Source organism: Chiroxiphia lanceolata, chromosome 4 (genome assembly GCF_009829145.1).
Source record: "Chiroxiphia lanceolata isolate bChiLan1 chromosome 4, bChiLan1.pri, whole genome shotgun sequence".
NCBI lineage: Eukaryota > Metazoa > Chordata > Aves > Passeriformes > Pipridae > Chiroxiphia > Chiroxiphia lanceolata.
This window is the reverse complement of record NC_045640.1, coordinates 48397411-48469499: the sequence shown is the minus strand read 5'-3', so window position 1 is coordinate 48469499 and position 72089 is coordinate 48397411. Positions and strand designations below refer to the sequence as shown.

At 39.6% G+C, this 72089-nt stretch overlaps 1 protein-coding gene across 1 annotated transcript; it reads left to right on the top strand.

Annotated features, from left to right (window-relative positions):
* Positions 1–29598: 29598 nt before the first annotated feature.
* Positions 29599–64028, top strand: ENPEP (glutamyl aminopeptidase). The gene is made up of 20 exons (XM_032687008.1): positions 29599–30468; positions 35381–35522; positions 38054–38185; positions 42237–42357; positions 44468–44622; positions 45242–45355; positions 47024–47158; positions 50231–50296; positions 51669–51734; positions 53040–53191; positions 56033–56112; positions 57768–57895; positions 58013–58068; positions 58886–59036; positions 59635–59708; positions 59809–59910; positions 60019–60189; positions 61952–62092; positions 62916–62994; positions 63241–64028. Exons 1-20 carry the CDS (start codon positions 29837–29839, stop codon positions 63379–63381), a joined length of 2838 nt encoding a protein of 945 aa, XP_032542899.1. The 5' UTR covers positions 29599–29836; the 3' UTR covers positions 63382–64028.
* The last annotated feature ends 8061 nt before the right edge of the window (positions 64029–72089 follow it).

Below are 72089 nucleotides of genomic sequence, written 5' to 3'. Positions count from 1 at the left end.
AGTGGGCCTTTTCTTATTCCCTTCCAGAGAAGGAGCAAAATAGGGTGCTTTTTTTTTTTTTGTGAGAAAGATAGAGAAAGAGTGAGAGAGCTAACAGGTACCTTTTGGGTTTCTTCTGCAGTGGCTCCAGTAGCCCCAAGTCTTTGTCATTTCTCTTGTGTTCTCTACTGCCTGGTAAATCTTCCCTCACTTCAGCACTGAGGGAAGAAACACTTCTGTTCACAGATGGTCAGAGAAAAAAACCCAAAAAACAACAAAACACAGTGGGATTAAATCTACTGCTTCTGACTTAATTATTTTAAGATTTGAGCAGTTGGTGCTGCAAGAAATCAGCCATATGACCCCTTGCCTCTTGCTTTCAAAAGAGTTTCTGCTTGGGTGCTGAGCACAACTCCGTCTTCAAGTAGGAGTCTGAATTGTCAGGTTTCAGTGGAAAAGAAGTACTTTAAAAGTCTACCTTCTGCCTGCTAGACTGTCAGGCAACACCATTTTGCAGAGGTAGGTGCAGAAACAAGCAAAACAAGCAGACATTGAGTGGCTTTGTATTGCACTGTTGTGGAAGAACAGCTTTTTTCAAACAGACGTCCTAATCTATTAGTCTCTCTCGCCACACACAGACACACATGAGAAATACCTGTAGGCTAACATCACTCCTAGTAACACAAGGCAAATGTATTTATGCATCGACTGTGAACAGTGTTTTATGCAACGCGACACCACACACATGCCTGAGAGAAGTTCAGAGCAACAAGCATTTTGCTATTGCAGCTTGTTTCAGCTGAAGTGGTGGAGCAGAGAGATCAGCAAAATAGTGCTGTTGTATGTAGTTGTGACCCCTGTGACTGGCCAGTCAGGCAAACTCCTGCAGCACTTCTCACCAAGGGATAGGCACCACATCTTGTGCAATTCATAGCAAAGAAGCATTTTGTTACAGTGATAGTGCAGCTCTTTTTGGTATAACATGCTCCCCCATCTGCTTCAATCACAGACATGATTGGCTGTGTTTACATAGAGATACATGTTCTCTCCCATCTTGCATTCTACTTAATTTCCCCACTAATATCAACCTGGAGACTTTATGTTCATAGGCACATATATTCCAGGTCCAGAAGAGGTCTTAGAGCTAAAACTTTGTCATATACAAGATTAAACCACTGAAGTGATCAGGCTGAGATGAAAGCAACCAGTCCAAAAGTTTTACGTAGCATCTCAACCCAAATTTTCAGTTTAATAGGAAAATGTGCAAAAGACCAGCATTTAACAACATTATTGCAGTGGGAAAATGCAGGAAAAGTTAAAAGTGGAAGAAGAGCTCAGGGCACAGGCCACAAAACACATATGCTTATTTTAAAGCCATTCCCATCTTAAGCATACTGGAATATATGTTAGTTAATATAGTGTCGTGCAGCTGGATGCACACCTAACTGCTTCCAGACTCTTAGCATCCTGTTGCTAGCTGGTTACTTATCATTAAAGACAAAATACATTAACAGTATTTGCAATGCAATACAGTCATGATCTATTAAATGAGGCAGGGTTCTGGGCTGTTCTGCTGGCCTTGCAGTTGTCACAGTGTCACTGACTCCTCACTGTACCTTTGGTCTAACTGCAGTTGGAGACTGTTGATGAAAAGGATGATCCAGGACTTTGTCTCTCATCAGCTGCTCTCTATCTAACACAGTGTAGGCCATCTCTTACTTGAGAACTCCTGGTACTCCTGGAGAAAATTGAACCAGAAATATTTATAATTCTAAAAATTTCCAGGCTTCAGGGCTGGTTTTCCTGGTTTCAGAACTGTGGGATTTAGGCAGACCTAGCACGGGAATGAAACTATCAGCATACTGACTGAAGAGTATGTTTTACATCATTTCTGAAATTAAGGATTATGAAACTGACAGGAGAGGGAGATCCCTGGTGCTAAAAATAGGATATCAACATGTATTTGAAAAACAAAAAAACCTCTAAGCTCATTATTTCCCTCTTCCTCTGTAATTCCTATAGTTTATGATGTATTTTATTTTCCTGGAAGTGAGGTTGATATTTTTCCCTATGTGATAGATACCAACAATTATCTTTGAGAGAAAGATTGTTTTGTGGTTAAAAGTGTGGCCCAGGACTCCAAAAATCTGCATTTGTATTCTGCTCTACTACAGGTGATCCTTATGCTGTTGGGCAATTAATTTGATCTTGTCTTGGCCCATTTTCTCTTTGCTAAACTGAAGAAAATAATTTTTCCATACTTCATAGAAGAGTTATGGGCATAAATTAATTCATATTTATGAGGTACTAAAGGGATTCTGATGAGTACCATAAAAAGGCTGACTTACAAATAAAACTCTCTCTGTGTTCTGCTTTTCCACTGATATAGCTGTTTTTCTCTACTTCTTAAAGCAAGGACCTTTTTATTCAGAGTAATATTTTTTACTTGTGACACTTCTTGATTTTACCTCAGAACGATAAGTACTTGTACATTGCAGTTGCAGCAATTATTTTTATGCATGATATGCTATATATGAAATTTTCAGTGTCCTTTATAGCCAAACAGAACAGAATAGTTTCTTTAAAGATTTATTTTTAAAGCCTGTGAAAGAGCACCAGACTTGCAGCTGACAAGGCAGAAGCATTGCACCTTTATACATAAAGCAGAGGGAGGATGGGAAACAGAGAGAAGAATATCACTTATGATTACCACTCAGTCCTCAGGAGGGCTGACTCATGGGTGAGACAGCAGAATAACCTCCAATATGTATAAACTCTGCCTTCTTACTCCACCTGTAAAACAGAAATTTGTAGGGTGTCACTCAAGCTATCTTCAAACTTTGGGTGACAATCAAAAAATAAACAAATCAGGTTAAAGTCTCTTGGAAGAAAGCAGAGGAGACTACTCTTCTGTCCTTGACCATTCACAGGTAAACTTGAACCACTTTCTTGATATAAAACCCAGGAAACCTTTAGCAGAATCTATCACACAAATATTAGACCCTACTGAGAATTTTAACACCAGCTTTGCCAATAAAATCATGTGCACAAATTAAGTTTCTTTTGTGGACTGAATGTACTTATTTCTCTATGTATATTTATGATGATACCCAAGCATTGTGTAGAAATTAGCTGTGCAGCCCTAGTCTAACATTCACGTAGGAAATAAAAGCTTTCAAAATATGCAGGGAAAGAAATATTTTGACTACTACAAAAAACAGCTCTAAAACTTGAGAAAAGAAAGCAATTCAAAATCTTTTCCTATGCTTGAGCAGCATCAGGAATAATAGAAAGCTATGTGACATCATTCAGACAAACAGGTTGTTTAAAGTAAACTCCTAATCAGGGGAATTCAGTCAGTCCTCCAATTATCCTTCCCTTCAAATGTCATCAAGCTGGGCGAGAAAGAGCCAATAGAAGGAAGCATTTTAAGCCACATACTGCCACTTGCAGGTCAAAAGAAGTCCATGACAGCTAAATAAGGCAAGGATAGAAGCACACAAATTCATAGCCATGTAATGCAGGGTTTCAGAGAAATTTCTTAGAGGCACCTGGAAGAATTTAATTGACATCCTCGAGAGAGCAAGTTTGAACAAAGCTAGCTTTGTCACCAAGAAGGAGGTGCCTGGCAGCAGTCATATATCTTAGAGTAATTGGGGTTGTATGTTCAGGTGACTGGTGGCACAGCAGGATGTCCTGGTTTCCATAACACAGGCACAAGTGCATGGAAACATTAGCATGTTGAGAAAATGCTCTTGGACACAGCATGTTGTCAGCTTGAGACTGCACCAGGGTGAGTCCTGGGCTTGGGGAAAGACAATGTGCTTTTAAACCATCTCAGTCTCTCCTCAGGGTCTCTCTGACTCTCGGTGTCAGTCCATGCTGCCTTGGGACAGGTCTACACTGCATTAACAGCAGCATTTACTGTGGGGTGGCTCAGCTGGCTTGGTGTTGTGCCCTGTTCTTCCCCTTCGCTGAGGGAGAAGTGTAGATTTGACCATTTAGATTTCTGCTCTGAGCTACTTTTCTGTAAAAAAGGTGTCTGTGAGGCTACTCATGCCAAGGGCTTGACTCCTCACCAGGAGAAAAAGCAGCAGTTCAGGCTATGGGTTTCTCCAGGCATGATGCACAGAGGAAGCAAGAGAGGACCAGTGGTCAGGAGGGGAAGGAGGGCAGTAGACCTTCCATTCCCTGCCCACCATGGTGACTGGAGCCTCAGAAGTGGGCAGATGGACTGGGAGGCTGCAGAGCCAGGGTGACACTAGTTCAGTGTGTCCCACTTGGCATGCTCCCGAGGCTGAGGTACAGCAGAGTTCCATCTCAGGTGGCACTTTGAAGCTGCTGGTTGCATTTGAGCAGCCCACAAGGGCCCCTGTGCTCTCCTGGGCTCGAGAAACAAAATACAGCAATGTTGGCCTCTGGGTCTACATCACGATTTATATTTGGAGGGAATTCACAGACTTTCTGCTGAGTTTGGAGGAGGGAGGGAGAGAAGAAAAATGAGTTCAACACACATGTAAGAGGTGGCCCCCATCTCACAGCAGGATGCATTCCTGCTGATGTTTAAAATTAATAACTTGTCAATGGCACCTCAATTTCTCCATAAATAACATTCTGGCACATCCATATTATGTCTGCATGATTACATCACAGTATCATCCTAGCCAAAATTTGGGCTGATGTAAAAAATAAAAGTAGTAAGAAGTATGAGATTATGAAAATATTAATTTCTTTCCAGTTAGTAGGGTGATTGAGCACTGTACCACTTCAGTGAGAGAAGACAACCTGGGATCTGTGCTCTGGCTCATGTGCTGCTGTACTCTGACTTGCTCAGACAAGTGGGAAAGAGAATTTTTTGTCTTGTTGAAAAGGTGACTGAACCTTCTTGGCTTTGGTTTTTAAGTGCAAGGTGAGCTTATTGAACTGTTTCCCCGAAGTATTTTAAATAGATGAGAAGCATGGAAGCTTAAATAATGGTATTCACTAAAATAAGTAGAAGTAAGGAAAATTCTGTGGAATTAACAGAACATACTACTTGATGTAAAACTTAATTTCTCCATTTTAGTAGTAGATTATACACATTTCACTCATTGACAGAGAGATAACAATCATACAACTTAAGCTCAATGTCATTACTCAGTATTTTCAGATAATTTCATTCTTGCAATCTTTGTAATTAAGTATTTTGTCTTAAGCATTCTAGAGCAGTTATAAATGGTTTACATTTGATAGGATTCTCCCTTTGGTAGAAATTTGCTCATTTGTAACATGACTTAAAATTCTGCTGAAAAGGTCTGAAATTAGGTTATTAAAAAAAGAAAATATGTTGTATGTACAAGCATACAACATTAATTTGAAGACTCAAAGCATTGTGTAGCTCCAGATTTATTTTGTTTATTTATTATGACTGTAGTACAGTATTTAAATTTCAAAGAATTTTGGCAAGTCAATATTAGCACAAGTACAACAGCATATTAGGCAAAACAACAGTGTATTGGTCTTTTCATCATTTTCTACCATTAGCCTTTCCAGAAAAAATACTTACTTAAATACAACAATCTATTAAATTGTTGGGTTTTTTAAAGTCTTGTGAGAGTGGATGAAAATTATATTTGAATTTGTGTGTTTTTCAAGCTAGGCCTCATTTCTACTTCCATATCAGTCAGCTACTCAAAGGTATAGACACCTGTCACTCAAGCAATTAATGGAAAGATAAACCACATCTTCACAATCTTTCCTGAAGTGCTGTACATTGCCTGGCTGTTTGTAACTCTCTGGTTAAGAGGGACACAAACAATATAAACACATTTGTTCTGCACACCACAAAGTTCCATTAGTGAGCTTCGATTGCTCTCAGATACTTCAGACCACGTCTGGTTTGATGCTGCAGGCATCAGAGAGCTGCGTCAGATTTCTGTGACCAAAGGGTGTGGGAAAATAACAACAGTCAATTAAACAAAACCTTGCTCTGTAACCTCTGCATGAATTTGCTTCCCAGAGCATGGCTGAGCCATTCAATTATCTAGAACCTACATCTGATGAAATTGCTTTCCACTTTCCTCATGTTACAATTTAGCTCCTTCCTGTATCTTCTGTTTTGGGGTCTACATATTAGATGGCACTAATACTGACCCTACAAATGAAACAAAAGAAAAACTTTCCAAGTAAAAAAAAAAAAAAAAACAGCAACAAAACAAGGACTTTGACCCCCTACAAAGAAAAGCTAATGAGGAAATCCAGGATAATAAGAGAGAAGCCCTGAGCACCTGGAATTCTTCTGTCAGGTTCTTAGGTTGCTAACACAAACAAAGAACAATTGAATCAGAGCAGGCTACCTTCTGGTTTTGGACAGCAGTTACCACATGTTTTTGAAAAATGTACTGTGTACATCTAAGTCTGGGCCCTGTCCCATTTCATACATGCTCAGGTCATACTGTCAGCTACCCACCCCCACAAAGAGTCAATTGTTAACCTCCATGGACACATCAGGGTCCACTGTGCAGAGCTCATCCTCGTACTTTCTTCTCCTTTCATGCCATTCATTCTTCATCTGTAGCTTAGTATGCTGCATTATATATGCAAATATTTGGCTTCAGTGGTCCAACACTCTGTGAGCCAGAGGCCAGAGATTCTTTTTGTGAGGTTAAATTTCACGGAATTTTTGTCCCATGAGGGGAGAACCTGCTACTGACTAAACAATCTGAAGTAAATGTGCTCTGCACAAAGCAATTGGACAGATTTTGGCAGAAGTTTTCTCTGAAGCCCTAAGTCACAATGCTGTAAAAGTAAGCTGAACCCCCAGAAGTACTGATATTTCTTTATCCATTTTCAAGTCAAAGCTGTCACATAGCATCCTTTGGAGGATTATAGAAATACTGGATTATAGAAATAAGTCCCAGCTGATCAAGATGCTTGTCTGGCATGTGAAAGAGGTGAAAACTTGGACCCAGGATTCCTCCATCACAGAGGAAGCTTGAAGCTGTCAATTACATCTGGAGAGGAGAAGGTTTTGTAGAAAAGATGTCTGAGGTCTTACAGCAAAAGAGAAAATTAAAGTTGAAAGTTGGACACTTCGCAGAAAGAACAGAAAAAGTTCCCACCCTATTGCACTACCCCTGTTGCAGGATGCACCTGCTTTCAGGCGCCAAATTTCTACAATTACATCTTTTCCTCCCCTATGGAGATTGTAGTTGGCCCCAGTCCAGAACTGAGAAATCATTCTGAGTTTTTACACAGATTGGTAAAAGTCAATTTTTTTTTAAATGGAGGAAACGCAGAGAAGACCATGAAGTTTCAGTCTGAGCTATAGAGAACACAAACCAAAACATTGTATTTCATAAACTCAGACTAAGATTTTAAAGGTTATGCCAATTTTCCAGCTTAAATGTATGTTCAAACCCTAGGCCACTGCATCTGTATTAGGAAAACTAATTTGGTTCCAAAGGAAGATTTAAAAACAACAATAAGACAGGCTCATAGTGTGAATATGGCAACAAATGAGAAATGCCTTATGCCCAGAAAAGTGTTTAAGAGGCAATTATAATAACCTCAGGAAGTTCAGTAAATTCATAACCTAATAATCAATAATCTCATGAAGTTCAACAAGGCCAGGTTGAACAAGGTCCTGCACCTGGGTGAGGGCAGTCTCATCCCCTAATACAGGCTGGATGGAGAATGGATCAAGACTAGCCCTGGGGAGATGGACTTGGGGGTTTTGTTTATGCACAAAAAGCTCAATATGACTTGGCAATGAATGCTCACAGCCCAGAATTCCAACCACATCCTGGGCTGCATCAAAAGAGGGGTGACCAGCAGATTGAGGGTCATGATTTTCCCCCTCTACTCTGCTCTAGTAAGACCTCACCTGGAGTGCTGCATCCATGTCTGGGGGTCCCAACAAAAGAAAGATATTGAGCTGTTGGAGCAAATTCAGAGGAGGCCATTAAGTTGTTTCAGAGGGCTGGAACACCTCTCCTATGAAGACAGACTGAGAGACTTGTGGTTGCTCAGCCTGGAGAAGAGAAGGCTTCGGGGAGACTTTATAGCACCTTCCAGTACCTAAAGAGGGCCTGAGAAAGCAGGAGAGGGACTTTTTACAAGGGTGTGTAGGGCTAGGACAAGGGAGAATGGCCTTAAGATGAAGGAAGGTAGGTTTAGATTGGATATTATGAAGAAATCCTTTACTGTGGGGGTGGTGAGGCACTGGAACAGGTTGCCCAGAGAAGCTGTGGGTTCCCCATGGCTGGAGGTGTTCAAGACCAGGCTGGATGTCACTCTGAGTAACCTGGTTTAGTGGAAGGTTCCCTGCCCATGGCAGGATGGTTGGAATGAGACAGTCTTTAAGGTCCCATCCAACCCCAAACATGCTATGATTCTATGATTCTATGATTCTAATTCTTATGAATTATATGCAATTTCATAGGCACCATTTGAAGATAAAAATATAGTGGAATAGTGTGCAAATGTCAAGAGCACTTAAAAGCCCTATTAGCCAAGACAGGAAGAATAAAATTTTAGGATTTTTCATAGGTAACAGAATAGTTTAAGACAAATATAATATATTCTTGTATACAAAAGAACTAATGCTTCACTTGGACTTGCCTAGAGTGGCTAGAATGACTTAGCTTAATTTATAAAAAAAAAATCATGAAAGAAAGGAATTTTTTAAGTGTTTGGGGCCAAGAAGCAGCTTTATTCTTCTATGTATTTAATACAAAGACATTTTTCACAGTTCAGTTATCCACTTCTAGGACATTTTGAGTTCATTGTTACTTTGAAGGCCACTATTCTAAATGGGCAAGAATACTTAACAATATAATTTTAAATGTTAGAGAGTGAAGGTGAAATGATCAATCATCTCAGTTTAGCATAGAGGCTGGTACAAACTAAACTCCCTAAATAAGAATGTTTTTCTGAAGTAGTTTAATGCCAAAGAAGCATTTCTGATTATATCACACCTCCTGTATTAATAGAGCAAGGTATTTTGATAACTATCTTTGACCTATCTAGTTAAAGATGTCTTGTAAATGTTTCAAGACAACCAGTAAGCATGAAGTCTGGGATTATGCAGGCCTATGAGTTCAGAAGTGTGTGGTGCTAGTTTGATTCCAAGTCTCATAGATACTGACGCATTACGTAGCACCCCAGCTCCTGGTAACAGAACATCAAGTTTGTTTGCATGACAAGGAAACCTGTAGCCTTCCTAGTCTGGAATTTCATCAAGTACACCTGGAAGTTTCCAAAGACAAAGAGAACCTAACATATCTCAAAACACTAGTCTGAACCCTGATATTTGAACATCTGCCTCTCCTGGCTAATCCTTCAAATTCAGTTTCTTTTTGCAGTTATATAAAGAGTCACTTTCCTTCTGCATCCAGCGGGACTCAGCAAGACTGAGTTGCAGAAAGAGCCCCACTGCTTCACTTTTTGGACTGTGAGGGAGCCAAGTTCTCTGACTTTTTCTCCTGTACAGTTAACACAAGAGCACAGGCCAAAGACACTGAACCTCTCTGAACGAACAGCTGAGAGCTCCAATGATGCCAACATGGCCAGCTCCAACCTAGACATATTAAATCAATCTGGACTTGTCCTGGCTTCTGCAGAGCTCTTTGGCTATAGCTCCTCCATCTTCCCCCAGGTTTGAGATTATGGTCCCTCAAAGCCAGCTTTGGACTAATGATGCTTTATTTGATCTCTATTGAGGCTAAGCTAATAAGCCCAATGGGACCTTTACTGCTCTGCACAGGTTTCCAGTTTTTCAGTCAGTGGTTTAACAGCTACAATGGAGAGCTGAGTGTCCTGGTACTAAATCTGGTCAGGTACTCAGCACCTCCTCTCTCAGACACTGTTTTTGAGGCCCCAAATGTCCAGCCCTTTAAAGAACAGGACACTGTCCCATTTATTTTGTTTTTCTCATTTTAAATCCTGTATTAATGCTGTACTTATTACTTGGCCAGCCAAATAAGACTGTGACTACTATAAGTCAATGGCTTGGAAGCCTGGGGTTTAATATTTCATAGAAATTCTGGCACCACTCAATTTCCTCAACAAGATGTTCTCAGAGTTGACTGAAATTCCAGGGGGGAAAGAAGAGTTTTGCATACATTCATGGGATATGGAAAATGCCAGCTCTGCCTCTGAAAGTTTTTTAACCAGATGTATAGTTTTTCTCATCAGTAAACAGAAGAGGTATGCATTTTCTGTTGCAGATGCAAATGTAACATTTGTATGGATCAGTAAATACTTTTCCACTGCAATGTAAATACGCTTGACAGTTTGAATCTACCATGAATTTCAGTGATAATTATGCAAATGCCATGCAAAACCAAAGAAAAGCAGTTTCTTAAATATTCATGCGGGAATGTTTATGTTACAATTATAGCAAGATACATAATATTCAAAGTATATTGACCATAAAATGTCTATGACAGCTCTATTCTGCATGAACAGTTAGGAATACTCAGTGCCATCCTTCATACTTGTGGCCACAATAATTATTATAAATAATTCTTGTTAATCAGTCTCCAGGGGTACGGCTGTGTAGTCCATTCCCACGAGCTCCAACAGCTAAATATGTATTGCCACATAGACTTCCAGAATGTTACTATATATGTGTCACCACTACTGTATGCCATAGAGGGTTGCTTGAGGACATGCTTAATCTGAAGGAAAAGGCATTATCCGTGATAAAAGTATCTTGCATTTTCCGAGCCTTTCAGAGTTCTTGGGAAAATTCTCATATCATTTGTATGTTTGCAGATTTCAGGCACACAGGTCTCCCATCACTGAAACAGCTTTTGTTCTTGGGATACAGACTTCTCTGAACAAGAGTTTCTTGAGTCTTTCTCTTCAAGACAATGTGACTGTTGTCGCTAAATTTTTGGCAATCTTGTTAAAAAAAATCAGCAACAATGTACCATCAGTTTTTGGCTCCTCTTCGTTGTTTAGAGGACCTGGTTGTTTCCTAGCAAGGTGTCAGTGCTGTTTCAATAAGATCTCACTGTGAGTCCATCTGGAATACCCACTAAAGATGTGGAAGTCTAGCAAGTACTAATAACCCCTTTAAAAATAAAGAGAATGTTTTTCACTGAGGTCCCTGGAAACACAAACAAGAATATTTACCTGTAATTTATTCTCTGTCCCTTTCATGCACCTGTGATCAGGATTCCAGGTTTTTAGATTAACCCACGATTGATGATCAGAAGCCTGGCCTCTACACCAGGCCATTACCACAAAGAAAGTGGCTGTATACCAGGAGTGATGTGAACTAAACTTGTGCGAACCCTGACACTGCAAAATCGGAGACCGGAAAGAAGAAAGTGGATTGACAAAGAAATGGACCCTTGCCTCAGAAAGTTTCATGCAATCTTCCTCTTTTATTTAAATTGGTCTTCACCAGGGGAAGTTAGTTCAAGGTTGTCACATTATGGAGGAAGAGTAATAAATATCATATACATGATACAATCTTTACTGCACATGAGGGGAGGAGTAATAAAATATCATAAAAATGGTGTAATCTTTACTAATCCTGTTAATGATTTTCTCCCTGCCAACTGATGTCAGCACCAAATTACAGTACAGATGGAATCTCTAATCTCTGATCTCCTCTCACCATTCCCTCCATACTTCAGTATTGCAACAGTAGAAGCTATTCCTGAGATGAACTTCCAGCACTTCTGTTAAAGTTTTTGTGTCTGTGTTAAATTTTGTAAGACTGACCTGTGTTAGCAATAATACTGATCTTTAACACAAGCATATCTAAGAAACAGGCTATACTCTGACTAAATTAAACATCATTGCATCCTTTCAACCTAGACTATATGTCTTCAAAGTATGAAAGAAATAAATGGAATTTTCTGATATATATATGTACTATATGAATATTACTTGGTTTAGACAGTACAAAAGAAATGACTTGATACTATGAGTATATATCTTACTTTGTAACCTATAGAAAATATCCTTCTGCATCTGCAAATATCTCTGTATTTATTGTGCTGTAAGAGTGTCTAAAGAATCTGACAATAAGCTTTATTATGACAACAACTGTACAAATTCAAAGTTCTGCCTCCAGAAGATTTTCTTGCTACTCTTACGTTTGGATTCAGGGTTAACACATCCCTCAGCTAGTCTAGCATAAGACAGAGGGCAGTGTTCAAGAGGAACATAAAATACAGACAAGAGCAATGGGGTACACTGATCTCTTGAGGGAGCCCTCATTTTACGTTTTACGAAGGAGCTAGTCCACAACAGTAGTAATAATCAGCAACTGTCACTTTTGTTAGCAGGAATCAAAAAGCCCCTGTACCTCTGGCATTCATCTCCATTCAGAGATCCTACTCCCCTTCGGACAGTGACCTGCACCAGCAAGCAGTTTCCCCAGCCCCTTTATCAGCCACACAAGCAAACTCAGCACTCATCTTCTGCTGCTCAGATTGTCAATGAAGCACCCAATTCACCGCTTAGGCAGGCAGCAGAGGTCAAATAAGCACTCTTTGGATCATCCAGGATCTGTTTTCCTCATCTTCCCGTAGCTAGTGCATTTGGGTGTCAGAATCACAACCCCCACAGAGCTCCTTTGAAAGGAATGATCCACATAGTCCTTGCTTCCTGCAGGTACCAAGGGCTGAACCATTTCCTCCTCTCCAGATCGTGTTGCTAATACAGTGTGTGCAATATAGTTCCCTCAAAGTTGTTCCCCACCATGGAATTTACCAGGTATATAGTCCTACTGCAGCCGTGCAGCTTCTCTTCCTGTAACTCTGAAGTCTTAACACACTCTAGAGATTAAAAATCTTTTTTTCCCCCCAGAACAGATGACTTAAGTCACTACTTACATAGTGCACTCACAGAAGCTCTGTGGTGCCTACATCTTCCACATGCTTTTAACATCCTCACAACTTCCAAGGCTCCCAGATGAGGCATACCCTGTGACCAGCTATTCTCTCAGCCAATCCAGCCACTTCTGCAGCCTGACAGAAATTGCAGTGTGCATGCACACACTCTTTCAGTTCCACTGATAGGAAAAGCAGAAAAGGTGGATACAACAGGAGAGAAGTCAGTTTCTCAGCTGTTGTATCCAACTCTTCATACTTTTCCAGTATCAAAGCAAAAGCACGCTTTGTGGTGGTTTCTAGATCTGCAAAGGTGGCAAGGCTACACTGAAGGAATCCTGAATTCTTATTGCCACTGACACATTTCTCCACTGTTGTCCCACACAGGTGAATAATCAAGGTAGTTCATTAGAAACAGGACAATATAGCATATTAGGTAGGTGACTCTGCCTACCAGGTTGTTCAGAACCGTTTTGAGTGTCCCTACGCAGCTGTGTGCAGTGCTGTATAGGCCAATCCACCACAAATTATCACTCAAGTGGGAATTTGTGGTTCCCGATTCACACTGTTGTTAAGGAGTTGAATCCTTTTCTGATTCATGTATATTCCACATACACAATAGCCATACAGAATTTGCTATAACAATCATACATTTTTCAAATAGTTATCAAAGTAATTTGCATATCATACTTTTTCCTGCCCTTGCATTTTCTTATCTCCGGTGCATGTTCCGTCTGTAATTTAGATCTTGGTAGCTGTTGCATGGCTAGAAGTACTTTACATTTCTTAAGGGAATCTCTTGCTAAGCACATTCCTATTTGCAACTTGACTTTTCCCTTCCTTGTTTTGAAATCATTGCTGCTGATCACAGTAATCAGCACTTTGGCAAAGTTTCTCTTTCTATTCCTCCTCAAAGTCCTCATTTAAGATCTCTTGGCAGCGTTAGAAATATGGAATCTCACCTACTCTCCCCTGCCTCAACACACAGTAGCCATTTCAATGCTTTTCAATAAACACAAGCCATTTTTTCACCTTTGTGTGAAGCCTTGAGTGCACTAACTGGTCTTTACGGCCCTGACTAGGCTCACCTGGTACCCCCACACACATCCCTACCTGTTGGATATTATATAGGGTCAGGGTGGGCTTTTACTCCCTTCTTCAAACTCTGTCACAGCCTGTACCTTGTCAAGGACTCTCACACAGTGGACTGACTTTTCCACTAGACCTGAGCCCTGCCTCACCACTGTTAGCATCCATTTGGTGTCCTGGTGCTCTGTTAGAAATCTCCCTTTTAAGGGTGGGGACTTTCCACAAGGGGTGGTTAAGTTTTTGGGGCTATAACAAGGAAGTCTATGGCTTTCTCTCTGAGGAATGGTAGCTTCTTCCTTGACATCAAAACCAATCTACTATGAAGTCCAAAATTGTAGCCAAGGAAGTTATTAGGGTTTGAGGAAAAACCTGCCAGTCCTGAAACATGCTAAATATCTGTTGTTTGGCTATGTAAAGTTTTACAAACTTTCTATTAGGGATGGAGTACAGAGAGAGGGAGGATTTCAATCTTATATCTAAGTTACTTGAGGATGAAGAAATGCTTTCAGCAACACTTACATGTAGTCAAACTCCAAGGCTATGCTCTGTTTTATTGTACAATGTTACTTTTTATTGATTTGTCTTCAGTTAACACTACTTAAGAATTTGGAACTGTAATCGATTTACTTGTTTTTAAGTACCCTGCATAAAAGTATCTAATCTCAGCAGAAGCCCTCATATGCTGATCTGTAAGATTCCAGTAATGGGTGTGACATCTCATGATGCTGCCATACATATGCTGTGGAAATACATATTAATTCAAAAGTCGCAATGCTGTACCAATTTTACAATTGGCTCAAAGGATGTTGGCTCCTCTGTTTATAATGTTAGTGGGAGCTCTAGTACCCTCTTTCTGGTGGCAGGTTGAAGGGGTTGTACAGAGGTTAAACCATAGAATCATGGAATATGCTGAGTTGGAAGGGACCTATCAGGATTATCAAGTCCAACTCTTGGCCCTGTGCAGGACACTCCAAGAATCATTCCATGTGCCTGAGAGTGTTGTCCAAAAAATTTCTGGTCATTGAAACTGAAGTCTTGTAGCATCTGTCTTGTACCCAGGTATAGCAATAACAGGAGAATATCTTATAGGAGCATTGGATTTGATTTGTATTAAAATGTTACTGTGTGGTAGGGGTTTTCCCCCTGAAGTTATAAAATGGTAAAACCCCAGGGGGTGGTGACCCTTGAAGTTTTGAGGTTTTACCCAATGAGCGCTTCTGCAAAATATAAACATATCTCAAGCAGAATGGAAGAGAAGGTAGTTTTAGTGGTTATAGAAGAAGTAGCCATGTTGTAAAGACACGAGCAGAAGAGGCAGGAGCCCCTCTGGGGGGCCACGGCCCCCCAGCCCCCAGCTGGAATCATAGAAACTCGGGAAGAGTGTTAAACTGGACTGAGGTCTGTGACTGAGTAGCTGGAAGTTTTTTTTCCCCTCCACCGTGAGCAGCAGAAGCAGCAGCAAAAAACAACACTGGCCGGAGAAAGTGGCAGAGAGCCAGAAGAGATAAGGAGCAGCAAACAGCATGCAGCCAAAGAAGACACAGAGTTGCCTGAGAGAGCCAAGAGAAAGAGAACCAGCAGCAGAGAGAGCACACCTAAACTCTACAGACAGAGTTTTTGGGGTAAGAACTGAAATAAAACCCCATACCCTTCTGAGACCTCCAAGAAAGGAGGAAGATGATGGACTTTTACTTGAAAGAGTCTTGGAGTGCTACAGCACTGTAGAAAAGAGCTGTAAAGCTCAGAAGGAATGTGGAGAGGGTGACCTTGGCCCCCCCGCTGCTTGAGACAGAGCACAGAGCTCTGCAAAGGGGACTTGAATCCCCTGAAGATAGGGACCATCGCAAAGACCCCTGAGCTTCGTGATATGACGTAGTGAAGTGACCTTTGTCCCGATGAACACAGCCTACGGAAGATAAGACCCTCACTTGAAGATGATGGGCCGAGAGGGGCTTGGATACCCCCTCGTGTGTACTGGCAGAGATCCAGCTACAGCTGCTGCATGAGAAGAGGAGAACCTGCTGCCTTAGAGACATTGCTGCTCTGAAAATAGAAAAGATCTTTTCCTTCTTGCCTCCTGGACTTTTATTTTAAGGGGAGAAGAGATTTGATCCATTGTAAATACTTACGTCATAGTAGGGATAATTAAGACTGTATATAATGTATTGTAGTATTTATTTGTACAGTCATTGTAATATATTCCCTTTCCCCCATTTGAGACTCGTGTGGTGTCTGGAAAACCCATCTCACACTGGGTTGAGATGTGGGAGGGGGTTTGGACTAGGGAATTGGATTTTGGAGCTCTCAAACCATGACATACTGTATCCAGGTTCCTGAATTGTGAATGTGTCTTTAATAACTGTCAACATACTTATGATAAACTGATTTATTCTTTTTGCACTGAGACTTCCAGAATATGAAAACTAAGCACTGTACTAATCATTGTAAGCATAACTTTAGAAAAATATGTCAAGTAATTTATTTCTTTAAAACAGTGCAAGACAGGTCTCATGTTGCTCCTATGAAATGCACATTGCCTTTGTTCATGGCAGTATTTCCTTCTGCTCATTGTTCAGATTACGCTCTCAGTCAGTATCCTAGCAGTTGGTCAATATGAACATGAATCTTTCTTGATTTGACATCCTTCTTTCCCTGGCAGAAAATTAGTCTACTTATGATATTTCTGATTTGCTAAGTCAGAGTAACAGCATGTTTTGCCTGCTTGGAACCCAGCATTTCATGTCAAAACAAACTGTGCTACCTGCTGTTTTGTCTGATATGAAAAGCCTGCAAGCTTTTCCTGTGAACTGCTTCCTAAAGAATGAGAGTTTTATCATTGTACTGTCCACCATTCAGAAACTGCCACTAAAGACAGTACTTTAGCCCTGGGCATGGACAAAGGCTTCTAAGCATCTCTACTAAACAACTGTCTTCTGCAAGTGCTCCCTCCTGGAAGCTCTTTGCAAGACACATTACCGTCGCTTACTGGAAAAGTCACAAAAAAAGGACAAAATTAAGACCTTGACAAGAATTATTATATGGGTGTATTGTTGAACAGGACTCAGAGACTGAACAAAGGCAGTTATGGCCTAATAGAGTTGAGGAAAACAACTTCAGATGGCATGAAAAAGCAACTGACATGAGTGTACCTCTCACTGCTTTGGAAAAATGATCGCAACAGGAATAGTGTCAGCAAAGTGTGAACTAGAATCTCAGTGTCATATTCTAGAAAGTACAGCACTTCAATTAGAAATACCAGAATAAGTATTGAGGATCTGAACAGCTAAACTTTTAGGTGCCTATGTATTTTCTTGTGAAAGATTCCTGTGTATATCAGGATTTTGAGCATTTTAATGGAGTAGGTTCTTTTTTCATTACAGAGAAGTAACTCAATAGCTATCAGGTGCAAGCAATGGAACAGTTTAAGTTATGTAGTAATGAAACGCAGTCTAGTTCTAAAAATGACTAGATAAAAAGAAGTACCACAGTTCATAAAAAGTACATTTGGGAACTGGAATGATTGAGTGCACCTTCAGTATTAGCAAAATTACACATCTAACTTCAGAACAGAATGGCAGAGAAATATCATTCTGCTGCTTACATGAGCAACGTGAGTTACATAAGAGGTCATAAGAGTAAGAGCTTGTCCTTTTAGTCTTTTGGTGCTTTTTTAGCAAAAACCACCACTGAAGGATGTACCTAAAGCACAGAATTTAACAGTCACAATGCTGGACAATCTCCCCAACAAAACAGCATTTGAAACTTAGGGCTTTGTTTATACAACTTTGAGGTTATTTAGCTGAAGGTCTCTTTTCAAAATCTTTCTGTGGTAATAAGCATTCATATCAGTCTATTTTTTATGCTAGCTTCACTTTTCGTATGGGAGAACACTAATACACGTTTAACTGGAAGACTAATTGCAATACTATAGTACAGGAATCCCCCTGAAAATGAGTACTCAGTTTCCACTTCAGCAATATACTGCACTTAGAACCAACAGCTGTGACTGCCTGTACTCAAAATACTGCAAATCTATCAGCACAAGTCTAAAACAGGACAGTTTGCATAGCCAGGCACATTGATTATGGCTTACTCACTGCCACCTTCATACAGCTGCAAAATCATCTGTTTTATGCTTCTGGGCAATGAAGAGAACAGGAGTGTTAAATCCAGATGTTTTCAGGGCAATATGGGTGGGAGGGAGCACAGCCTGGCTTTCCCACTCCAGTCTGAGTGACTGGCCAACAGTGGAGTGGATTATCTTCTCGGAGAAGCTAGTGTGAAGAAAGGGAAACAATACTAAATCAGGAGGAAATAATTTTATTCTCCACACCTGTTCTTCATTCGTATATAAGTGAAGCATCTGTTTCTATTTTTGAATGGGCAATGAAGTTGTCACAGAGTAAGACAATGGAAGCTTGTCCTCATGAGAATAGCAAAAGTACTTTTTCAAGACAGGCAATTCAGGAAAGCAGCATGGGATTCCATATTCTGGAACAGGAAGGTAAATCATAATCTGATACTAAAGTTTCGTGATACCACATTTCCAATGCTGCTGGGTAACTTTAACTCACAACTTTTGGAATTTGATTGTATAGAGTGTAGAAATAATCACACAGCTTTGGGGACAGGCATAAACACAGGTCTGGTCCTGTGGCTGCTCTTACATTGACGGGAGATGCACATGAGAGGCTGAACGTGTAAGAGGAAATTGAATCTGAAGTGTTACATATCTGTCATAGAGTCACACAGGTGCCAAAAATAGACCAACCAAAACCAACCAGGTTGCCTCATTAACTGCCCAATCAGGGAAATATTTTTACATATATCCAACCTTCACAGCACATGCATAGAAATCTCAGTCATCAAGCTCCTTTAGCCATCACCTCCTTTGACCACTCTCTTCCCAGCGCTTTTATTCAGTGCAGTTGAGGCCATTTCCTCTGCTCCCTGGTCATTGCCTGGCTTCACCTCTTGCTTTCTGGGTGAGGTCGTAAATCCCAGCAGATCAAAGGATTTAGAACTGTATTTAAGAGACTAGTTCATGCTGTTCCCAGGGGAAGGCGGCTTTAGTGATTTGCTGAATAAAAGCACTTTCTTTCCCTTGTTACAACTGTTTCTAACACTCCTAAAACTGTGGATGTGTGCTGGAAAACACCCGAGAAGCTGAATTTTATAGTTTTCCCCCTGGAAGAAGGCACTGATGTGTGAGAGTCTTTACTGACCCCAAAAGAAGAGTGCAAAGGCTTTGAGGAGACATTATATTTAGCATTGCAGAAACAAATCAGGGACAGTAGAAATGATGGTCTGTCTGAATTGAGCTAATTCCCAAGGACTTGTTTAGCAGACAGTATTGACAGACAGCATCCCATATTGGGACAGACGGTACTCAATTTAGCTACTCAGAGGGGCTATGATGCAGGCCTGAATGTGGGATACACCACTTGGGAGAATCGCTGGTGCTCTGGCCTGGATGAGGCTGTGGGATTAGTGCTGAGTTTTATTTTCCAGAGGAATGACAGAGTCAGATATCAGAGTCGTCCTCTGAGCCCTACACGTGCAGTTATCAAATAAAAGGCACTAATAGACCATAGAGATAATTTGCTTGGACACCACTACCGATCACGTGCATGACCTGAAGCAACACAATAACTTTCCTGTCAGCAGGACTTTTTCAGTATATTGCAGGAGACAAAAAGTCCTGAGTCATGCTATATACTGTAGGGAAGGGCTGGCACAAGGGGAGTGCAACCAGCACAATGTGGCAGTGGCAATGATCCAAACGATTAGGGAAGCATAACCAGAATCTTCTTGTTAAAATGAGGCTGTGTTTCTCTCTGCAAGCCTAGATATAGTCAGGTGTATGATACTGGTTTTGATAGGATTTCAGGAGTACAGAACTGCAACATGTAATAATAGAAGCTTTCAGGACAACTATGAAAAGCAGGTGCTGACTTTTCTTTTTACTGTTTACATTTTATTGCTTTTTCCTTGCAAAATTATTAAATTAAATTATAATTCTGGTGTTTTGGTTTTGTGGTTTGTTTGGTTTGGTATTTTTTAGTTATTCAATTTTTTTTCTGGAGATTCAGCGTTAAATTAGATGCTTGAGTTCACTAGGAAGCACATGAAAAACTGGGCTGCTTGTTAAAATGTTTCATGTGAATCTGGGAGCCTCAGCTGAGTGTGTGCCAAAATATTGCCACAGGATGGTAGAGAACAGCTTGTGCAGCAAGTTAAACTCTAGTGAGTCTGTCCGAAGATAAGGCTCTGAACTCTTCTTTCTCTCCAGTACTAATGTGCAACTTTCTCTTAGAGGAGGATAAGTAAGAAAACGAAGTAGAAAAAGGCCTATTTCTGTAATTAGAACATTTAGGGGGTTTTACCTGGTAGGTAAAACAGCACTGTTAAAATGTTCCATATAATCAGAAGCAATCCTTTGGAATCTAGGTGAAATATCCCCAGAATACCAGCAATTTGGATATCTGTCCTGGGCTGGGACAATTGACAATCAGAAAAGTAAGACGGAAGGACTGCAGGATGGAAATAGATTTCAGTGTTCTTTTACATTAACAACTTTGTTACAAAGACGGTATCGTTTTGAGTCACTCCATAACTTGTGATTAGCTTTAGTTCCTTTTCCCATTTTTTCCCTCCTACACTCCATATCTGAATAGTTGAACATCTCCATCAATAACAGAAGTGTTACAGACCAAACTACATGGAAGGAAGAGGGTGGCAAAGCTTTTTAAAAAAAACAGATGACCCTCCAGCTGGAGTAGACAGCCTCAGATCTTGTACAGAGATGCCCTTATATCATAGTCAACTTGATGTACAAATTTTTACATTAACTTAAGAAAATTATTAAATTTCTGGCTCTGAGATAGCTTTTTGTTGACATGTATCCCTGTAGGAATGTGTTGTCCTCCAAAAAATTGTTATTTCCATTATAAAAGTCACGTTGAACTTAAAGGTATGAGAAGGAGTTCAATACATTGCACTTTGTTTTGTTGTTATCCTAAGTATATGCTTCAGAAACAACTTTCTAATCTTGGAAAAGTAAGATATGACTATTGTAAAACTATGCTGAGCAGTTTGTCCTTTGACTTTTTAAACTTTAGGCCAACTCATCAGAATTGAAAAACATTGTTGACTGCACCATAGATATGAGTTCTGGTAATTCAGTTGGCGATTGCTTTGTCTGAGAGTTCAAGAAGTACTCGTCTCTGCTGAGCAGATATTTTAATGGAATTATGTAATTTAAAAGAACTTCATTTAAAGTTGTACTATTATGAGAGAAAAGACAACAGAATGAGAGCCTGTCGTGTAATATGAATTATACATAATACAAATTACATGTGTTGGATTACAAACAATCAAGATGAATAGCATAATGGTCCTATCACTTAATTTCATACTCCCCTTCCATGCAACTTTTTTCTTGCATTCAATACTGGCAGATACAGTGTCTGGGCAAGGACCAAGCCTCTACTCTGTCTAAAACCATCAGGCTGCTCTTGAATGTATGTATACAAATAGAAAAAAAGTTCTGTGAGGAAGAAACATCAAACATCCTATGTCTAAACACAGCCCTCAGATGCAGTAATACATGTAGGTCTGCACTTCTTGGTCTCTCTGCAATGAATAGAAGTGGTATTATTGACTTCAGAAGGAATCAGAAATAGCCTGAAAACAGCATATACAAGTTGTTGTGTCTGTTTCTAAAAGACACCAGGATAGAGGCTGAAAAGAATGTCTTTTATACTCATATATATCAAGGATATATATCACAGATGTATATCTGTGGCTTGTACTGCCAGAAGTTCTTGGAATAAAGTTCTTTTTAGTAAAGGAAGTTTCCCATTAAAGTCTACCACTGAGGTTTAGAGAAAAGGAAAATAAAAAAGTGAATTAAATTGAGAAAGGAAAGAAGGCTCTGCAGGAAATACCTGGCTGTACAATATCTCATCCTGTAGCTTATCCTGTAAAACATCTGTACTTAAACTTCTCCAGGCATAGCAGAGGCAGTGATCCTACAAAATTAAAAGTGAATTGGTGCATAAGATTCAATCTCATTTGACATCTGATTATCACTGGAGAAGGTTTTGGACAAGGAGTTAAAACCTTGAACTGTATCCAGATAGCCCAAGATGCTATTTGATTATTTCCCTAACTGTAAGCTTCTTTGGCTCCATTTGGTGTTGGATATAAAGGATGTGACTCCTTAGTTGGTTTTAGAAAGAAGATGAAATATGGCTTTGATCATCTGTAAGGTCTGAAATTCCTGTGTTTCTTTGATTTTGCCTATGCTGCTTTTTCTTCAGTGCTAAATTTTGCTGTTTATTTATGTCCTTGGCAACCTGTACTGCTGCACACAAGCTCAAAATAACATGCTATATACCTGAAGAATAAAGATGTCCTCATCCTTGTGTGGCGTGGAAACACCTATTATTTTGTTTGCTGCTGGTAATAATAAAAATTAATTTAGATATGAGGACTGACTATTGGCCAAAAAATCCTACTCCCAGATCAGCTTGGGCTTGCTAAAATAGGAAAAAATATTTTATAGTATTATCTCTGTGTGAAAACATTTGGCTGATTCTTGCTCTGAAGGACTGCTTTCTCCTTTAAAAGCAGGGGGTAGTTCGGAGGTCAAAAATGAAGATTAAGTATTAGTCGCCCAGTAACGGTGTCTGCTCAGCATTCAGTGAAGGATGTGAATCCCAAATAACATCAAATAAATATTGCTCATTTCAGAGCCCTCTTCCTAATGCAACACCTCTTTCAGGCAAACTTGCTAACTGGTACTCCAGTGCATGTACCTTGCCACCCCTGACATACACACCCTGTTTATGAAAGTGTGTGTGGTGAGCAATTTAGAAACTTGCCTGGGAATCAGTTAACTCCTCTCTATCTATCTCCTGCTCTACCCAACCACTGCAGCACCTGCTGGCAGAGAGTGTGGGGAGGTAACGACTGATGAAAACAGAGTTAGTCCTCAAAAGAGATACATATTGCATGCAGGGCAAAACAGATGAAGTAAATGTGGTGGAATTCCCAAAGACATAGCTTGTTCTATTCCTGTTTTGCAGCCAAAGAGATTTAATTGGGAGGGTGGAAGGGAAGGAATTTTTGATTTTCATTCATTCCCCAATCTCTTGATTAATTTTGAAATGTTTTAATATAACTACAATCCTGTTTGCAAAGGGGAGGAAAGAGGATTTTTTATGTATATGTAATAGTAAATGAAAGAGTTTATGCAACTGCAATTGTTTTCATTTTTTCAGCTTCATCACCCTGGTCGAGAAAATTAAACAGATAACAGACTTGGAAGTAACCTAAATACACATTAACAGAAAATTGCCCTGAGATTTCGTCTCTAATCAAGCAAAAATATTTGATTGTTATTTAACTCTTCCATTAACTTGGTTTCATTTAAGAGACTTTTTTAGTGCTGGAAATCACACCAACAATTATTTTTCTGTGACTTGGGATGATTTCTGATTCACCTTCAGCAGCAAAAGACCATAAGAATTTATACAGCAGAACAGATCAGAAATCTTCTTGGTCCACTGTTCTGCATCTCAGTGGCTTGCATTAGATGCTTCATGAACAGAATCAATGGCCTCTCACAATGAATGAAATATATGTGAAACTGTGCCAAATTTACTGCCTTTGAAAGTCCGATGAGTTTCCTTGATATTACATTATGACATAGGCAAACTATCTTAACCTAAACTAATCATTATTTTTACTCTGTTTTTATCATATGCTATTGCTCTTTTTTCAGATTCTCAAGCACTTTACTATTGACTCCTGTGACATTGCTCCCAGTACACACAGTTTTAAGAGTGCAAGATCCAGTATCTTAATCTCTTTTAGTGATTAAAAGGATGATTGATCCTACCATTGTTTGCCTTGCCAGTTAGTTTGATGACCTTTTTATTTCCACTGCATCTTTTTGAGTAGTATGAGAAACCCAAATTTTACTGTAAGTGAAAACATCAACTGAAAATAGTTTTCCACGGTAATCTCCATTACCTGCTCAATGAAGGTAGTATCATGCTTGGATTTAGTACTATCTGCTGCATGTTGAGCAGACACCATTACTGGACTGACTAATTTTCACTCGCTTGGCTTCTGAACTTCCCCCTGCTTCTAAAGCAGAAAGCAAATACTAATAAGCCTGCCCTGAAAGTTAAGTTTCAGACGGGCGCTAGTTAAGGTAGGAAGGAAATTTTACACCTCTCCTCCATCAAAATGCCTTTCTTCTTGTGCTCTGCTATCTAGACATAGAAATGGATCAATATAACTGCATACCAAACGACACAGCGGTGCTCGAGGGCAGAGGTGGCACCTCAGGGAACTGCAACTCATATCAGGTAGATTAAAAGTTGTGCCCTGAGTTGCAAGTGGAGAGAGGAGGTCTTGCAAGATATCATCCTCGCTCACAAAACAAAGTGAAGAGAGTGGAAAGCAAGTTTTTTCATTTTAAGAGGATAAAATGCCTCCAAAAGTTCACCAAGGAATTTCGTGTGGAATTTCTAAACTGCAGTGTTTGGTTTTCCTGTGGGCCAGCTGGTGTTCCAACATATCCTGGAAGTTACACTCTAAGAGCTTGTTGCTTTTCTCACTTTCATTGAGGAAGTTGTTAAATAAGATTTATGCTGAGTGAGTTTGAAAGAAGTGTCTGTATAAGTAAGATTGTATTTGGTCAATACAGTAGAACTCTCCTCAGGCATGTTTTTAAAGACAAAAGGGAAATTTCACACTGGAAGCTCAAGAGTGCAGAGCCATAAACTGTAACCATTTTAATGACCTCTGTTGACAAGAAAAAGGATATAAAAACATAAAAATAATAAAGCATGATAGAGCTGGAAAGTTGGAACTCTATTCACCAGGATTCAGACTATTCTGGTTTTTTATTAAAGGTTAATGATTAGAATGAAAGAACACAAGTATCTTGATAGCACTGCAGTGGAAGATGAAATGATATGATATGATTGATATGATATGATATGATATGATATCACATCAAACCATATTATCATAATTAAGCTGCAAAGGAACTTCTTACAAGGACCTGTAGGGATAGGGCAAGTGGTAATGGTTTTAAATTGACAGGATAGGTTTAGATTAGATGTTAAGAAGAAGTTCTTCACTATGAGGGTGGTAAGACATGCCCTATCCCTGGAACTGTTCAAGGCCAGGTTGTAAGGGCCTTTGAGCAACCTGGTCTGTTATGTCCCTGATCATAACAAGAGGGTTGTGACTAGATTATCCTTAAGGTCCCTTCCAACTCAAACCATTCTATGATTTTATTATAAGAGTTCATTTGATATGATATATGATATATCATGGACATGATATAATACAGTAAAACAAATGAATACAGTTTGTCTTACTTTGTTTACATAAATAGTATAAGAGATGACATTCACATTTCAAAGTACAGAATCTACATCCAGGAACTTGAAACAGGAAAAAAAGAAAGGAAAGAAATAATGCCTCTACTACAGGTAACTCACAATACTTCTTTGAGAACAGGCTTTGAGGTAACTCCCTTCAGCCTCGACCCTAGTGATAAATAAAACATCTAGCATTGACCTGCTGGGGGAACACAGCAGAACCCACAATAAGTGGTGGGACTGCACTGCACTTCAACTAGTGTGTTACAGACGGAGCTTGTCAGTCTGCAGCAGGAAATAACACAGTCCTCCCAGGGCACTGCAACCAATGGTATCCCACAGCTGAGTCCAGATTTTAAAGATCTAAATGGGTAAACAATTATGACTGAAGAAGTTCTGACTGTCTTTCTCAAATCGGTTCAAAACATTTGCACTTCCAAACAAGACAAACCCAAAAGAACTTCTTTTGGAGATAAAAACTGTCATAGAAAAGATTGTGAGCAGAACAAGTACCACTGCAAGCCAGTAATTACTAAGACTTGTGAACTCCAGGGGATTAATGATTCCTAGAGGATGATCAAAGCCAAAAGATGGAGACAAGATCAGTCATTACAGACATAGGAAAACACTGGACAAGGGAATTTGTTCTGACACTGTTCTTTTGTGACCTGGTGGAACAACACCCTAACCGGTTTCCTGTTTCTCAAATTAATGTCCTAAAGATTTTTTTTTTTTAGGGAGCCACAAGGGAGAAATCTGCAAGTGCAGCTCTGCCAGAAAGCAGTCACTACAAGAGATTGCTTCATGCCTTCTTTTTTTTATTTCTTGCAATAAAAAATCTAGCAAGGAGTATTATTTTAGCATAAAGAGAGACAAATTCCTTCTGATGGAGGCAGAGGGGATCCATTTATTATCCCTAGGTCTTGTTGCAAGGGCAGCTCAGAGAGTTGAAGGGAATCAGATGTCCTCAGATTCTGCTGCCCTCATGTTGCCTTAAAGTCCCTGGACACAGTGAGACAAAGACCTCCTTGGCATAAGTTTGGTAAGCGTTTCATGTTATTCCAAAGATGACTTGGCTCATAGGAGTTTCATTTGTTATGAGTTGCAGCAGAGTTTTTTCTTTTCTTCTCTCTCTCTTTTTTTTTTTAATATACTTCATTTATTTTCATGTCTTTGATGCTTTCCAGAGCAGCTCTTTTCTCATTGTCATCTTCAATTAAGGATATCCTGGGAGTATATGACATCTTCCTGCATGGCTAGAGCAGGCCTTTGCTAATGTTGATCCTGGCTGCAGAAATTTTATTCCGTTTTGCATACTTAAAGTTGGAATTATATCAGAGTTGGAAATTATATCAGAAATGAATGACTGACAATTTGTGAATAAAAATCAGGATTCATTACACTCCTGGTTGTTATCTGAAAGGATACCTGTATTGCTTCTACAGGCATGTACATGTCCCCACCAGCAATGTCATGACAGAGCAGGGTGACTCCACCCCCCCCTCCTTTTTAGTTAGCCGAAGGGGAAGGGTTAAGCCAGTATGGTAACTCTGGTGCAGACTGAAAACTAAATCCTAACTTCAGATGAAATTTGCTTCAGTGAAAAATCAACACCAAACAAATAACATCAGGTGTTAGCATTGGCCGGGTGACTGCTAGGAGTGTTTAAATCTCTTTTCAGTTTTCTAGAAATCAAACTAAAGCAATCTAAACCTGTCCAAGCTTGGCCAGCGCTTGCCTGCAGTCACGGTTGTGGTTTGTGCTGGAGCAGCTTGGGGTGGGCTTTCTTCCGTTTCCCTTCCTTCTGGAGATTCATCATCTTATCCTTGAGGGGAAAGGGAAACAAAGTATCTATATCTTGTTGATGAAGGCCGTGGTGCTGTCTTCTCTGGAGAGGTAGATCCTGTTCCCTGCCCCTTTCTACCTGGAGAGGGCCAAGCAGAGAGAACACTGGCATTGCGTTTGGGAGCTCTGCCCTCCTTCATTGCTCCTGTGTAGAGGAAGTAACAGTTTGATGCCTGCTTGCCCTTGGACATCTATATTGGGTCATTGGCAGCTGGGCTGCTTCTTAGCACTGCTTAGCACTGACTCCATTAGTGTCAGCTAGCAACAAAGCACATTTCTGATTTGGGAGAAGTAAGTCTGCTCATAGCTACCACTGTTAGAAATATATCTAGTTTTGGCTGCAACTAGGTTTGAACTTCGGTTATACAGAGATCAATGCTAGAGCTTGTGTACACTACTCCCTTGACTGACGCTTTGTAATGGATTTTTCTGCTAGTGTTGTTTTCAAGGCTTAGGATGAGAAATACATAGATATTTGCTTTTAGGACCAGCTCATCTACATATGTTTTCTAGATCTTCCTGAAGGAAGTAATTGTTACCAGTGAAAAAATCTGCAATTCTTTTCAAAACTACAGTAAATAACCTGCTCTTCAGTCTCTCAGCTCAAACAGCATTTTTCATCTTCAGATTAAAAACGTAACAGAAAAGCTCATGGCTAAGAAGAGTGCAAATGGAAATGATGCAAAAAGCATGTCTGAAATCAAGACATATTTACTGTTTCATCACTTATGGTCTGTGCTGGCTAAAGATGTCCTATTTAAAATCTATTGTAGCTCTTTTTCCTTGTCCTGTCCAATCAGAACAAAAGAAAAGATGAAGTGGTTTTTAATGTTAAGACCATGATTTTCAGTGCTGGCTCTGTTGCTAGAAGTTGAATTCTTACCCAATCCATTAAAGGGCACTGGTTTCCCATGTCATATCTAGTTTCGATCACAGCAGAGAAATGGGAAACAATAAAAACGGACGTAATGTGAAACAGATTTTTAGCTTTCTGCTTGATTTTTTTTTACATTAGTTTCTCACTTTTGAAAATATCTGAGTAAGAGTTAACTTGATGCTCTGCAAAAAAACTCCAAAACTTTTCTTTTCTCAGTTCCTGTAGGAAATCCTTGCCTTTAAAACAAGATGCTATATAAATAGCAGTGTGCTAGAAGAATGCTGATGCAAACTGGGTGACTTAAGTTCCCTGTGGTGGCTGACAATATTTCAAAGTGAGACTTATGAGTAGATCCATTTCTAAACAGACTGGGTGAAGTCTTTTCTAGAAAAGTTCCTTCCCCAATTCAGTGCATCTCACTCGGAGTATACGTTAACTAATTCTAAGGCCTAAATTAATCCATCCAGGTGAAACTTTATCCATCTCAAAAAAAAAAAAAAAAGTCAAGACTAATTAGTCAGAGTTGTAACTAATGTAAAGGGTGATAATAATCTGTCTCCTTATAAACCAAAACAGGAGGCGTGAAGCCAAACTGATGTACCTGATTAAAAGTCTACTCAAGTGGGCTATATAAGTGGAGTAAAAGAGTTGAGAGATCCAGAGATTAAGGTTTATATTCTATACTATCTTCCTTTAGCACAGTAACAACAAGGCCAAGACTACTGCTGTGCTCAGTTTCACACTGCATTAGCAACATCTTACTTGCAGGCTTAGTAAGGCCTTACTTACAATAAGTTCCCTCGAGCAGAATCAGGCTCTATTCACTTAATTTGTTTCAATGAAGTGCCACATTGTGATGACAAGCAATAAACACTAAATTAGATCCTCAGTGCTCAAATCATATAATAGCATATTTAGAAGTGTCCCTCACAGCAAGGGTTCACAGGCAGCACTGTAATTGTGCTGACCCACAAAGCAATGCTATCTGAGGCTACCAGCTTGCATGCATGGTTATGATCAATCTCCTGGAAAACTGGCCCTATGAGGGGAAGAGGAATTAGACATCTTTTAAAATTTGAAGTCAGTGATCAAAATTTATTATTCCACTGCACATTCATCTGTCTTTGACTGCCTTGAATTACTTGGCAAAGGTAAATGAGCCTAGAAAAGAGGGGAAACAATTGAAAGATGTATGTGATTTTTGCTGGATTTTTGAGAGTTTGAAGATGTCATTTCACAACATATAGGGTGGAAGTTCAAGGAAATCTTTATTAATAAGAGGGAAAAAAACCCCAGCCCAAACCTCAAAAACCTAAACAAGACATAGCAGAGAAAAAAAAGGAAGAGGTAGTGGTGAAGGTTGAGGATTTGGAGCAGTTACACCTCTATCTGCAAACTCTTTCTGAAAGCTGCTGACAGAGCTTTGGCATCTGATCATGTCCTGACTGCTGATTAACATAGCACTGTTTTATATTTAACTCAGGCCAGAACAGGAGGGGCTGGGGGTGGGGTTGCACTGCTTATAAGGGTAGCACGGCAGGAACAATGTTCTTCTGTGTCAGTTCCCTCCTTCTCTCAACCCAGCTGCACTTCTTTTGATCACTAACATTTCCTCCAAGAGCATGTTGTCTTTAATTAATTGAGTGTCTCGTGGAAAGCGAGGTGCGGGAGACAGGCAGAGAACAGCTATAGCTACACAATTAAAATACAAACCAAGACTGCTGAGTTTACTGAATGCAAGTGGAGTGACTAATAACCTTTTTTGTAGTTAATGTTTTGCTCTGAAAGCGGACCCAGGAGCAGAGATGGAGGGCATGGATTTTGAGGATGAGAAGTCCAAGAGGTACTGCATGAAGACAAAGCATGTGGCTATCATCTGTGGTGTTGTGGTTATTGTAGGTCTTGCCGTGGGGCTTGGTGTGGGACTGAGCAGACCTAAATCTCAGAAAACTCCAGAGGGAACAGATCAACCAACAACAGATCAACCAACAACAGATCAGCCTCTTCCCCCGGTGGATTTGGGTCCCTGTCCTTCCAGAGATGAGACTGGAGAGTGGAGAGAATTTAGGCTCCCCACTTATGTCAAGCCTGTCCACTATGATCTGGAAATCAAGCCTGAAATGGAGGCAGACATTTACAGTGGGACAGTCAATATTTCTATTATTTTGGAAAAACCTACCAGCTCCCTGTGGCTTCACCTGCGAGAGACCAAGATTACAGAAATGCCCACACTCCAGAAATCTTCAGGACAGCAGATTGCTCTGAATGATTGCTTTGCGTACGACCCACAGGAATACATAGTGATGAAGGCAGCAGCAGAGCTCTCTGTCACTGATCAAAGTGATCCCTATGTGCTCACCCTGAAGTTTCAAGGCTGGCTGAATGGTTCGCTGGTTGGGTTTTATAGGACCACCTATACTGAGAACGAAGAGATCAAGTAAAGCAGTTTTTCTTTTATTTATTAAACTTTCTTTATTTCTACTTGTTCAGGCCTGCTCTATTTTTGTTTCAGCTTTTCAGTCTTGCTTCTCACCAACTTGCTGACATTTCTCAGCTGTTCTTTAGTTTTCTCATTCCCCTAAGGAAGATCCTGTATTCAAAACGCTTTGGCTGCTGACTAGTGAATCTGGGCTGGAGAGACGAGGGTTTGTTATTATTTTTCTGAAAAACCTTTTCAAATTCTACTGGTCCCAGATTACCTTTGAACTTTATGAATTGCTCTGTTGGAGAGCTGAAAGGATTGAGGCCTGTTTTTATCTCTGTAGTACAATAAATAGCATACAACTATTACCACCCTCTTCCTGTCACTCCCCAAGGTAACAGTTATGGTGTAAAATACTCTTCTGATACGTTTCCTGATATGATGCCTCCTTGATATTGTAAGCCTGAGGAATATTCAAACCAGAACTTCTCTGTCCCTCCTGCAGATGGTTTAAATTATATAGGAAAATCCAAACAATTAAGGTTATATTTGACTTGGGTTTTTTGTGCTCCATCTCTTCCTTATTAATATATCAATAGTTATTGAAAGATTACAAAGCCTCTACCCGTTCAGCTAACCCATTCCATTTGCCAGATTTGCACTACAGTGAAAGCTTGAAAAAGCCATTGCCCACCGTTCAAAGGCTTTTCTTCACAGTTAATGTATGGAGAGGACACTCATTCATTTTCCAATATTTACATTTCTGAAGTGACTCATTCCAGCCTTTACAGCCAAAAGATAAATTTAGCTAGACTTTTACAAGGCCCTGTAGCAGGAACATGAAGACAAGCACTGATGTGTTGTCATGTCACTTGTTTGCCCTCCTGGGACAATGGTGTCATGAGTGAGAGTCACATCAGTTCCATTCAACCGCTGACAGACAATGTCAGGAGTAGCAGCAGTGACTGGTACTGACACCAGCAAATCCAAGAGGCAGAGGATAAAGCAAGCATTGATTTTTCCTAGTTAAACACAGTTATCTGATCTGCGAAGAATCTGTGTAGTGAACAGCTCGAACACCAGACGGCTCTTTCCCCCTTGTTTTCCTCCATCTCTGACCTCAGCATTGCTCTTACTTGAAAGGTGCTTTGATTTTATACTTTGAGTATCTGACATCTCCACAACAGTTTTAAAGTGCAACCTCTTATGATACTTCTGAGTTGAGGTGTGTTACTTCCTTTTTATTGGTGAAGGATACCTAGATATTAAAGTAATAGCTCCAGACCTGTCACAACACCAGAACAGCTGGACCAGAATACAGGTCTCCTCAGTTGCAGAGCAGGAGAGGTGAGTGCCTTTCCCTCAAATCCAGACAGTAGAGGTAGACAAGGGCCAAGCATCTGACGTCAGGGGAAAAGGGGAACTTCAAAAGCTAAAGAAAATATGAAATGTGAGCTCACTTTGACTGTTCCTACTTCTTGGCTGGAAGCTACAGTCGCAGGGATGATCCTAGCCAGCAGTCTGAAAACTCTCAATACAGAAAGGAACTTGAGCATGTGAGTTTGTTTGTTAGGCTTGAGAAGGGCTTTAATAAGAACGAGTGAATGGTGACTTCTGAAATATTTTGCATGTGGTTGAGTTTGGGCAGATTGTTTGTGGGGGTGGAATAGGTGATGTACATCATAGTGATAAGTATGGCTTTGAAATTAAAACAACCACCAGCCAAGCTCCTGTTCTGTGGGACGAGGGGAGGTGATAGGATGGAGTGAGAAAGGATGGCAAGAGAAGGGTTTTATTATTTAGTAAAACTACATTTTCCCCTGGCTTTCCATTCAAAGCAATGCTGACTGGAATTGGCTTTTTTGTCTTTGCCTGAGGTAGACATCACTCTTGGAAAATTTCGACCCAAATAGTTCCATTCTTATCACATTGCAAGTAAATACAAATCAGACTAGATAAGAACAATGACCAAGTCTATTAATAGGGAGTGTTAAATTGAAGAGGGCTGAGGTGAAAATGCAATCCAACATGTAATTAACCTACTCAACCTTCCCTTCTGTGCAGTGTTAGAAGCAACAGGACCTTTTGAGAGAATTAATAACAACTGGAAAGTCAGGTCCCAGAACTGAGCTGCTCCCCAGCTGTCTATCTGTGAAGGCAGAGGTTTGCCAAAACATTTCTATAACGCCTTTTGTTTACAAACTGGGCACATATCCAGGCTCTGCTGTTGCTTAGATTCAAATCTCCCATGACATTTTGTGGAAAACAGGTAGACATGTGCTGAACATGCCTATAAGTCTGGGATCCTTGAGAGGCTTAGGGAGAAGAACACCTCATTTGGGAATCCTGTTAAGACAGATCACACAATTCCCATCAGGACAAAGGTGCTTTTGGATATGCCCTAAAGCAGATCTTGAGATACTTTGGAACACAACTATTTAAATTGGTGTGCTCATGCAGATAGGGAACAGGAAAGCAGAAACTTTGAGAATGTAGGTTTTGAACATAGACCTGCCTAGATCATCCTGCAGGTTCCTGAATCCAGCAGTAAGCACACAAGTCCTTTGGTGAAACTATTCCTCATGCATTCCATTTCCCCATTGATGAAAAGTGAATAACAGTTCTTCCTTATTTTGCATGATGGAGTGAGTATAACTACATTACAACTGTGTTATTTTCAGATATTAGGGAAAGAAGTGTAAGAAGAGGCCTTGTGTAATGGGTTATTTCAACTCACTAATTTCTCACAAGAAATGTGCTAGAGCCCTCTTGTATTTTCTCCTTAACATTACAAATAATACAAATGTCACAGCAGCTGGCTTGGATTTTGCACGGCTATTAGTGATAAGGTATGGCTTCCCTTTTATAGGAATTCTTTCTGTTTTCTATAAGAAAAGAACAAGAGGTTTGGCATATGGCTAACAGGGACACTTGCATTTAGGATTTTGTTAAACAGTGAAAGACAATTTTCTTTAGTGTATGGAAGTAACACTCCTAGTTTTCTTCCTCAAGGAGAAAGTTTCCTCAAAAGAAGCAATGAATCTGAATTTTAGGAAAGACTAAGAGAAAAATGCTTTAAATGGCTTAAGGGGAAGAGGGGTTTTTCACTAATGCCATGTACTTGGGGGGGGGGAGGAAAATCCATCATGGTTCTTAAATGCATCACTATTTTGTTTTGAGAACAGCTGGATGCAGTCTCAGTCACATTTTCACTTCTTATTAGGTATGATTTACAACTGTCACCTCTAGTTCACATTTAAAGATCTGGACATCAACAGCAAGTAGAAGAGCAGAAGCCACCAAAGACTGAAGAAAATCTTAGCTAAAAACTACATTATGAAGCTTGAAAGGAAATTACATTTTGAGTTTCTGATGCCACTTTTATGCATGCCCTAGTCTGGAGCTGTCATTGTCTAGCCTATAGGAATGGTAGTGCTAAGGTTTTGCACTCGTAATGTCTGTGTGCCTCTACAAGCATAGGAGGATAGATGGATTATCATCTCATAAATCAACAGAGATATCACAGTGTTATCAGTCTGTAGGAACAAGACATAAATGTGTCAAAATATATAGCAGATTTTTTAAGCAATAGCTGTGAAGCATTGCCCTGGAGGCTTGGAGTTAATTTAATTGTGAAATAGCTTTCAAATCCTACAAAAATAGAGAGTGACAGCAAACAATGCAAGAAAAAGAAACTCTATTGAGTCTGAAATTATGTTAAGGTGAATGTTCATTATGCTTTCTGGCCATGAACTTTTGAGTTACTATTCCAAAGAACATGAATGGAGAGAACCCAGACATATTACCTCAGTCAGATTGGTAAATGACTCTTGCTGCTACAAGTTCCTAATGACCAGTTTAGTATTTAACCGTCACAGGGAAATGCCAAGGGCAACAGAAACATTGAAAAATTGATTGTCAAGTGAGCTTGTAGGATTGCTGCAGATTCGTAATTTATGGTGTACACTTTTAATTACTTTTTGGAAAGAAAAACTACCTTAATATAGTTGGAGCAGCTGTAGAAGTGCTGTCAGAAAATGCTCGACATTCCAGATTAATTGAAGAAGCATCTGTGATCCCTTTCACCATCAATCACTTGAGAATATGCCCTGCCACTGTATGGTTCGTTAATGGGAAAGCCCAATGTCACTGCAAGAAGCAAGCACATGATACAAACGTTCACAACCTTCACCTTATGTTTTTATGTGACCCCTGTTGTTCAGCACTTCCAGCTGTTTTTGCACAACTGAGATGGCTTTCTAAACCCCCAATACAGCTTGCATAGCATCAGTTATATACTAGGATATTCACCTGAACTTTCCACGCTTTCTCCAGCAGTTTCACTAATGGAGTCAGGGAAGCATAACAGCACCAACAGAAAGCTGTATGTGGTAAATGCAAGAAAAGAAACACATAGGCAGGATGAGATTTTAGTGGCATTTACACAATTTCAAGGTGGTGTCTCAGGATATGTTCAAAACTCCAATCCCAAGATATGCTGTAGTGGGTAAATGATGCATGGAGTGACTTGATTTCCTTTCAGGTGATATCATCAGTATTTTATTTTAGGTGCATAAATCAGTGGAAAAGCTCATTAGGAGGATAAGCAAAATTTTTACCATCCATGAGGGGTCATGCCTATCTTACTGCCTGGCTCCTAAAAATATTTGATGATAAGCAGTTTGCTTTAGCTTTTGCTCTGAAACCTAGAGGATGCTGATGACAGACTTTGATTTATATGTTACACATGCCTATGTGATGTCAGCTTGTGCATTTCTGCTGTCACTTGGTTTTATGAATGGACAAGTACACACAAATACTTGTAGTTGAATTTAGTTTGTGAAATTGCTAAAAAAAATGTCTAGAAATTACAGACAAGATTTCAAAGCTCTATAATGAAGGCTTGCCAATGTGTTGCTTGTTTAAGGAGCATCGCAGCTACTGATCATGAGCCAACAGATGCACGGAAGTCGTTTCCCTGCTTTGACGAGCCAAACAAAAAAGCAACTTACAACATATCTATCATCCATCAAGATACATATCAAGTACTTTCAAACATGCCTGTACAGGTATGTATTTCCCAGCTCTGCTGCCTAAGTGAAATGGTTCTATAAAGCCACTGGAGTAGTAGTGTGGATTGCAAAGTCCTTGCGTGTTCACAGACTCTACCACCTGGACACTGTAAAACTAATGGTTAATAAATATTCCATAGAACAGGACTAGTTGGTTGTTAGGACTCATGGTGGTCTGCCAGGACACAACATGTCAATACAGAATCAAATCCAAAGCAGAAATGAAATGTGTTTCCTGTCTTTAACTAGCTGATCGTGTATTCAGATATTCTAGGTGAGTGTCCTCTAGTAACTATAAATAGATAATGGTAGGTTCTTCAGCCAAACTGGGTGGACTCTGAGAAGGAATACTCTGGAAGACAGCTTGTTCCCAGGTGGAAAGCCTAAAATAATCACTAAAACTAAATAAGGTCCAAAGCAAGCGTCTGCTGATCACAATCTAATAGCAAAGAATCCTTCTAGCAAGGAAATCGAGGATTATTATTTTTAATAATACAGGATCTGAAATCCCATCTGTCATTTCATGGGTGTGGACATTTGTCATTCCATCATGTCCATAATTTCATAAATAATCCATTTCTGGACCAAGTGTGTCAAATTCCAAGTTTTGTATGAAATTCAACAACATCAGTTATCTACCTCTGGGCTTTCTGGAAGAAGACTGAATGGTTTTCAGATGAGAGACTTTCTAATGAATAGTTCAACTGAATGTGTAGTCCATTGTGTAATTTCTAATAATATGTTCTGTAGTGGGAGATAAAGTGCCAAGTTAAAAAAAAAAAAAATGAAAGAAAGAAAGAAAGAAAAAAGCCTCCAGGCTTTTGGCATTTTCATCTTCCCAAATTGCTCCCCCATCCAGAAAACAAAGGTCTGCTTTACTGTGTACTGTTTTATTTAGAGTCCCCTAAACTTTTTCTCCTAGCAATGCAGTGGAGAAAACTATTACCATTCTAGTACAGATGCCTTCCATACCCTCTGCAAATTTAAAGATCTGACCCATTGTTATTAAAGACATTTCTGTGATACCTAAAAGAGACCAAGCACTTTGATGAATAATACATGAAAGAAGAGTGCTGTACCTTTCCTCACAGACCTCAGATAAGGGAGGGTACCATCAAGGAAGGTAAGGGCATAAGACTAGATGGTATGAAGATTTAGTGGGTTTTGAGATTTACTTGTCCTTGACATGTGGACCTTGCCTCTAGAATGGACATACAAAAATAAGCTTTTTAAAGGATAGCTACAGCTTCTTAATTAATTTACTAAAAAACAAGTACAGAAAAGAAAATGCAGATTATGCTGAGTTCATACTCAAGTTTGACTGAGGGATTATACTGGGGCACTTTTATATCTGATATGCTCACAAGGTGAGTAGCTCTGGTCTTGGTAGTGAAAGATCTTTGGGAAACATCCTTTCAACAGATGGAAATGTAGTAGTTTATAAATGCAAGGCATGTTGTGTGTTGCGTGTCTTGTAGCAGTTTTCGTGGTGTGGATCTATATAATCAGCATGGCAAAATCAGATCAGTAAAACTGAAACTTGTGCATTTCATTTGCATTTTTCACTGGATTTGATTCTTTAAAAAATTTTTTTCTGCTTAAGTCCTGAGTTTGTTGAAAGAAAAAAAGATATTAAGATAAGTCAAATAATGTAAAAGTAGACTGTGAATATCTCTGTCAAAAGCAGGTTATGAATATCTGTGAAAAGGGTTTTTTCTCATGGAATCATATTACCTGTAACATTCACTGTCTGAGCTTTATTTATATTGTGTTTATAACAAAAAAATCTCATGAAGTATTGTATCTCTAGAAAGCTAATGTCTTTTATATTCTTTTTGCTTTTTTCCTCTTTAAGTTAGTCATCCAGTCAGAAGCACAAAAGATTATCAGACAATAGTACAAAATGAGTAACAGAAATAAATATTTATGGGATAAATCACATACAACAGGACGAAGGTTTGGTCATATGGTTCATTTGAGAATTAAGGACATTTGGGAAAATCAAGAAAGCACTACATTTTATGTAAACTGAAGCAACTCACCAGTTAGCACTGTTCATTTGTATCTGAATGAATTCAGGATAGATTCATGACATTGGTCTTTATCCCAAGTAGCATCTCTACAATGCCTGACTCATCCATGATGCATATATTTAAGAGAGGAGAGAATTCCTCTTCTCTGATCTGTCCAAAGTGATGTTATTTTATGCAAGTATTGCAAGAACAAAACACAGTAGCATACACTGGAAAAATTCCTGTGCATGTGAATGATTTCAAATCTCTGATGAAAATTACAATTAAGTAAACTTACTTAGTTCAGAAAAACAAAGTCCCATTTCATGTATTGTAGTATTGCAGAAGAGTCCATGTCTGTTCTCATGCCTTCAGCAATGAGACGCCAGAAGCGGTGAACCTGAAGAGGTGGTTTATCATTCCTGCGTAGTTGCAGCCTTCATACAAATATTGTACCCTCTTCTGCGTGTGTTTGCAATCCCAAAAATCAAACTGATTATTTTTCCATTTCTGCAGCAAACTGTACAACTCGGCGATGGCTGGAATCGAACAACTTTTGAGAAGTCAGTTCCCATGAGCACTTACTTGGTATGCTTTGCAGTGCACCAGTTTTCCTATGAAGAGAGAATATCCCGTAGTGGAAAACCTGTAAGTCCTACTGCAACCTGAACAATGCTTCAGGTGACAGATGCACCTTGATTTGCATTTAAAACAAAAAAAGTCTCAATTTATAAAATCAGGAACATATTTTTCCATTTCCCATAGCCCGTTATATGCAGCCTGTTTTATCAGATTAGGTGTTCACAGTGGTCCCTCTGACCTTAACTACATATAGTGTTTTGCAGTCCTTCCCTGTCTCCCATCTTTGTGAGATCTCAGTCAGTACCTCCCATATGGGCACACAGGTGAGGAAGAAGCACTATTTCTCTGACCTTGTCCCTGACTTGAAGCTCAGTGTCTGAAGGATTGTACAAGTCAAGGGGTGCAGGAGAGTCACAGGCCATGGATAGAAATATCTTATAGTTTTCTGTGGGTTAAAAGATATGAATCCATGCATTTGATATTATCACAGCCATGGAGACATAGGACTACAGTGCTATGTGCCATTATGTGTTGGCTTTAATATTCTTTATTTTACAACAGCTGCTGCAGGCAACTGCCCAGTGTAAGCTCTTTACAAATAAGTATAGAAGTGATAGTGCCTGCCTAAAGAGCTAGATATTTGGTAGGTGCCCTAATGAAGTGCATGGGTTTGAATCTGAATCCATAAAGTTAAAATAGCTCCTTTATTTAGATGCAGTAGGCAGTCCCATCCAGTTCTTGCTTAGATTCAAATCTGAAGGTACAGTTGATTAGAGATAAAGAAATAACAAGACACTACATTGATTCACAAACTGGAATCCTAAATATAATTTGCCCCTCAACATAAACTCCTCATTTAGCCTAAACCTAGACTGGGATGCTCAACCTGCTGTTAATTAGTTATTGGATTAGATTTTTTCTTCATCTGACACAGAGGATGATCCCAGGGCTGTATGCTATTGCTCCTTCCCCTTCCTTTCCCCTTATGTAAAATGTGGTCTTGTGATTCACCTGAGCCAGCAGTGCTTCCCTCCTTTTCTGGAGTTAGTGACACAAATGGACAGGGAATCTATAACAAAGTCCCAGCCGGGCCACCATTAACCTAGCAAGTTAGCTCTTCCTGAGTTTCCCTATCCAAAAAAGCTCAGCAAATCCTTGCCTACTTAAGGCTGTCCACTGATGTGAAAATCTGTCTTGTAGAAATCTCCAAGGTTCTGATTCAGTTCTTAGCAAAGACTTCCTGGCATAGTGCTGTGCTGAGGCCTCCATCCTCTGTGCCATAACTACTATCATGCCGTAGGCTTATATTATTTCTTGACAAATAGCTAAGGTTAAATTACACTTCAACAAGCAAATGGAGCTTGGTTTGAGATAGAGATGTAATATGCTTACTTCCCTGCTGTTTGGCTGAATAATTTCCAAAACATGAGCACATTTTTAAGCTACCCAGTCACACAATTTTGTTAACCAGTTGCTCTTCAACACAGCTGATCCACTTACTATCAGGGACAGGACTTTAACTATTTGGCCTCAATAGATGTTCTCTAGAGTTTAGTTATTTTAAGAAGCAGATTTTTGTGCAGAAAATAATGTGGTAGGGTAAAAAACAAAGAAGTGTTTTACACTATTTTCTGCTTGTCCATGCCCTGCTCCAGAGTACGGCTCTGAGGTCAATATTTGGGTTTTTTCCCCAAGCAAAACAGTAAAGCCCACAATGTTCCCAACTGGTTGTAGCTTTTCTAAATAGAAGGGAGTGCTCACTGAAACATGGTAATTAAAGTGTGTGTGTGTAGAAGCAGGGGTATTCATGTCAGTACAGAGGTTGCCTGAAGAAACATCTAATTCAGGCCTCGGTTACTACATATTTTATTAATGTTGCTCACTAAACAATATCTAAGGACTTGCCTGCACTAGAAAACTTGGGGTTTAAGTGAGGTTAATATCACAACTGTTTCCATTCTCTTAACATGGACATAGTTTTACCAATAAGAAGTACATGTGTAAGATTGTTTTTAATAAAGGGAATCATAAGCTCTATCAAGAAAAATTACCTTTTAGCTAGGAAAACCAGACTATCTTTACAGTTTTAAATTAGATATTTAGAAAGTCATTCTTCTAACCTTTCCAAGGTTTCCTAGACACCTTTCCAAGGTGTCCAAGAACTTTGAGGCCCAGCTGAACAATGAGGAATTTAGATTCACCAGTAGCTGAAAAGAAAATTCCATAGTGTCAATTTCTAGCAACAGAAAAGTCCAACAAAAAGTATCATTGTGATCCTTAAATTGCTTTCATAAACAACAGCAAGAACATACAGCTCAGGGTAAATTATTTAAATGGTAAATTATTTAAAAACTCTGCTGTTCACTCTGAAAGCTCTAATGAAGATGTTAATGGAATCAATGGTGGGAAATGTGCCTACAGCTGGAAACAGTGCTCCTGAGCTGATTACCTGTCAGGTACCAAATGTCTGGTTTGGAAAATCACAGAGGAGGTTATACAAATAAACCCAGAGCCAGTTCTAGTGCATGCTGAAGGTTTTGGAAACCATTAATATGGATCAGCTAGGGGACTGAAGACTGCTAAATTGGGTAAAGAGCTTACAGAAGTGGAAATTGCAGATTGTAATTGCAAACTGACCCTGGGGGAAATCCCCTGCCTAGAATGGATTCCCAATTGAATCCCATAAGCTTTTTTTGGTTTTGTTTTTTTTCGTTCCAGCTTTATTTCTGACAGCTTTGCCATCCTCCCCTCTCATTGGAGGAAATGTAATTTCATGGTATTGAAATCAATGTGTAGTCAGGCTCCAAGAGAGCTCTCAAAATAGACCAGCTCCTTTGCTCAGCTTGGGCCCTAAATGGCTGGCTGTAAGACAGCACTGAGGAGTAAACAAGCCACACCGACATAGCCAGATGAATGTGGCCCATTCATAAGAGTCACAGAGCTGGCAAAATGAGATGGATCGTTTTTCCTAAAACCAGAAACTTCGCTCCATATAGAGATCTCTTACTTTCCACAGTGGAAATATTTAGGACCAGTGAAGAGAACAGCCTAGAGCTCCTGTAAGCTTTGGGACAAAGAGATTGAGGGAAAGATCCTCAAGAGATTCCTAATTCTGAATTCAAACTTTGTTTTGCAAATGTGGAGGTAACATCCCGAAAGGTTTTTTCAAGCTGTAGGTAGGCCTCCTCATCAGGGATATGGGTGCCATAAGGTCTCTAGTTCTACAGAGTTTAAGGTTTTCTATTGCTTGACAGCAATAACCAAAGTGGTCCCAGGCACCAAGCCTCAGGGATAAAAAGGTCAACATACAACACATCATTTTTTTGCATTCAGATATGCAAGAGGAGAACAGAAATGGTCACTCATCACACACAGGGCTACCAAACATGCCAGTTTTCCTGGATTTGCCTGTTAGGAAAAGAAAGAGCTGATTTTTGGCTGTGTTTTCCTGGGGCACAGCAACCCAACGGGTACCACAGCCATGACTGGGGGGCTGTATGGCCCAAGGTCCTGCATGGGCCAGAATCTGGGAAGAGTGGCAGCTCTGGTAAACACACTGTCTTCAAAGGATTTGAGATCTTCAAATATACAAGGCCAAGAGGAAACTGTGATGATAGTAGGTAGAAAAGATAGGAAGAAGTTGAAGAAAAAAAGGTGTTATGGACTTCAGACACATTTCAATACAAATGTGCTCCTAAAGATTGGTCTAATGGGATCAGTGAAGATGAATTAACTGCTCAGAAAAAGTGGATCCCTTTTTACTGTGCTTGCCCAGGTTTCCTTCTGGAGAAAACCAGCCCTTGGGGAAGTAGGGGTTGGTATGCATCCAGGCCCTGCTCCAAGCTAGGCCACTGTGAGCTTCTGGACATGAGTCTTGAGAGTTTTACAATTTAGGTATACTGTGGAAAGTGTGCACAGATTATGTTGGCTTGGTCTCTCTTACGTACAACATTCGAAAAACTGTTGAATAAACGTGTTAGGGAACAGAATTCAGCGTTCAGGTCAGTCTTTTAGAGAAAACCTCCTGAGTTATAGGTACGTACGCTAAATGCCTTTTCAGTTGACACCTTCTGGTTTCTTTTAACTGAAAGCTGCTCTAATTGTCTCTATTTTACAGCTGAGAGTTTATGCCCAGCCACAGCAACTACACACGGCACAATATGCAGCAAATGTAACAAAAGTTGTATTTGACTTCCTTGAAGAGTACTTTAATTTGAGCTATTCCCTTCCAAAACTAGGTAATTATTAATATTTATATTTTTCATTCTGTTAATTCAGTGTCATGATTATGTTGCTCCTACAGGTCTCAGTGCTTTTAGTGGAAAACAGTATGAAAGCATTTGGTTGCTAACTGCTTATATTATGTCAGGATATTTTAAAACTGTAGCAATGCAGTTCAAGATGCTCCTAAATGTCACGAAGGGAGAGTTGGTCTCAGTTTACTGAACCGAAGCACTGGTCTTGGCATGGTTATTTTAAAGTGTCTTGTGGAAAAACAGGGCAAGCAGTGGTGTCATCAGCAAAGGAACATCATGAGTTAAAACAGAGCCAGAAATTTCATAAAAATATGTACCACTTCCATGGGAACTTCTGGACAAAGCTCAGCTGTGAGATAAGTGAAGATGTAAACTGCCAGAAAGTATGTCATATTATTTATTAACCTTAGTGCAAAGTGGGTGTGTATCAACTTCTTAGAAAGATGAATGTGGTCCAGCATTTAATTTGTAGCTTCTACTGCTAGGCTAAATAAAGACCCAGAAATAAACAAGACCAGGCACACCCTCAAATTTTGCCCATGGTTACAAAATAAGCAGAGAGAAAGTAGTGCATTTGGGCATCCTTTAGCTTGGAATATCTGGACTATGTATCTGATGTGTGCAATTTGAACTAATAAAGTTGGGAATGTAATCAGCATTTTGGAAATGCCCCTTCCTAAGACCTTCAAAGAGATAATTTAGTTAGGTTCATGAACTTAAAAGGATGGAAAAATACTAACTGCAAACAAGTCAAGGCAATGTAATGGGGAAAAAAATACCCAAAACTTTAAAGACAAGTAATAGTGCTATGCAAACTTTTTATTGGCTACTCGTGTTTCTACCTATCAGGCTAACCTATATTATTTTAACAGAAGATTTTTACCTCTTCCTTTCAAAACATTATGAGTTTACTGTAAATATCTTTTTGCATTTCAATGACAACTGAATAGGGAAACCAGTACAACATATTGTTCTTTCACACACTGGTCCCCAGTAATTATGGGGACTATGTTTCATATTCAAACTTTCATTTCCATGAAAGCCTGATGACTTTGCCAGGCAATGTATGTATAAGGGCCTGTCTACACTACAGGGTGGACTGGTATCCCCAGGTCAGCAGTATCAGAAGTATCAGAAGATACCTTTGTAGGTTTTATACTGTTTTCTTCAGTGTCTATTTGTTGGATCACAAATCTTGACTTACCATGTCATTTGTTCATTATTAGAAGTCATCTGGGTCAAAACTGATGAATCAAATATGTTTCTGCATAATGTTTTATTTAAATATTGTGTTTCACATTGATTTATGGCTTCTGGCATTGCCAGTCTCCTTGTGATCCTCATTTCGACTATCACTGAAGCCCTTGCCAGACTATCAGCTTTGACTGTGTAATCGAGTTGTTTAATTTATAGTAAGTAATTCCTGTCTTCTCTTATGGTGGAGTGAGAGTTGTTCATTCTATTCAGTTTTAAATCCATATGTACTTTTTCACCAACCCACATAGAAAGGCTGTGGTTATTATTTGTAGAAGAAAATACCAGTCCAGTTGAGTCCGCAATTCTCATTTAAATCTCTATTGATTACTGACCATAAGTGAGTGACCCCTACAAATTACCAGGCGTAGAAACAGATGCTGTTCACAACATGAGGGATTTACTTCAGTTAAAATGTCAATAAATAATTTTAATACAACAGTGTGACAAACAATGTCCTACCTCATTATGCTACAAATAGTTTTAGGAGGTTTACTGCCTGCAGCACATCCCCAGACACTAGTATAATTTCTGGAGCCAAAATTAAGTAATGTGTGATGCACACGTTCACAGAAGTTGGCATAGCATCACCTCACAGGACAGATCCTCAGCTAGGGCAACTGATCCCAGCTCTGTGAATCTCAGCAGAGTCAGAGCACTTGCTATCAGCTGCTGTAGGCCAGTTCCTTGCTTCTGAAACACAGGCTGTAGCCTGCAGTCCATAGTAGTAAGCCAGAATCAGAAATGGTAAGCAACACAGGCTGTAAATACAGAGAGAGGATGAGCTAAGTGGCTTAAGGGATACAGTGGTAATCATGTTATCTTTCTTTCAATGCAGATAAAATAGCTATTCCAGATTTTGGGACAGGTGCTATGGAGAACTGGGGGCTGATCACATACAGAGAAACAAACCTGCTGTATGATCCTGAGGAGTCAGCCTCTTCCAACCAACAGAGAGTAGCTGCTGTGATAGCCCATGAGCTCGTTCATCAGGTACATTTTAGGACATGATTAATTTTTAAAGTGTTTCAAATATGTAGTCATGTTATTTTAATCTTGAAAATACTGTTATTAACTCCATCTCAGGATCTTTTATGTGTGCTCACAATTTGCTTGCAAAATATGTTAAAACAGATCCCCATTAGAGCTTTAAAATACCACGACTACTGCCTTGGAATTTTTCTCAGGAAGTTAGATGCTTGGGCCTGGACTGTCAGCCAGCTTATGAAAATCTGTTTGAAATATCTTAAAGGAACTCATTTACATGTGCAGATGTCTCTTTTGGGCAAGCAAATAGGGACAACTATATACTGTGAAGGCTGTCTGAAAACATATCCTTACAAGCACAAATCATCAAATCAAGAGGCAAAAACTAAAAATATTTTCAGTGGCACATGAATCATTAGCAATCTTCCCAGTAATATGCAATTTTATAATAAAAGTGATGTTTTAACACAAGGCCTTAATTCCTATTTAAGTCCCAGAGTTATGATAATTTTCATCTGGCAACAGGAAAAAAGTAAGCAAATGACTATTCTGTGTAGAGATGTGAGATACTGAAATGTACATTTAATATTTAGCTAACACTACATCTTTATGTTTATAATTGTAGTGGTTTGGAAATATCGTAACCATGGACTGGTGGGATGACTTGTGGTTAAATGAAGGATTTGCCAGTTATTTTGAGTACCTGGGAGCAAATGCATCAGAACCGAGTTGGCAAATGGTAATTATTTCTGTCTTGTAGAGGATTGGCGGGACTGGGAGGAGTATTTCGGAAGGGAATAAAAATTAGACAAGGTTAAGGAAGACACAAAGTGTATTTGTAGAAAACTAACACAGTGGAGTGCAACATAAAGAAAACAGTTTAAGCCTTTTCCCTTACCTAGTCAAAGTAAACTCAGTAAAGTTTTAGTCTGCAGGGAAGAGTAATTATTTTTTAATAAGTGAGTCAAGTGTTTAGTTATGATTATGGCAAATAACACCTAGATGGATTCTGGAGCCTTAGCAACTTTGCAAGATTGTTTAAAGGTTTAACTCTGAAAGAAGGAGATTTAGTTCTTCATGGGACTTATGATTGTTATCTGATCTGGTCAGGGTTGAGAACCTGGGCCTGTCTCCACAGCTTGGGCTACTTGTCAAGGAAAATATCGGACTCCCATTCAGCTTCTGCCAGCACTTTAAGTGTCATGTCAAATGCTCAAACTCAGACAATCTTTATTCTCTGCAGTGCAAAAATAGGTAGTGACAGTGGATAGCCTACAGTCACACTGTGCAGCAGAACCAACTCCAGACACTTTAAGGGGGTTGCAAAGAGAGTAGCCTTAAGCATGCATTAGATTCTGAGGAATGATAGAAGTGTGCGAATAAAGGGAGGCTTCTTGCTCTTTCCTTCCTCCCCTCCCAAACAGATGTGATGGCACACAGCATGCATAGTTCCCCCAGGTGTCCAGGTGTAATGAGATTCTGGCTACTAAGAAATATACACCATATGCCAGGGGAAGGAAGCAGGGAAGATTTTGCATAGCTTGGGTCTGTTGTTGTAATCTACTATCCCCTTAGCCTAGTGACTTCAGAAGCAGGCAGTGCCTACTTGGTGCTTTCCCTGCCCCCCTTGCTGCTCCTCATAAATATCTCTTGTGATTCATGTTATATGAGGCTGAGAAAAAAAGCCATTCCTGGGTCACTTTTACACTTTGAAGTAGAGGATCTGTTATCCTAACTACATGAGAAATATTTTTATTGCTGAGTTTAAAATTTAAAAGCCCTTTTTTGTATCTAGATACCATATTAATTTAAGATCTAGAGACATTTCAATGTTATCATCCTCATGAGTATTAGAAGAGGAAAACTAAATTGAAATTTAGCCTTTTTTGGTCAATATTTATTAGATAGTACAGGTATTTTGACTGCTGACCACCTAATATTAAAAAAAATGAAAATCACTTTAAAAATAATTATAAGCTTTGGGATGGGGAACCCTGCCTCCTTCTTTCCTCCTCCCTTCCTACCTAGCTCTGTTTTTGCAAGAGAAGCCCATAATGCTTCACAAATATTGTCACACTGCTGAAATTGGTAACACAGCCTACTTTTTTTGCTTACTGGGAGTGGAGGGAGAGTGGGTTGGGTGTGTTTGTGTTGTATGTGTTCCCTGTGTTGATACACACAGGAAAACAGGATTTGCAAAAGGTGGTTTATCTTAGCTAGGGAAAAACTTTATCCCTTCCCACTCAGATGTAAAGCAGGAGTTTGCAAGTCCCTCTTTAGAGGGCATGAAATCTCATTCTATTTCCAAATGCCTCTCCCTAGAAAAGCTGCAGTTCAAGCTACCTATTTGAGAAGTTAGGCATATACTCCCGTCTTTGTTTCTATTCTAATGTCTTTTCTTTCTCAGCTTGAACAGGTTTTAATTGACGATGTGCTTCCTGTACTGAAGGATGACTCTTTGCTGTCTTCCCACCCAGTTGTGGTTGACGTGTCATCTCCAGCTGAAATCACCTCTGTGTTTGATGGGATATCCTACAGTAAGGTAGGAAATCCTCCTATTGTGACTTTGGATGTAAGAGAAAGTGGAGGCTTTGCAGAGGAGATAAAAGTCAGGGGTGCTTGTAATCATGACTCCTGATTCACTTGAGCTGTGTCTGTGCAAACCTTTCTTCTGGGACATTCCCAACTGTTGTCAGTGTTGATGCAGTTAAAAGCAACTGTTGAGAGAAGCAGTGCAGCCAGAGCCTTGGTCAGCCACTCTGCACCATGCAGACCTGCTCACAGCATGCAGAGCTGCAGGGAAATCACAGTATCAGCAGCTTCTACCACTAGAGTTGTTGGTTTTAAAATGAAAATAAACCAGCCTGTTGCTTTCCCTCCAAGCTCCCATTATCAGCTAAACATAGAGTATATATTGCATTGACTTTTGCTTTAGCTGTGCTACAGTCTGTAAATGTAGTTACTACTTTTATTAACCAGATTTGATCCATCCATTTCCATCAGTTTTATGTTCTCAGTTGTTAAATCCTCTATCCAACAATACAACCAGTATTTATTGCATCATAAGTGCTTCACAGCAAATCATAAACCATGTGAAAACCTGCATTGTGTAACACTGTTTCTAAATCAAACTAGCAAAAGTCATGAAACATACAGAGCTAAATCAAATACTCTGAACCAAAATGTATTTCAGTGTTGAGCTAAGCAGGACACACACTTTTGCAGGGTCTGAAAAAACAATGGAGAAAAAAAATCCTAGTTTTTACTCATCTCTTTGTGCCTAGAGAATTGCTACATGAACTCATTTTTTTTTAAGCGAAAACGCTTGAGGACTTGTGCATTGTTTGGGAACAGTTTGCTTGGGATATAATTTGGCTTGGGATATAATTTGGCTTGAAAGAGGAAGTATTTGCGTAGATTTAGCTCAAATTACTGTTGGTATTTATATACAAATGCGTGACAAAATTAACTTGTTTCTTTTTAGCTTTATTTTGGCTTCTCTTTTGCATTTTTCTTATAAAAACAATCTTCTCTTGATAATATTCATCACTAAACAAATAAAGAATAATTTGGAATGCTCTCTGTTAGTTTTACCAGAACAATTACAAGGCTTATACAATCCTAAAACTCTAATGAATTGCCTAAGGGTCTATGGAGCCATTGCAATGTATTCTGTAATGGAGCTTCTAACTGCTGTATGATCCATAGAGCATTGTATGCCTAGGAAATCTCTACTAGAGTAGAGCTGGTGACTAAACAATTAATGTATATAATTTTTTTTAATCTAGTCTTAAAAAGTAATTGCATCTCACCTTTTTTCCAGTCTAATCTTCTCCTTTAGTTTGAAGGATTTTATTGAAGTAATAATGAGAATTTCTGTCTTTGGAGTTCAAACTTTGCAAATCTTTTCAGCAAACAGATACTTAAGTAAGTTCTGCTAGAAATTTGCTCTTGGACCTCCATATTTTCCGAGTCTCCCAGCTAAAGAAGTTTAGGATTCATGTTCCATATTTCTGCCAAAAACGAATCTTGTCATATACTTGGCAATTACTATGACTCTCTAGAAGTTCTGTTGGTATTGATCTGCCCCTCACATCCCTCACATCCCCATCAGAGTAGGTCTCTTTCCGGAGCCTCCCCAAATAGCTGAAAGAAAGGAAAGTTATTAAAACACTGGAGTTCCTATAATCAGTGATTTTGTTAGGATGAGTTTTTCTCAAACACACTCCATCATGGACTACAGAGGAATGACAAGAGTAGGGGAAAGACATGATGGAAAGAAAGAAAGGAATGACAGTAGTAGAAAATGCAAGGAACTAACTATACATTACAATCTGAAGCAAAAGAAATCTCCAACGTTTCCAAATGCATGCATAAGTGTGTATTTCTACTGTGACTTTTAATATAAATGGGAGGGGATGATTCATGAGAGATGATTTCAGATAAGAAGTGACTGATAGACAAAGCTGAGGAACTGAGGTACCCTAGTACATACATGTGGCCTTATGATCACCATTAATCATAAGCAGCCTTATAATTACCAGTAATGGATATCCATTCTAAATTTTACTGAATTGTTTTTGAACATGTTCCATGGCAAACACATTAAATTTCTATATCAGAAAACAGTCCTCTGCTGACCACCTTGACTCTGCAACAATAGCCTGGAAAGCAGCTTGAGGCATATCTGTTCAAACAGTCCCTCTGCCTCGTGACTCGTGCAGTTGTTATTCTCGGACACGTAAAGAGAAGAAACAGGATTTACTGAGAATTCATATAACATTCTTGTTTTCATGGGACAACTAGATTTTTAAACTATTTGTAGCACTAGGGTCTCAGCTGCCCTTTAATTTTGTTCAGAAAATGAAAACATGCTAATCCTCAAATCATATTTTGCATTTTAGACTGGGTTTGTACTGCTTTTCTTTTCCATCATTTTGTGCCTACTCTGTTCTTTGTTCTACAAGAGTCTTCTACTTCCCTCTCCTGTCTTCCTTTTGTTTCTCTCTTCTTTCAAAGCCCTAATTTTTTCAGGGTTTTTCTATGACATCCAAGTAATTTCCCTGATCACAATTCTACCCTGCTTAAGAGGCCAAAGCTCTTGCACCAGTCCTCAGAAAATCTCTTTCTTAATCTTGAAATGGCATCCCCAACATGTAAAGCCCCAGACTTGCAGCATTTTTGGAGTTTCCTACTTGTTGGATGTTCAGCAGAAGTGTCTGCCTTTGTCAGGCTGTTCCCCTGACAGGGCTACTTCCCCCGCTGCCCTCACCCCTGTCCTGTTCAAAATGAAACAGGGAGCCCTGCTCACAGAAACTGGCAGAGTGGCAGGACTGTAACCCTCAGCGGAAGGGCTTAGTAGCCCTTCCACCACACACAGCTGAACTTAGAAACAAGTATCTGATCACAACTGAAGACCAATTCCCACATCCAGAATTAAATTCCACCAGGTAGGCACATGCCACGCCACAAAGGAATTAGAAAACACACTTCTTTAGTGTCATGGATGGTTTCTCTTTTTGCCTTATAGAATACTCATTCACATGTTGCTTTTCAGATGAACGGAAATCCAGTGTTAGAGCAGTGTGGAATAACCTTCTCCCTTTGTCCATAGGGTGCATCTATCCTCAGAATGATTCAAGACTGGATTACACCAGAGCTCTTCCAGAAAGGCTGTCAGGTAAGGCTGTCACCAAAACCTGCTGGACATACAGCCCATCCTCAGTACCAAAGCCATTATTCAAAAGCTGAGTATCAGAGACCCTGGTATTAGTAGCAAAAGTATTTAATGCATTTCAGTACTGAGTATATGGAGGGGAAGAAGTTCCATGCTCCCACAGAAGCAGGAATGTGAACTGCATTAAGATTTGGTAGCCTGTCAGTGAGGACCTAAATTCATGACAGCTTTTAGTGGAGAAACCTACTCCACCCCACTGTTACCCTGTTGTCAGCTAGGATACTCTCATTCAGCTGTAAAGCACGTCTGCAGTTTCATATGGCCAGCATCCTCCAACCCACACAAGCCTGCTATGTAGGGACACACAGGCATAAGCTCATCTGTGCCCTGATGCAGGGACACTACCAGCCCTAGAAAGCCAAGGTAACAGGGAGTAGAAAAGGGTTGCACACTTCATAGTCCTTTCTTGTGGAGTGAAAATGTGTTGCTACAAAATTAGGGAAAGAAGAAATGGGAGAAAGGAGCCCTCCCAGAAGGAGGAAGTTTATCTGTCCTTTCCTCCCAACCAGCATCGGTTGCCTCTACAGAGTTTTGCAAGTTTACCACATTCGTTCTTACTTCTGTCCCTTCAGGACAGCACATTTATAATTGCTATAAGACAGCTGTATTTTGCTTTGCTTCCGCTTTTATATATTCAATCGGGACAGTTACACGGAAGGGGAAAATACAGCCACCTTGCCCCCAAGAGCCTAACATTTCCCCTTCTACCTTCACGAGCATTAACGTAGGCAGCTGTGGCTAACAGCGAAACTAACAGCACCATCTACTGACTGAACTTCGCCAGGGTCAGGTAACAGCGTAGGAAAACTAAGCAGCCAGGTAAGACATAAGACAGGAATAGAGTTTTGGAGGTGTAAACACTTCGCTGGATACGATTGTTCCTTGTAATAGTTGTTTCGATCACAACTTAAAGGTGATTAGACTTTCGTACTTCCACTCCAAGTCTACAGCTAGGGAAATCTCCTGAATTAGCTTCCTTCTGCTAAACAACCTCTTACATTAGACAGAAATTTGCAACATGGTATGAAGGTGTCCCTTCAAACAAAATACAAGCAGCTCTTGAATTACAAATTTATTTTGTATTATCAAGTCACACCAGAAAAGGCTGACTTTTAGCATTATGAGATGCATTGCAGAGCAAAGAGTCTTCATCAGCTGAATATTAATCCATTTAACCTTCTACTCACTATACTACCACCCATGGGTACTCTGTACAACTGATTGGAACTCTCCGTACAACTGAATATGTGTCCTGTTTTCATAGGCAAAAAAGAAAGACCTGGTAGTACTTTCACAGTCTTCTACTTCTCTCTAGGTATATTTGAAGAACCACCATTTCCAGAATGCCAAGACAGACCAATTTTGGGAAGCTCTGGAAGAGGTATGTTTTGCATCAATCCAAACCCTTGTTAATAAATAAAAATAAATAAATAAATAAATAAATAATAAAAATCACACCCACTGATTTCAGTTTCCCAAACTTTTCGTATTCTGTACCTCTCCTGTCAATAAGAGGTCACAATAGAGGCAGCCTCCTAGTGTATTCCAGTATATCTTAGTTCCACCAAATATATATAATTTTCTCTTTTTTTTTTTTTTTGCATAAGATCGTGGGAGTGAAATAAGAAACAAGAAAGGAGGCCTTGTTTACGAACAGCCTGCAACTGAAACATTTCCCCCACAACTTCAACTCATTTCATTTTGTGAAAACACTGCTCATCCACCAGACACGTGCACCCCATACTCTCCCTTTTCTCTAACCAGATTCAGCTGTTTGAAAGCTCTCAGTAGTATCAATTCCAAAGTAATTTTGGTGCTTATCTGCCTCTCTAGCTTTTGAGTCACTGTCGGTGCCACCATTTTCTGATCTTTGCTTTTCTTTGAGACTGGGCTATTTCTTTCCATCTATCTCATTACCCCTAAAACCCCACCTACAAACTACCAAGTTTTTCCTTGATATTATTTCCTTTCTTTCCACCACTGTGGACACTCACACTGCCCAAGTCATGCTTTTGTGTCTCTTTTCTAGCTCCCATCTTCTCCTTAGTCCCAGACTTCTTCCTGCTCAACAGGACTTCCTACTTTCTCTCTGGTGCTCTGCATCTCCATATCATCCACCTCATCCTGAGAAGGAAACAGTAACCGTAGCTCCCTTTCCTCACAGGTGGCATCCTGGGGAAGCAGTTGCAGCTTTCTCCAGCTCCCGTTCCTAGGACAGACATTCACAGTCCACATAATGAATCAAATGGATCAAATTTTACATAAGTGCAGCTGCTGGTGGTTAATACTGGCTGTTCCTTCACACTGAAAACAGGACACACTGCAAAGAGACTTCTGGCTTGGAAAAATCTCACTGTGTCTTTTTTGTCCTGTTCAGTTATTCCCTCAGAAAAAATGGAGAGATCTTAGAGCATGCAAGGGGCCTCAAAGATTCCTCAGTATTTCTTGTCCATGTTATTGGCCAGTCTTCCGTCCACGCACTTCTTATTTCTTGTCTGTGTTTAAGTTTCCAACTCACTCTTTCAATGACACCATAAAAGGATTTAATGGAGCATTTTTTTACTGAACCTGTTCTTTCCTCTGCCCCTTTCTGCTCTTCTTTTTCTCAATACCAGAGATATTTAATTTTTTTTCCTCTTTGTACTGAATTTGCATTTTCACCGCAACCTTCTTCCATCATTCATAGGTCAGTAATAAACCTGTGAAGGAAGTCATGGACACATGGACTAGACAGATGGGCTACCCTGTTTTGGAAATGGGGGATAATTCAGTATTCACACAGAAACGTTTTCTCTTGGATCCCAGGGCGAATGCTTCTTATCCTCCATCTGATCTTGGGTAAGTTCCTGCTGTAAATGTCTGTTCAAAACAGGTAGAAATACTGTGCATATACCCTTTTCATCTGACATATATGTAGGTTGTGTTTTACTCATTCTTGCTAAACTTACTCTCAGCATTTATTTTAAAAGGAAGACAGGAGGAAGTTAGATACAAATATTTCAAATTTAGGACAATATCAGCCCTTTGTCTCAGGGTTTTTCTTTCTCAAATGCAGCAGAATAAAATTGGATCTCTCAGAAAACCTTATTTGCACACAGACAGCTCAGATTATTGCAAATCGTCTGTTGAATCACTGCAAATTATAATCTCTCAGACTAAGAAAACTAATACAAAATTGTTTCTGTCCAGAAATCAGATACTATGACCCAAGTATTTTACATGACAGTAGTTTATTGCCTTTCCTATATGGTGTAGGATCTATAATATATCACAGGATCTTCACATACAATACAGGGTCTTCTCTGCATGTCTTAAAAGCATGATTCATGTGAAGTAGCTGGTCATGTATAAATTTCATTAATCCTAATCAGGACCTACTTTTTGGATATTTTCCTTAGGATGTATTGCTTAATTTTACTCATTTAAAATGTAGTTGTCTAGTCAAAGTTAGCCATCTTGGGCTCTTATGTGACCAGACAGACTTCTGCAGATGTTCATCTACCCATTCAAGAGAGGTGGGATCCTGTATTGGAGCATATTTTTTAAATAACAGACGACTGACCTGAAGGGAAATGAACTCTGTCTGTGGGTTGGTGGACCTGCACAGGACAATGGCGTGGCTGCACCATGGCATTAAGCAGATGAATAATTTTTCAGATCTGGCATTGTGTAATTTCATAGCCAGCCCCAGTTCTGAGACAGTATAACTTCATTAACCTTCCAGTGAAAGAGCTTCAAATTAATCCATGTTAAGAAGGTTTTGTTCCTTGAACTGGATCCTGGACCAATCAATTAAATCAGTAAAACTTGCCAGTATGAAGCAGAACTAAATATACCCAAATGCATTTTTTCCATTAACTTCTACTAGCTCTTTTAATGCAAAGGACAAGAACAAGGACCCTGAGATTAGCTCAGCTGGTTAGAGTATAGTGCTAATAACACTGAGGCTCTGGATTTGACTCCCCTATGGGCCATTCATTTAAGAGTTGGACTTGATGATCCTTGTGGGTCCCTTCCAACTCAGAATGTTCTGTGATTCTGTGGAGGAGAAAATGAAGAAACAGAAGAAACGGTTGTGACCACTTTATTTCCTTCTGATTAAAAAGAAAAAAACTTGAGCAATGAGAAGGCCCATGCTATTGGTAGTTTTGGATAGGTATCAAAAGAGTTGGAATGAGGTAACTAACTACCTGTGTATTTGCAACATTACATTTCTCCCAGCCTAAGCAGAAGATTCCATAGACTCAAAGTACAGCACTGTGCCATCTGAAGGGTGGTGTTACAGACTATTCAGGTGAAAAATACTTCTTTGTATTAAAAAATTTGACTTACTGCACTATGCTCTGAAGTAGCAGACTCCGGAATCCTACTTTTGCTTGACTGCAGTGTTTACATTACTTTACGATTTGCCATATCTAAAGTAGAAATCCTAGCACTGTTCCTACCTTAATCTGTTAAGAAGCTGAGATGTGTATTGTCCCTGCTATCCCCAAAGTGAAAGGGGAATGTTTTTTCTGAATATGTAGTTTTTATAAATTCATTTTAAAAACTCCCCATAATATATATTATAATGCTGATATCACCTATGCTGTGACAGACTGACTCCCTTGCCTAAGGTCAATTCACCAAAAAATCAAAACCTCCTCCTTCCACCATCACAGATGGGAATGAGAAGCTCCTGAAGAGATCCTACCCCAGATGGAACTGGACTGTTTCATGTGCGAGTGCAGGGTTTCATTTAAGCAAACTCCAGGTCTTGTGTATGCTTTATTCTCTGAACTCTGCAGGAATAAAATTCCGAGCTGCTGGCTTGTTCCAAGCTTGTTTGGCTTGAAAAAGTCCTTTCCTGCATGTTGGCACTCCAAAGAAATGAAAGTTCAAAAACTAGTACTCTCAAAGTAGTGCTGCTGGGCAAATACGTAGCTTCAGCACAGTGTGTTAGGAACACATAAGGACACAGCTAATATATCAAAAGTACTTATGTATGTAATCTCAAGAACATGAAAACTAAATAAAATCCTTCCTGTAAAGGGTGGGTCATCACACACCCTCATTAAATGCATTTACAAAAATCGAGTTTGTATTAAAAAAAATCGTATATGGGCTTTCTCTTGGGGAAACAGTACTGGAGCTTCTGGCCAAACAATGACAACTCTAAATTCCATTGCAGTAAGCTCCATAAGAGAACTAGTAAAACGCAGAAGTGTATGAAATCTGTTAACATATTTTGTTTAGCAGATACAAAACAATAGATCTTTCTATCAAGAAGAGATACCATAACTTTCATTTTTGTATTTTCTGGGAGTTAATGACCATTCACTTAACCCAGGGTTGTTAAAATGGCTTAGATTTTCCCATAGCACTTGTCACCAAGGGGTTTAAGGAGGAAGAAGAATCTCCCTGGGATGAACTATAATATGTTAACATGGAACAGCAGCTGACTGCTCAAAAGGGCTCAGCAATTTTAGCAGGCCTATGCAGGTGGCTGTGCAGGTATGCTCAAAGCAGGCTCTGCTGTTCTACTTCCCTGACTCTGCTGTCCCACTTTCCTGACTGCCAGGCCATAGTCTTGGTCAGGCTGTGCTGTGGCTCCATCCCACATACTGGACATACTGGAGAGGGTTTTTCACCATTTGTTTTCAAATGTCATTTGATTTTCTTTCCTTTAAATAATTTCAGTTACAAATGGAATATACCAGTGAAATGGAGACTTGGGAGTTCAACAAATTATACTTTGTACAATGCATCAGATTCTACAGGTAAACTTCATATTCTCTTTTAAGTGTCCTTTACGAGAAATATAACACAGAATTACTTTCATACTTTTCACTTTTCAGATCCAGGAACCAGCACACTGCTTGGTTGGGCTGAAGTTGGTAGTAATTTCTGTGATAAGATTACTATTCCCCCTGTACACACAATATGTCAATTTAGGCACAGTACAGTATGATTCTTAAGCATCTGTTTAAATACAGTCCTATTCAAGGAAGCATCTAAGCATACTCTTAATTATAGTGTGTTAAAATCAATTGGACTTAGATATGCCCTTTGTTGAGTCTAGGAAAAGAGGTGAAGTGGAAGGCTTATGAACGCATCTGTGGCATGGTAAACTGGCAATTTGAATTCAGTCAAAGAAAAAGATCTACAAATTATTAAACATCTTTTCTAATGTTGATTTCAGGACTGAGAAAATACCTATGTGGGTAATTTTGATCATTGTTCTATTATGCAGTCAAATCTGAATTTCTCATTCTATAGCTGTAGCAGACAAAAATGGGGGGAAACTTTGTTTAGTTTTTCAGTTACATCACATGCTGGAATTTCAGAAATATTACATCAGCTCATCTTTTCTTCAATTTTTTTGAATATTACCTATTTAAAATGTAATTTGTCCTTTGTTCTGGTTTTTTTTGGGGGGATTGTTATTTTTTTTGCCTGGTTGCTTTTATTATACATGTAAAAGCAAACAAAAAAAAGTTTTATGTCATGATACAAGTCAGAAGTTTACACAAAGGAATTTTCTTTCTCCAATTTCCACATGACATTACAGTGGACTGCAAGGGGCTATTGACTTGAAAAAGCCTACAAAGGCATGATTACGTGCTTACTTCTACATCCATAAAATTCTTGGCTAGTAAGGCAAACAGCAACTGTAAGGAAAAATTACATTTAGAAACACTTGTTTTGGGTCAACCAAATAGAAATGTGCTTTTAACTTCAGCCACGCTCAAACTGCAGATTGAAGACCACTGTTTTCAATGAGCAATAGAAAAACTTTCATAACTACCATCATCAACTGGACCAGCCCAAGATTCTGAGAAAGGAACATTTTTCAAGTATTCATTTTAAAAAGGAAAATCCCTAAACATGAGGCTTGAGGAAAGTCTCAACTAATTTGTAATTCCTTTGTCTATAACTGCAAAAAATGAATTAGTAAAGAACACAGAGAAGAAAACCCTTAAAAAGCTAGTTGAAGCAAACTTAAAAATGAAACTAATGGAGGATAAAATATGATAACTTTGAAACTAATAGTAAACATGAGGATGAAAAATTTTTTAAAAATACATTTGCAAGAACTGTTTCTTTGCAATTTTTTACTTCTTACAATGAAACTAAATCTCACTGTCCTCGCCCTAGTCACAATGGTCTCCATTTTAAATTTAACAAACTAGCTGGCCCAAGTAATTACCACAACTCCTTGTTCTAATACAAATGCTGGCATTCATTAAAGTCTATAATAACTCATCTTTCCTCACAGCCATTTAAAAATAAGTAAATAAATAAAATTAATGTTTGGATCTTATTTTGATATTCATTAAAACCAAATAATACTCTTGGAGTCAAGGAATTTCCAATGAGTTCTGTGTCATATAAGATGCACAAACTGATCCCTGTTTGTTGGTTTGTTTTGCAGGAATTACAATATCAGCTTCTCCTGATACTTTTTTAAACATCAATCCAGACCACATTGGATTCTATCGAGTGAATTATGATGGTCAAAACTGGGCCAAGCTAAGCTCTCTTCTGTTCCTAGACCACAAAGTGAGTATCATAATGTTAACCTGTCTGGTGGATCTCTTAGAAGAGATCTGTAAAGGCTGGTTTTATCCTGCAAATAATCTATATACTCTTGATGCCTCTTTTCCTCTTTTCATACAGAACTTTTCAACTGCTGATCGTGCAGGGATTTTGGATGATGCCTTTTCTTTAGCAAGGTAAACTAACTCCCTGCAGAGATTTCAACGCAAATTTTTCACCTTCCATTGCTAATAATTAAAATTAACGCAACACGGGTGGTTGAAAGAAGTTTTCTGAATTTGTTACAAGTCTTATTTCTTTGTTGCTTTACCTTGTCCTCCAAAAGGAGTGACCTTAAGTATGCATTGCCAGCTTGCATTACCAATGCAATCAAGAGAAATGCTCCGTTTCAGTTATATGGCAAGAAAAAAGCAGGCTTTAATTGCACAGGTCTTAGAAGGGGGTGTTTTTATCATGTAAATAACAATAATAGGAGCACTCCAGAAGGAGTTAGGTATCCAGAAAGCTAGAGGCATGCCCACAATGCATACCAAGGCATTAGATATCTATCACCTCAGCTATCTTATTCAGAAACTTGATCAGAAAATTCTAGCTCTTGTACGCAGCCACGCTGACACAAATAAATTTTAAGCAATATTCTGTAGCAGCCTCTAAGTCTCCTCAGCCTTTCAGGATGTCTACAGTTATCAGTTCCTTTTTGTGTGGTGTTAATGTAGTCAGTTAAGAGCTACCCACTTCTGGGCACACTGGGCTGCTGCACAATGTGAGCAGTCTTCTCACAACAGTGACAGCTCCTACAGTTTGGCATTGATCAACACTGATCCTCAGTATCTCTTTGGAAAACACCTTCCAAGTTACATTCCAGACTACTTTTCCCCTCACAGACTTTACTATTTCAGGCCTTCTAGAGTAAATAGTAAATCTAATATCTTTGAAGAAGCAAGTTCTTCAAATTCATTAAAATAACAGATGTTATGTTTTTTCTTTCCACAGACCTGGACTCGTGGATTACTCTGTTCCCCTGAACCTAACAAAATACCTGAGAAATGAAACAGAGTATTTGCCTTGGAATAGAGCTATATCAGCTGTAACCTACCTTGCAGACATGCTTGAAGATGATACAAATATCTATCCCCTCTTTCAGGTGATGAAACAATAAAAAAACCCATTCCTGCATGGGACCACTGCATCTGACAGTTCAGGATTTGTAACAAGAATAATGTTGAAGTTCATGTGATTTTCAGTGGTGCTGAATTATCAGTATTTACTTTTTGTAATCTTAAAAAAAAAAAAGAAAGCTAAAAACTGCTCAGTAGTGATATCTGAATCATCTGGATTCTGCATTCAGGACTATGAACCTGAATAAAAGAATTTATGGCTAATTATTTCTATAATCCATCACCATAATACATAATAATCCAGAGTACAGACATTTTTCAGTCAAAGCTGTCCTGCATTCAATAAAGAAGCATGTATAGGGCTGCAAAATCTCTGACATCTGTCCTCAGCACAAAGTATGGCTATACCTTAGTATGGCAGGGAGCAGATTTGTTAATTGACCTAACATAGTGAACATGATTTAATGGTCACTAAAACAATTATGTCCTGAACTCGACATCATCTGTGCAAAACAATTGTGGCAGTGTGTCCTTGCTGTACCACAGGAGAATAAACTGTGAACACAAATATATTATTCTTTAAAGAAATCTACAAAAGTAACCAACCCCCTTTTTCTACCTCAGCGTTATTTTCGCTCTCTGGTAAAACCCATTGTGGATGAACTGAGCTGGAATGATTCTGGAAGCCATTTGCAGAGGTGGAACAATTTTATTTTTTCCTTCTCATATTATTGATGGATTCAAACAATGGTAAGCAGTAGGAAAATGTCTCTTTCTCCCTCTCTCTCTCTTTTCAAGGCTTCTTCGTGCTTCTGTTCTAGACTTTGCCTGCAGTATGGGTGACACAGACTCTTTGAACAATGCTTCTCAACTCTTCGATAGATGGTTACAAGGAGAACCGTGAGTGCTCACAGCTTTTATCGTGGTGAAGAACACAGCATGTGACTTTGTCACTGATTTCAAGCAGGAAAGGGAGAAGAATATTTAAGCACTGTTTCTTTATTTTAGTATTGCTGCAAATCTCCGACTCATAGTATATCGCTATGGGATGCAGAACTCAGGCAATGAGTCATCGTGGAATTACATGTTCAACAAATACCAAGAAACTACATTAGCCCAAGAAAAAGAAAAGCTGCTATATGGCCTGGCATCAGTGAAGAACATTACCCTTTTGGACAGGTGATTTAAGCATACAAAGATTTCTCTTTACCTGCAGAAGCAACTGGTTTGCTCATTCCCTTCTCCTCTGTCCTGTCATTTTTGTCAGATTACAGCATGAGGAAATGCAACACATTTTCAAGACCAGTTATCTAACACCCCCCTCTGAGACTGTACTATAGCAGAAAAAAAGCTTTTTTCATTTAGTGGAAAGATATTGAACATATGGTAGTTCCTGCAACCAGTCAACAGACTTCAGCTCATCCACCTTCACTGTGCGCAATTTTAGCTGCCTAATAGTAAAACATCAGGAGAAAATTAGTCATCTGTTTCCTCTATAATCAGTGAAGGGAGGAAGGACCTCCAGAGCACTGCTTATCCCAGACCAGGAAAGGTGCTTAAAATCAATGGGAAGAGTTGCTTTTGGGTGTTGTCAGTCACCCTCCATTGGCTCCGGACGGAGTTTACTTAGCCTAGATGTCTACCTTCTCAGTAGGCAAAATTAAGCAAACAACCTTGAGCAATTGTTACTAACTGTCCTGTGTGAACCTGCAATGCTCCCTGAGGTGCTGTGCAGAGGTACTTGAGCTAGAAACAAAAATATCATATTCATGCTACCGTGGCACTGATGAGGAGTCTGGATACTGCTCCAGGCCAGCCCAGCTGTCAGACGGGGCAAGCATCTCACCAGGCTGTTGCTCTGCATAGACACACCTGCTACTTTCAGCTTATCTGATAACTATGCATGTAATTGTATAACATAGCTGAGATGCAGGCAAACATCTTCACCAGGGTCGTTCACTATTGTGTTGGAGCCCTGTCTAAATATCATAAGATGGAGCAATCTCTGCCTAAAAGAGTTCCAAGTTTAAATGAGATGAAATTAGGAAGTGTAGGAGGTTCACGAAGAGTAAATATAAGAGTTAGAGTAATTAAAATAGTGATAGGAAGCAGGTGTATTCCTAAGTTCTTTTGACCACAACAGCCATAATCTAAAGCCATTCAATAAATAATAACTGACATGATTAAGACATGAATTAATTAGCTAGATCAGCCTGTATTTGCAGAAAATAAAAAATCCCCCCTAAACCAGGGAAAATTTGTCACTTAATTTAATACTGAAATAACAAGTAAGGAGAAAAGAGCAAACAGATTGAACAAAATTGCCCCTTTTGCATAGGAAAAAGGAAGACAATCCTTAATCCCAGCACATGACACTTTAAAATGGTGTTCTTCTGCAGCTGCTGCTGTGAAGCCATGATCAGGTTATTCCTGCAAACGTGCATGCTGGGGGAATCCCTCCACTTTGTCAGTCATAAACATTTATGCTATAACTGGAATTATAACTGCAGCACTTGCAGGCATGCTCTGTCCGAATGAATTTTAATTTTGTGTGGATAAAAGTATCCAAACAAACAGCACAGATGTCAATGTGAGCAAGCCACTTGTGTGTGTACTCGTGGTCCTGTAAGATCATTATAGCCTGGACTACGACCACTCTTGGCTGCCCAAACAGGCTGAACTACTGACTGATCCAATCTTGTTTTCCCTACTTGTTTAAAATATAGGAATAATAATGGCATTTGGCTATTTGCAAGTAGAAACATAAACCCTACCTACTTTCTAAAGAGACTCCTAACTGCCTAGATTTCTTTCAATACAATTATCTCTTGACACAGTAATGTTTTAGATCCATGTACTTCACCTTTAAAATGCTGTAGAAAAACCCCTAATATTCCTGTTTGGAAATGGCTCTCATCAATTCTTACGGTGTTTCCCTTAGGTATCTGAGCTATATTTACGACACTAGCCTCATCAAAAGCCAAGATGTGTTCACAGTCCTGAGATACATCTCATATAATACCTATGGAAAAACAATGGTCTGGGACTGGATACGACTGAACTGGCAATACTTAGTCGACAGGTACTCTAATGAACTCACTAGAAACTACATTCATCTATAAATCTTGTTACGTGCATGTTTTTTATAGCTGTGTTTTACTATACAGCTATAATCACTGGCCTTTGCAAAATGAAAACTGAAAGTGTATTCAACATAATTATATCCATCTGCTGTGAAAAAGTACTTTGTTGCTAACTTGAAAACCATTCTTTCCCTAAATGATTGCTACCAGTAAATCGTGATGAAGAAGTATAGAAAGTTCTACCAAGGCCTTAGAAATCTGGTTATTGCATGGAAATTAGTCAGTCTTGTCTCCACTCTTGCTGCTGATTTCACAACAAGATGACAGAGTATACAATTTTTTAAAAAATTTTCACCTAATGGTAATAGCAGGCAGCAGACATACAGATGAGCAGTAGAAGTAATAGCAAACCTTTTACCTTTGCTCCTCCCTATTTGAGTGACTTGACTCTCTTTAGGTTTCCTTTCTAAGTGCTTGGTGGGGGCAGAGAAACAGCACACACCGGCAAGTCTAGAGCTGTGAACTGGACAGTATTTGTATTGCTGGGCAGCAGTATACCTAATTTCCAGCTTGAGACAATAAGTCATCATTTAAAAAGGAAAAAAATCCGCCATAAGAGATCACTCCATTAGTAAACATATTAAAGAACAGCACAGATATTTTATAGGAGTACTATTTTTCAAGAATTTCAAAAAATACTGACAGTTCAATGCATCTGTTTTATTGCAGCACAATTACGAGTTTAAGCTTCAGATAATTACTTGTGCCTTTTCTCTTTCAATAGTTTTGCATGAAGTATCATTTATTAAATTATTTTTCTAGATTCACTATCAATGACAGAACCCTTGGTCGAATAGTAACTATTACCCAAACCTTCAACACTGAGCTCCAGCTTTGGCAGGTATGGTGACAGCATTTTTCTTGGCTTTAAGTCAATATCTTTAATATTCTTCTGGCCCAGAAACTTGGCTTTTTATCTTCTCACTGTATAAAGCAGCAGGAGTTACTGTAAAACTATTTCAGTGCTACTAACATGAGCTTAAATATCTCTCCCAGCCAAAATTGCCCTTGACCATGTCCCTGTGAAGAGCTACTTGTCCAATAACAGAATTATTTACTTCACTTCAATACTTTTTCTCTTTTCCAGATGGAAAATTTCTTTGAAAAATATCCTAACGCTGGGGCAGGAGAGTTGCCCAGGAGTCAGTCACTTGAGCAGGTGAAGAGCAATATTGAATGGCTAAAAGAAAACCAGGAGGAAATACGAATGTGGCTAGAAGCACAATAAGACTTCAATGTCTTACTTTGTCAAAAAGACCAGGCAGTCGGATCTTCAAAGATGTTTAGCAATGTGGATTTCTCACCTAGGTACCTCAGAGGACCAAGGCCTAATATTTTTTCTCCAAACACTCAGCAGACCATTGCCAGAACAATATTTGTGTAGTTGCTTAGCAGGAATAGCTTTAGATTACTCAAGGCAGAAGTGATGGCAGAACTGAGGTCCTTGCTGATCACTCTGGTCTCACTCCTTCCACATACCACTCTGAAAAGCTACTCTTGGTTTGCACAGAAGTATATCTAGTACTCTCAGGGATTCCTTTCCAAGTGCACCTCATAGAAGCTTTCTTCTGAAGGAAAGGGAATTAAGCCGTAATTTTAACATTGTCTGAAAATCATCCTCTATATTTATAGCTGTAAAAATTTTACATTTGGGATTTAGATTTGCTTTCTGACACTTCAGAAAGGCCAGTTAAGCTTTCCTCTCCATTGATTTTTTAAGTTTAACTACCAGTACACAAAGGATCAATATTACCAGCTTCTTTTTCAATGTTATTAGTTGGGATTCTGTAGCTTAGGGTAAGGGTTGTCTTGGTTATTTTTGTCTTATTTCTAAATCTTCTCAAAAAAAAAAAAAAAAGAAGGACATGGGGTAGCCAATACTGCAAACAAGATATACTTTACTCACTGTCTCTTTTCTTATGGAAAAATAAAATTAAAAAATCTACCTGAAGTCTCAGTCTTTTTCTAATGAAATGATAAAATGGCCTGACATATAGAAAAGCAGCTGTTACATAGCCCAGCTATGCTGTACAGACAGCTTCAGGAACTTTTGAGGGGGAAAAATCTATTATCTCCTCTGAGAAAACAGAAAAAATGGTAAATGCAGTCAGAGGGAGCAGATGAGTCCCACTGCTGCAATTCAATCGATTGCAGAAGTACAGACACAAAGAAACAACTCTCAGTCCCAAATCCCTGTGCTGTTGTGATGCTGGAGAAGGGCGTGTGGGGCTGCTCTATCTGTCCCTCCCAAGCAGGAAGCTGGGGCACTTTGGAGTTCCCAGATTTCCATGTACTGTGTCCTGACATTGTATGGTCAGCTAAAGTGAGTGCCTCCTTGCCTTCTCCCTGGTCTCCTGAGTGGAAAGGTGCAGCAGAACATAACCAGCTAGAGCCAGTGCCTAGATGTCCTGGGAGCAGGATCACAGAGCATCTCACAGTAGGTAGCCCAGGGAGAGATTAGGCACAGCTGTCAGGAAACTCTGAAGTTGGATGGGAGGACAGAAGTGGCAAAAAACACTTCTCTTCGTCCTGCAGTGCTATTCAAGGGGCAGAGGAGACAGCCCTAAGGTACAGAAATTCCAGGGTACAGGCTCTGCCTGCCTCTGGGCCTTGGTACAGCACAGAAGGCTCCAGAGGAGCTTATACAGTCCCAGATGGAAACACTTTATCCGACTCTCACGTGAGATTCAGGGCTGGTACTGTTTTGGCCCTCTCCCTAGACACCCAATTAGCTGCAACAAGCCCAGACAAATCTGGTGACCAAGTCAGTAGTCCTGTTGTGCTGGTTTTGGCTGGGATAGATTTAAGTTTCTTCACAGTAGCTGGTATGGGCTATTTTTTGGGTTTGTTCTAGAAACAGTGTTGATAAAACAGGGATGTTTTCCTTATTGCTTAGCAGTGCTTACACAAAGTTAAGGCCTTTTCTGCCTCTCATCCCAATCCACCAGTGAGGAAGCTAGGAGGGGACACAGCTGGAACAGCTGACCTGAACGCACCCAAGGAATAGTCCATATGGCATCATGCTCAGCATATGGAGATGGAGGGGACAAGAAGGAAGGGAGGGACTTTCAGAGAGATGGCGTTTGTGTTCCCAAGTAACCATTATATGTGATGGAGCCCTCCTTTCCGGGGGATGGCTGAATACCTGCTGGCCCATGGGAAGTGGTGAAGGAATTCCTTGTTTTGCTTTGCTTGCATGTGTGGTTTTTGCTTTAGTTATTAAACTGCTTTTATTTCAACCCACAAGTTTTCTCAATTTTGCTTTTTCAATTCTCTCCCCCATCCCACTGAGGGGTAGTGAGCAAGTGGCTGTGTGGGGCTGAGTTGCCAACTGGGGTTAAAACGCAAGACCTGCCAAAGGAAATGTCAGTCATTTGCCTTCTGCAAACAAAATATGGCAGGATTTTGGCTAACGGTGGTTACAACTTGCTAGAGATACCAGATGCTCTTTAAGGTGAGGAGGTGGCAAAGGGTCAGGCAATTTCTTCCAGTTTTTCTTGTTGCTCAGGTTCACACACAGAGGACAGTGAAAATGAAGCAGCTGACCACACCCAAACTACCGTCGGCACACAGGGAGCGGACTGTCCTTGGGCAGCTGCCTACTCAGTACAACATATGACAACTCACCTTCACCATTTTACATTTTCAATGAGTGAATTGAAGGAGTAGAAGTCAAATAACAACTCTCTTGGTTTCAAGGTCACAAACTGGTTTGGTAGCATCACACTGTAATACTATCTGTATCACTTTGACTACACAATAGTACAGTCATGTCAGAAAAATTTTCTGTGCAATGTCAGTATGTTTTGATTGAAAGTTTTTAACTCCAGGTGGCCATGATGTGCAACAATGCAAAACCAATATGAAGATATCCAGGCACATAGCTCAGTTGTTTTCCCTTTCAGAGATGATTTAATGAAATTTGGCAAAAAGAACGGATATTTTAATTATTCATACACATCTGCCATAATTTGCTGTAGAAAGAAAAGTATGACTAGTATGGGAGTGATACAAGATTAGGTAGTTACCTTAAGAGATTTTTATCCTTTGTTACATGTAGTCCCTACTACCACTGAGCGGGCCCTGGCTGGCCAATATTGTTGGCTACAACAGTAGGCTTTCGTCAAAGAAACAGAGCAAGTAATAAAGGTTTTCTACGATGCTGGAACGCTATAGCTAAAACAGCCTTTGTCCAAATCACACAGACATACCACTGTTTCAGACAAGATACATATTGGTAGCATTGTGTATCGCTGTAGTAGAAAAAAGGTCAACCAGAGAGAGGGAACAGAAACATACCACTGAGGCAAAGAGAGAACGAGAAGCAGAGGGCAAGCCTGAACAACTACAGGACTCATGATCCTGGGTAAGTGAGGGAGAGAAAGGGATTTAAATGGTGAGCCAAGCAGTTGCCACTTGTCTATTCTATTCATTCTATTAAGGAAGGTGGGACCAAGGGTAGTCTTTGTGCATGAGCCACACTGGATCAGAGAAACTTTTGACTAGTTCTTGGATACTTTTGGTGTTACAGAAAGGTTAGCTGGATTTCCACACTGATCTTAAGTGGGTAGGTGAATGTGGAATTAAGTCCAAAAGCCCCAGAAGGCAGCTGCTTTTATGGTAGGGTAAAGGTTCTGTCAATTTTAAATAATATTCTCTAGATTATGCAGTGCTCTTGCTACCTTTAAATGGCTCATGGAGAATGTACTGTATGGCATGTGCCTCTTTCAGACTGTTTGTCCTAGACGGATAACAAATCTGGTACATGCTAAATCTTTCGGTCAGGAACTAGTGCTTTTACAAATGGTCTGTGATAAGCTTAAGAATGCCAATTTGAAACTGAATCCAAAGAAATGTGAACTGTTTTAAAAAGAGATAATTTTCCCTCGGTCATTCGATCAGCGAGGAAGGAATTTCTACTGATAAAGCCAAGTGAGGGAGTGCAGAACCAGCTGGCCCCTTAGATCCCCACAGCTTTTTGAGGCTCTGTTGTTCCTATTGTACCACAGCAAAAGCTATTGCACGCAGTGAGGCAGAGAAACACTTTGAGTAATTGAAGTGCAATGTGGTGAAGTTAGAGGGGCCACTTCTAGCTGTAGCAGTGTTGCCTTACACCAGCTCTGTAAATCCTTCTCATATCAGCCACAGCTGTGCGTCCTATAGAGCCTGAGCCCATGGGCCTCAGGAGGCTGTAAGCCTGATAGGCACATGAAAATGCTTTATCTTGATAATTCAGGTAAAGAAACAACTGAAAACATTGTATTGCTGCACAGAGCAAAAAATTAATAGCACCAAGGCGTCTACAATTCACCAACTAACTCAGTTCCTAAAACAGCAGCTAAGATCCCTACGCAGTATGCAGATATAAGAAATGACCCCTACCTTATACATATGGTATGTCTGTTGAAATAAGACATGACTAAGTACCCCACAATAACCAGTGACATTTCTTGACATTTTGGATGGCATCTTCTAGCAGCTTTTGGGACTCAAGGTGAAAGGGAAAAAGCTAGCCTGTGATGGGCACAGGAAAGCCTGTGTAAACAGAATCCGAAGGATAGGACCTTATCCTGTTGCTAGCAGCAGCAATACCATACTACCAGATGAAAAATTTGTTTTGTGCTGTATGTATCCAATTATGAAAATTAGTCAAATTAGGTAGTGTTTGCTTTCCCAAGTGTTTAGACAGAAGCGAGTTGACCTGGAGGTATTTGGCTTTCACATCCACACCTATGGTAGCTGGATGTAGGCCTGTATGTAGAAAACTGGTACAGAAAGATATAGCTACATGAGACTAAGGAAATGTTCTCCAGCTCACAGGAACTACAATGGTTCATAAGGCTGCCCAAATATCTGAGCTTTTCTGGGATGCATTTCAGAAACCCCCTCCCACAAATATATTTATAAAAGTATCTAAAATGTATATGGTTCAGATAAGTCTGAGAGTTTCTGGCTTCCTTCTATTCTAAAGAGTCACAAGGGAAGAGCAAATTCTGAAAAATTTGACCATGACACGGTATCTGAGAGACACCATTTGTAAGTAGCAATCACTAGTTCTTTCAGTAATCCCTTACCTGCAGAAAACCTTTCCATATTCTCTTCACAAAGAGATGACCAGATACCAAGCTGGTATCTGCTTGCTAGTGGTTTAACGATGCTGAAACAATGTGTATGGATCATCTCAAGAACCAGGAAATCAGGGAAAGGAAGAGATCCAGGCATCAGACAGGACTGAAGCCTAACTCTTCAGAAGGAAGGCTGGGGATACAGGGTCATTATTCTTAGTAAGAATCAAAATTTGAAATAGATGTTACAGTTATATATGGGATATCCAACATATAACCTTCATCCAGCTTAAACCATCAATGTTAATTTCCTTTTGGACATTAATGAAATGGCCAGGTGACTTCTAAATATCCTTTCCAGCACTTCTGAATTTTTTTTCAACAGTTTGCAATGGACAAGGGACTGGTCACCTCTATGATTTCTTCCAAGAAGTGCAGGGCAAAACGTGGATGATGAGGTACTGTCATTCCAGGTTTCCCATTCTGTTTTACCTGCTGTCAAATCCATTTGTGCACCACAGGTCAGCATAGAAGCCTCTTCAAGCAGGAACTGCATACCACTGAGCTACAGAGCTCATACCTGTAGCAGCTCTGCAACTTGGGGCTATTTTTCATGTCTTTCTCAAAGAGGGAGCCTGAAACCAAACAATTGCAGGATGCTCTCGGGAGAGTAGCTAACGTAGCTATTAGCCAGAGCAAAAGCTGAGGAACATCATGGCAAAAAAAGGTGTTAAGCTGTAGGTCAAGCTCTTATAAGCCAAAGGCTTACTGTGGCAGTCTGAGAGGCAGATTTTCCAGGTGTCTGGTGAGTAGCCAAAACCTGATTGGATTCATTTATTTTAACAAACAGTCACTTTCAGCAAACTGAAATTATGGCCCACCCAGGTTCCTTAAGCAATTTCAGCCGGAGAAAACACTATGGACCTGAAGTTCCATAAACCCTGATGAAAAGTCATCGTCCTCGCTTTTTCTTGGGCTGAAACACTTGCAAAGAAAGCAAACAGATCAAGGCTCAGCTCTGCCTCCCCCACAGAAATGCACATGAACTCTTCCACATGACTATACTGGGACTGGTCTTTCACATTCTCTCGTGGTACTTAAACAACAGTCACAGTCAAAAGCAAATTAGTAACTTCCTAGTTTGGTGCTTCACATGAGCATCTGAAAACACAGGACTGCCAGACTATTTTATTAACACTTTATAACAGAATATTTTATTATTACTTTAAGTAAAGATGGATATCTTCAACAGAGGCTGCTAATAAGCTGAGATCTGAATCAATAGGCCCTAAGTATTTAGAAATGTAGGGGAGCACCACTCAACAGTACAGCAGTTTGAGTAATAGCCTAAAAGGGCAGACATGTGGTTTAAAATTCTTTCCAGCAGAAACAATAATTCACCAAGTCTTCCACTTCCCACACAGGGTCTCCAACCACCGCATGTAAGGGGCACTCCTCTCTCCAGTGCTCTTGTAAATACATCCCTTCTTTTACTCTACCACCTCAAGGACTCCAAACCAAAGGGCTCACTCCTGCAAAAGGGAATATTTCTGTGTCAGGTGAGACAAGACTTCAGCTTTTCATTTCCTCAGCAGAAAACAAAGCTTCATTCAAGCTGTACAGACTCGCTCCCCTCCTCCCTAATTCAGGAGAAAAACAAACAAACAGAACTGTACTCCTCCAGTGAATGCCCCAAAATAACACGACTGTTGGCTTCACAGACAAGTTGCTCAGCTCCCCAGCCAGACTGCAACAGAGGAAAGACAAGCTCCAGGCGTGAAAGTCAACCAGTGCAAACTGGGAGGCAAACCAGAGCAAACTACCCCCTCAGGTATCACCTTAGCCACAAAACAGAAGCACACAATTGAGCAATTTCAGAAGGGCTGATGCAAGCGGGGCTGGCTTTAATGAACATTGAGTCAGACACTAAGTATTACAAAAATGAAACAGCCAACAGAGCCAATAACACAAAGTTAGCATCAAAACACCACAACCAAGGGGAAGATCAGCTGTGGCTAAAATCAGGTTGCAGGAGGGGGAAATCAGGTACAACACCAAAGAGCATGTCTTAGCTGACACTGTTCATTCAAATGTGGTGCTACACCAACACACCAATACAGCACCCTCTGCTCACCCTGGACCGACCTCTCCCTATGTCCCCTACTCATGTCTACAGACACACAGCTAGAAGACAAAGAGCAGGGCAAGAAATGTTTGAACATCTTTGCATTTTCAATGAATAGAGAACAACTCATTTGGCCAAAACTACTTGTTCTGGTGTAATGGATGGGTGAGTTTGCTAAGGAAAAAGACATTTTTGAGGTACTTTCTGGGCTGTCCAAATGAACATGGAAACAATGGGATGGGGAACAGAGAGACAGTTAAATTACCAAAGCAGGTTGACACCCATGTCCTCGTGACACAAACAGCTTATATGTTTTGTTTATTTAAACACACTTGGCTTAGAGGTTAACAGTTCTGTAGAAAATATTTGAGTTCTTTGCAAAATATTGAAATTATTTTTATCTTTTAGCTAGGACTCCTTGCATAGGAGATGAATGCAATCTTTCAAGGACAAATCAGATGAGGAAGATTAGGAACAGAAAAAAAGCAAGCACCAGAAAACATATTAATGAAGTATCATTAATTTTTTACTATGTGAAATATATTATTCCAAAACCAAAAATTTCCTTCTATAATTAGGAGCTATTGCTCAAATACTTCTAAAAAATGCAATACAAAAATTTTGATCTATTTTCTGTGTGCACTAGAAAAACAATGAGTATTGGTGGTCTGGGAAATATGGTTTGTCCTTGTATTGGATTGTAATAGCTAGGATGATTTCATGGTTAAACGAATATTTAGCAATGGAAATAAATAGGATAACCATGCAGATGCAGCATGGTGATTAATTTTTTTTCCTCTCATTAAAGAAAGGAAACAAAAAATCTGCTTTATAGGGGATAGGAGACGTGCAGTAAATTTTTCACTATTTTTACTTCGTCACAGTGTGTTAAGAGCAGCCTCTAGTGACAGTTGGTAGCCATTGCACTTAATTATAACTACCTTAACACAGCGTGCATGGTTACAGAAACAGTTCCTTAGCTATTTATAATACATCTTCAAAAAATAAACAAAATAGCTCCAAACTTGCCTTAGAGACCTTATGAACAGCACCAGTCATTAGGCAAATAGGGTCTTCTAAGTAACATCACATAAAACTACTTAATCTAGAATAAATTGCAACCATTCTAAAATTTATAGGCATGAAAAAAAAAAGAATCAACCCACAAAACAAATTTCTATATCACTTTTTAAGATTACATGTGTCCATTTTAATCACAGAATGGCCTGGGTTGGAAAGGATCCTAAAGATCATCTAGTTCAACCCCCCTGTTGTGGGCAGGGACACCCTCCAACAGACCAGGCCCATCCAACCTGGCCTTGAACACTTCCAGGGATGGGGCAGCCACAACTTCTCTGAGCAACCTGTCTCAGTACCTTGCAATAAAGAATTTCTTCCTGATATCCAGTATAAACCTACCTTTCTTCAGCTTAAAGCCATTCCCCCTTTCCTATCCCTACCTGTTCTTGTAAAAAGTCCATCTCCAGCTCTCTTGTAGCCTCCCTTAGGTACTGGAAGTTTGCTATAAGGTCTCCCTGAAGCCTTCTCTTCTACAGGCTGAACAACCCCAACTCTCTCAGTCTGTCTTCATAGGAAAGGTGCTCCAGCCCTCTGATCATCTTTGTGACCCTCCTCCAATTTCACTCCCACAGGTCCAAGCCATTCTTATACTGGAGGTCCCAAAGTTGGATGCAGTATTCCTGGTGGGGTATCATGCAAGTGGAGTAGAAAGACAGAATCACATCT

Excerpts from the sequence above, each read along its gene's own strand:
- ENPEP (XM_032687008.1), top strand. The coding sequence starts at position 29,837 with ATGGAGGGCATGGATTTTGAGGATGAGAAGTCCAAGAGGTACTGCATG. Across the intron at positions 44,623-45,241 it reads CCCATGAGCTCGTTCATCAG|TGGTTTGGAAATATCGTAAC; the intron begins GTACATTTTAGG and ends TTATAATTGTAG. Across the intron at positions 60,190-61,951 it reads AACATTACCCTTTTGGACAG|GTATCTGAGCTATATTTACG; the intron begins GTGATTTAAGCA and ends TGTTTCCCTTAG.